This window comes from Nycticebus coucang, chromosome 11 (assembly GCF_027406575.1).
Source record: "Nycticebus coucang isolate mNycCou1 chromosome 11, mNycCou1.pri, whole genome shotgun sequence".
Taxonomy (NCBI): domain Eukaryota; kingdom Metazoa; phylum Chordata; class Mammalia; order Primates; family Lorisidae; genus Nycticebus; species Nycticebus coucang.
This window is the reverse complement of record NC_069790.1, coordinates 94,930,932-95,003,020: the sequence shown is the minus strand read 5'-3', so window position 1 is coordinate 95,003,020 and position 72,089 is coordinate 94,930,932. Positions and strand designations below refer to the sequence as shown.

Sequence of the window (72,089 nt, the reverse complement as noted above, 5' to 3'; positions counted from 1 at the left end):
CTTAGATATTCTAGTATATTTGTTACAAATCACTCTGATTATAATAATAATCACAACTCATGAATGATCTTAGTTCACTGAATCCCCCTGCAAATATCATTTGCAAATTTTAAATTTATTAGGTAAATTCTGCTGAGGGATCAAACACTAGCACTCTGACTAGCACACTGACTACCCTGACTGGACGTAAGTATGATGAATAATTTAGATTTCTTTTTAGAACCTACTATACACTGAAAAAAAACATTCAAACACGTATGTGCTCTAAGCATTAGCATTTTGTATCTTAGAATTTTTACTTGGTCACATTATGTTTTTTAGTAGAATTATTTTTAGAGTCAACGATCATACAAGCCTTTTGAAGATTAGCATCTTGGCGCCGGCCCCATATACCGAGGTTGACGGGTTCAAACCTGGCCCCCGCCAAACTGCAACCAAAAAATAGCCAGGCGTTGTGGCGGGCACCTGTAGTCCCAGCTACTCGGGAGGCTGAGGCAAGAGAATGGCTTAAGCCCAGGAGTTGGAAGTTGCTGTGAGCTGTGTGAGGCCACAGCACTCTATCGAGGGCCATATAGTGAGACTCTGTCTCTACAAAAAAAAAAAAAAAAAACATGGAAGAAGATTAGCATCTTTTGTTTAAAACAATTTCTACCTTGGGGAGAATTTTTTTTCATAGTTTTTATTTGCAATCAGATACTGAAATACCCAGTATATCCTAATATACTGGTAATTCCTTTTTCATTGAAAATAGAGCTTCCTCTTTCAACCTTATTTTCCCTTTGTTTTTTTCCTGAAAAATGCTATTATTTGTGGTTTTTTGTTTATTCAACACACATTTATAAACAACCTGTTTCGGAGCAGGTCTGTGCAGAAAGCTAGGATGACAAACCGAAAAACAGAAATTGTTGCAGTCTCTGCCCTCAAAGAGTTCACGCTCAGGAGAGGAGGCACAGAGCTGACAGTAACACAGTGCAGGGACAGCTCTCGCCTGGTGCCAAGGACAGGGAGCCAACCACAGCCAGCAGCATGGTGCAGATGAAGAGGGAAAGCCGTGGCCTATGTGGCTCGTGTTGGAAAAGGCCCAGAGGCAGATAAAGAGTTTCAAGCAGGGAGATTAGCCTTTGAGTAAAGGCACAAGAATATGAAAACAGTAACCCAAAGGCCAGGAGGGTGGCTTATGCCTGTAATCTTAGCACTCTGGGAGGCCAAGGTGGGTGGATTGCTTGAGCTCAGGAGCTGGAGACCAGTCTGAGCAAGAGGGAGACCCCAACTCTACTAAAAATAGAAAAACCAGCGGGGCATTGTGGTGGGGGCCTATAGTTCCAGCTAATCTGGAGGCTGAGGCAGGAGGATTGCTTGAACCCGAGAGTTTAAGGCTGCAGCGAGCTATGATAATGCTATGATACTCTACCCATGGCGATGTAATGAGACTCTGTCTCAATAAAATAAAATAAAATAAATACAAAGCAATAACCCAAACCAGACTTCTACATAAGAGTGTAAAGTAGATAGAGTTGAGGCAGAAACTGTCTCTGATTCGTGTGCACTATTTTTTAAAAATTTCTTTGGTATCTGCCTCTTCCCTGTTTTTAATAGTCACCAGTACCATGCCCCCCACACGGTGGATGCTTACAGTATAGGGTACCTGTCATTTGAAGGGCTCTCTAGCTCATAGTCATCACCCACAGCCATAGTTTGCCAACCTGCCTAATGGACAACTGCTCATCTTAGCAAGTGCCCTGATAATAATGGAGACTCAACAAGACACAGTGACCAAAACTCACCAGTACCTTCAAAGAACAGCAACACCACCCCTGCCAGTGGATCTGGTATTTCAATGCTTGGTATTTATAGGCATGATCAGAGACCTCGTAACCACACATGTTTGTGAAAGCTTCTTCCATCTTACACTTTATACGGAAGGAGAGCCTCCCTTCCTAAAGAGGCTTTACTTTGCTTGTGGTATATGTACTTTTAGCAGTTAATATTTAGAAGTGTTGACAGACCTACCACTTGTTTATTTTCCTAAGTGAATAACGTCCAAATTTTGGGAAGAATTGGTAACTTCAGAGATTATTCATATCCTAGTTATAACCTCGAGACAGAGTTAAATGTATAACATGAATATATTGAATTATTGAAATGTCTAATACTTAAATATTATATAGTATATCATATATATTTAATATTTAATTAAAATCTTTATTTCCCACCGGTCCTTTGCTTTATTCTACAGTAAGCCCTTGTCTTTCAGGCTAAGTATGTGCCATTTCAATTTTAAAGAATCTATATCCTTGAGGTTAAGAATGTTTCACGAAACTACCCAGATCTCTTAAGTGTCTCACTGGCAGCTACAACTCAACCTGCCTCAGACCAGTATTTTGATTTCCCTCTCTGCTTTCCCCACCCCCAGCCCTCGGCTTCCACATTTCTGAAAATTGGGTCCTCATCCACCAGTTGCTGGAATCTGTGTGTTACCTTTGGTTTCTTTATTCACTAACACTGTCATATTCAATCACAACACCTGGGCTCTTATATTTTAAATAGCTCTTGACTTCCTATGTCAGGGGTCCTCAAACTGCGGCCCGTGGGCCACATGAGGTGGTGTGAATTGTATTTGTTCCATTTTGTTTTTTTACTTCAAAATAAGATATGTGCAGTGTGCATAGGAATTTGTTCATAGTTTTTTTTTAAACTATATCGGGCCCTCCAACGGTCTGAGGGACAGTGAATGGGCCCCCTGTTTACAAAGTTTGAGGATCCCTGTCCTATGTTATTTCTTGCTATTTGTCTTGTGAAACTTTCATCTTGAGCTCTGGGCCCTCCAGGATCAGGCCCTGCTCACCTTTCCAGCCTCCACTTGGGTCACTCCCTGAAGCCTTCACTCTCAAGCCACTCTGGGATCCATCCCCAAGCCACTGCACCCGCTAGTGTCTTTAGCTGGAAAGCCTTCCACTTTGCCTGGGTCTTAAGTGATGCTTCCTCAGGGAACTCTTCCTTGAGGTCTGAGGCTGGCTCAGCTCTCCAGCTCTCATAGAACTCTCTTTCATGACAGTATTCCACTTACAGTTACTTGTTTCAAATAGGTCTTCATATGAAAGGTGTTTTCTCCAAGAGAAGGGACCATGTGTGCCCCATTCACTGTCCCCAAGGGGGACATAATTATTAGGTATCCAGAAAGTAGTTTAAAAAACACAAAACCAAACACATGAGCTGGGATGTAGGCCAGGGTGAATCCAAGTTTTCCAGAGCCCAAGGATTATGCCATGTTAGGGACCTCTTTAAGCATAATAATACATAAAGCTGGGAGCAGTGGCTCTCTCCTATAATCCTAGCATTCTGGGAGGCTAAGGCAGGTGGATTGCCTGAGCTCAGGAGTTCAAGACCAGCCAGAGTTGTGGTGAGTGCTTGTAGTTCTAGCTACTTGGGAGGCTGAGGCAAGAGGATCACTTGAGGTTGCTGTGAGCTGTGATGCCATGCCACTCTACTGAGAGTGATAAAGTGAGACTCTGTCTCACCCTAAATGCCCACCAACCCAGGAATGGATTAATAAGCTGTGGTATATGTGTACCATGAAATACTATTCAGCCATTAAGAAAGATGGAGATGGAATTCATTTGTGGAGTGGGTCCTTCTGACCTCACAGAGCACCAGAGCGAGTCATACTTGAGCTGCCAGTAGACCCCTGCTATCTAGTTACCCCAGAGACCTTTTGTACTCTCCCACCTGAGACCAGTACTGACTGGGACAATTGATTTGGACCTCTTGAACTAGACCAATCATATGATGACTATCCAAAGTAGTACCCTGGGTGTGTGGTTGTGGGAAGGTTTGATTTTCCTTTTCCAGTTGCCTTTCCTTTGCCTGTGGGGGGTGGGGTGACTTAATTGCTGGTATTTCTCTACAGCTGAGACTTAAACCCAGAGTAACTGATTCACTAGGGTTGGACAGAGACCAGCTGAAAACAAGACAGAGCCACTTGGCCCCACCACACCAAGAAGGTCCCCAGTGTCTCGGGATGTAGTACTGCACAGGTCATTTGCAAAACTCTAGGTGAAAAGTTACAGACAGCAGTCCCAACTCTTGGGCAAAGGGCTGGTTAATCACTACTCCCGGAGCCCCCAACCCAACTTCACCTTATCTGCTCATCTAGCCATACGGTGTAAAATAATCATGGGGTAGAATCAGCGAAAAACCTCTGGTAACATGAATAACCAGAGTAGATCAACTCTGCCAAGGAACAATATAGCAGACACAACTGAAGATCCCATTCATAAACAAATGGCTGAGATGTCAGAAATCGAATTTAGAATTTGGACTGCAAATAAGATTAATAGAGTGGAGGTAAAGTTGGAATTAGAAATTCAAGGAGCATTTCAAAAGTTGTCTCAAGAATTTAATGAATTCAAAGACAAAATCACCAAAGATTTTGAGACTTTGAGACAAGAATTTGCAGCCCTCAAAGATCTGAGAAATACAGCAGATTCCCTCAGTAACAGAATGGAGCAAGCAGAAAAGATTTCTGACAATGAAGACAAAGCTTTTTAATATTCCCAAACACTCAAAGAGGAAGAGAAGTGGATAGCAAAAACAGATCATTCTCTCAGAGAGCTCTGGAATAAATCAAAGAAAACTAATATTCACCTTATAGGAATCCCTGAAGGCGATGAAGTTGCTTTGCAAGGCACAGAGGCTTTTCTTCATGAGATTATGAAAGAGAACTTTCCAGACATGCCAAGAGATTCTGAAATTCAGATAGCAGACAGTTTGAGAACCCCAGCAAGACTCAACCCAAATAAGACATCCCCCAGGCACATCATAATTAACTTCACTAAAGTTAATATGAAGGAGAAAATTCTGAAAACAGCCAGACGTAAGAAAATCATAACCTACAAGGGGAAGAATATTAGAATGACTGCAGATCTCTCTGCTGAAACCTTCCAAGCTAGAAGAGGGTGGTCATTGACTTTTAATCTCCTGAAACAAAATAACTTTCAACCCAGGATCCTGTATCCAGTTAAACTGAGTTTCATTTATGATGGAGAAATTAAATACTTTATGACATTCACATGTTGAAGAAATTTGCCATAATTAAACCAGCTCTCCAGGATATTCTTAGACCTATCCTCCATAATGACCAGTGCAATCCTCCACCACAAAAGTAAACTCACTCAGAAACTTTTGATCAAATTCCAACTTCCACAGTGGCGAAAGGATTAAAAATGTTCACTGGACTTTTAAAACGCTCGATACCCAAAATTCTACCAGGCTTATCAATATTCTCAATGTGAATGGCTTAAATTGTCCTCTAAAGAGGCACAGGTTGACTGCCTGGATACAAAAACTCAGGCCAGACATCTGCTGCATACAAGAATCTCATCTTACCTTAAAAGATAAATATAGATTCAGGGTGAAGGGATGGTCATCTATATTTCAGGCAAATGGAACTCAGAAAAAAGCAGGTGTTGCAATTTTATTCGCAGATACAATAGGCTTTAAACCAACAAAAGTAAGGAAAGATAAGGATGGTCACTTCATATTTGTTAAGGGTAACACTCAACATGATGAGATTTCAATTATTAACATTTATGTACCCAACCAGAATGCACCTCAATTTATAAGAGAGACTCTAACAGACATGAGCAACTTAATTTCCTCCAGCTCCATAATAGTCAGAGATTTTAACACTTCTTTGGCAGTGTTGGATAGATCCTCCAATAAGAAGTTAAGCAAAGAAATTTTAGACTTAAACTTAACCATTCAACATTCGGACTTAACAGACATCTATAGAACATTTCATCCTAACAAAACTGAATACACATTCTTCTCATCAGTCCATGGAACATACTCCAAAATTGATCACATATTAGGTCACAAATCTAACCTCAGCAAATTTAAAAGAATAGAAATTATTCCTTTCATCTTCTCAGACCATAATGGAATAAAAGTTGAACTCAGTAACAACAGGAATCTGCATGCTCATACAAAAACATGGAAGCTAAATAACTTTATGCTGAATGATAGCTGGGTCATAGATGAGATTAAGAGGGAAATTACCAAATTTTTGGAATAAGAAAAAATAAAAATTAAAAAAAAGATGAAGATGGAGACTTTACATTTTTGTATTAACATGGATGGAGTTGGAACACATTCTTCTTAGTAAAGCATCACAAGAATAGAGAAACAAGAACCCAGTGTACTCAATTCTAATGTGAAGGCAGTAGATGAGCTAATATAAAGGGTTGGGTTGGGGAATAAGTGAGCAGGGAGAGAGGAGGAAGCTGAGGGATGGGGGTCACTGTGTATGGCACACCTCTTGGGGGTGGGACGCAACTATAAGAGGGACTTTATGTTACAAATGCAATCAGTGTAACATAATTCTTTGTACCCTCAATGAATCCTACCTAAACAATAGAAAAAAGAATAATAATACAAATTATAGATACAAAATGAATTATGCAAGTGAAAGTATATTTAAAATCATAACAGAAGTCATGACAAAACTACTGGGTCTTAGGTGATTTAAACTTATTTTAAATTCTGAGGTATCTTCAAGCAGTTTACCTGAAATGCTTTCAGAGAAATGCCACCTAATTTTAGCCTGGTTTCTCCCTAGACCCAGAACTCTCCACTACTCCTGGGAACCACCAAATTCACAAAGTCTTGAAACTCATGCATCAGGGTCAGTCTGCCTTTCAGCATGTCCCCCAAACAAATGAACAAGCCCAATTGCCCACTAAGTGCTGTGTCTCAGGGTGGCATTTCTGCTCATTTCATGTATGAATGTCTTTCTTATTTAAATTATCCTCAGCTTGCCAGTGCAGAAATGTAGAAATCATATTGCTATGTTGTCATTTACAAATTTGGAAACTTGAATATTCCTTTATTCTCACAAATGTCAAAAGTCTCCTGTTAACAAGCTGTTTCCTTCACTTTCCTATTATACTTGCCTTAAAAAAAAAAAAAAGTCTTATCTAATCTCTCTCACTGCAGGTTGTGTCTTGAAATAGATCTAACCTGATTCCCACTCATACAGAAGGGTTTGGATGTTCTACATTTTCTACAGATGCTTTGAAATTAGGCTACTGAACTAAAGCAGCAGCTCCTAAGGAAGTTAAGCTTCCGACTTTGCTTGGTCTGTTTGCTGGGAGGTTCTCAGATAGCTGGAAAGAGGCTCCCAGGGGAGAATGTCAGGCAGAGGTCAGGCTCTGAACAGGCAGCAACCAAATGGGCCACAGGGATCAGAAGAGAACTGGCAACACCCTTATCAAGCCTTCCCTCTCAGGCTTGGCAGCCAAGCAAACCTCTGAGCTATGTCAGCTTGTGGTAGTGAGCATGAGTCAAATTTAAAATTATTAGAGCTATTTATAATATAATAACATCTCCGGCTCTATAACATTTATAGTTTACCAAATACTTTATGCACAGTCAATGTGCCCGGCAGTATAACATAGTAACATGATCTCCATTTATTAACTGTGTGTTCTATGTGCTGCCACTTACCGTGTGTGAGGTACCACTTGAAATACATACACCTCCATTATACAAGGGATGAAAGGGGTTCTGAGGTTCTGAAGGGTTAAAATAATCTCCATAGTGTGCTCAGCTGGTAACTGATGAGTATAGTTATGTTCTATAAGTCCAAACTGCTTCTCTCATTGACGTTTACTTGTTTATCATTTCACAATGTACCACAATGAAAGACAGATGGGATGAAAGAGATTTGTAATAGGGCATCTGATGTTTTACCCTGGGTACAGAAGATTTGATAATTGTTTGTTGATCTGATTCAAACATGTAAAAATGAGTCCCATGAAAGAAAAGATAAATTGATAACATTAAAACTGTAAAGACAAAAGTATAATAATTTACAGGAAAAAAATTGAGAAACAAATAGTTGAATTTCACCAATCAGGTTTTTCATCTTATGTACCAGGTTCCCAATGTGACATTCCACTTATGCAGCAGGACATAGATTTGCAATCCCTCCCCTGAAGTTCTAATGAAGGAAATGTTACTTGGGGTGGACTAGAAGGTCTTTCAGTAGCAACCTTACCTGGAACTTGTGAGCCTTGGCCTTACGGTTTTGGACAGAGTTTCTCACTGTTGTGTTAGGAAGAATGATGGGGAGGGTGAGCACCCAAGACATGGATCTTTTCCTTGGATGGCTCACTACTCAGGTTCGTGATGACTGTCACCACAGAAAGCCTCAGGTCCTGCTGGGAAGTGGAAGCTTGAAGGTCACAAAAGCTTTGATACTATAGGGAAGAGGGGTAGAGATGTAAGGTCAGTATCAAAGGACAGAAGTTGGGCACTCTGTGCCCAACAGGACAATGGGACAGTTTGTGCTTAAAGGCTTGTATCTGGTTACTGAGATTTATCATTTGCAATTTTATCATGCAAAGGCACTATCTTGTCACTCAGACTCATAGCTCCTGACTGACCTGTACTTCATAGTTCCCCTGTGTTTTTGAGATCAGGGCCTCTGGAGTATTTGCCTTCTCTGATTTTCTCCCAGGCGCTTCTGCTTTCTCCTAATTCCCCTCCCTACTGCACCCTCTGGGAATGTGAGTTAGTTTTCAAGGGTGTTACAAAAACCCATCCCACAGTAACATGATTCCCTCGCCAATTCATGCCTTTAACAGTACAGGAAACTCTCTTTTAGCTTTCCAATCTGCAGGTTTTATGTATTTGTTTTTAAATTTAAGAAAAAGTGGGGAAATTATATACAACAACCAGCATGCAGAGGTCACAGGCTGGCAGCGCAAGCTGCATTTGTCTGGGTTGAGATCCAGTGAGACTGGCAAAGGCAGCAAGCTTTGTGTTGCCCTTGAAGGCTGTGTCATCATCTGCTTTTATTAGTCTTATCATCAGGACAAAACTAATAAATCATGTGCTGCCATGACAAGAACAGTAGTGCTCTCCTAGGAGCGAGATGATTCCATTGTTTTGCTGGGCCACGCAGAGAGGTTGCAAACATGGCATTGCCTACCAGTTAGAGACTTGGTCCTCCTATTCTTTTTTTCTTTAAGGTGACTTATTGAGGTGTAATTTACATACTATAAAATTCACTCACCTAAAGTGTAAAGTTTAACATTTTTTAAAAGTAAATTTACCAACTTATATAATCATCACCACAAACCAATTTTGTAACATTTCTATTACTGCAAAGAGATCCCTGTGCCCACCCCCCTAGGACCAGGCAACCTCTCATTTGTTTTCTGTTTCTACATATCACTTTGGGGATTGTAGACAAATGGAGTCACACAATTTGTGTTCTTTTGTGTCTGGCTTCTTTTACTTAACCTGATGTTTTCGAGGGGGATTCCAGTTGTAGCACACTGACACCAATGTGTGGCTGTGCCACGTTCACTAGGTGATGAACAGTTGAATTATTTTTAATTTTTGGCTATTGTGAATGATGTTCTCCTATTCTTGATGGACTAGAAATGATGGGATGGAAAGAACTTGGGAGCTAGAGTAGGAACTCCAAGTTGAGTTCCAGCTCTGACATTCCCCACCTTGGTTAACTGCTAAGCTTCATTTCCTTATCCATAGCGTGGAGGCAATTAACCCTTTCCCTGTCCTGCTCCTCAGTAGTTGTCAGAATTCACATATATGTGAAATGCTTTGTCAACTGTAAAACATACAAAAAGGCATTATTATTGAAGTAGTCTTTACAGATGTATTACAATGGACTTGATGTTTCTCAAGATTCTTTCCATATTCTTAAAACATGGTTAGATCCTGAGCTGTGGAAAGTATCTACACTTTTTCTTTTATGAACTTGGGGTTCTCACCTTTTTCCCTTATCAAAGCCTGTTATTTAGAAAGGGTCTAATATCATTTTAGCTCTCTTAAATTTACTTGTATCATAATCCTTATTTTTGATTGTCAAATAAAAGGCTGAATTTCCTGTTGAAGAGGTCTTCAGATACTCTAGAATTACTGTAGGAAGCATATAACTCAGTATGGTTGAAGTTCAGATTTAATTGAGGCATCTTACAACCCACAGATGCCATTTAACCCCTTGGGTACCACCACTGATTGAGAGGGGCAGGCCCCTAAGCAGGGTCGGGCCTGGTTAGTACTTGGATGGGAGAAGGGCAGGCCCCATGTGAGGAAACAGAGTTCATAGACAAGCCCATGTTGAGGTGCTTCCATTGGGTCAAAGCTCAGGTGATTAAAATTTTTGCTTCACTGAAACAATATTAAACCAATTTGGGTAACTATGTTCGACATTCAGAAACATAGATTGTTGACCACTGCATGTCATGCCTAGTTACTTGACTTGCACAAAGCATAAAATATAGCTACCTTGAGAAGACAGTATGGACTTTGCTTCAAACACAAAGAACTGTGATACTGGGGTTTCACACACACTCAATCGAAAGGTAAGTATCATATGGGTTTCCCATACTTGCTATCATTTCCAATAGCATAGGCTGCTTCTAAGAAATTTTATCTGAAATCTTACTGTGAGATTCCAGACTGGAAGGTTTCCAGGCCAAGAACAGTTGCTGTCCCCAGTTTACTGGAGTCTGAAGCATAGAATGTCAAGTACCCATCAAGTGCCTGTAGTGGAATCACTGGCCAAGGCAGCATTAGAACTCAGGTGCTCCCAGTGCCCGGATTCGAATTACTAGACTGTATCCTTCTGAAAACAGCAAATCCCCAGACATCTCCAGCACTCACTGAGGTTACACAACCCAGGCCATTAAGGTCAAATAAGTCTATTTCTTCTACACATCTTCTCCCCTGAAAGCCCTTTCTTCCCTTATCAACAATAAATAATTAGGGCTTTACTAAGCAAAAGAATAGACAGGGTTTTATTGCCTAGAGAAAATTCTCTGCTGTTTTCATTCTGCAAATTGTAATAAGAAATTTGGAGATGATAGTGAGATACCCTACATATTCCTAACATTTTTTCCAATATTTTCAGATCTAATCATAACAATCTGCAGGCCTGAACCGTTTAGACTAAGATTCTTGACTTTTGCAACTGTGTCGCTGGTATTACCACTCTGTAATACTAATGGAAGCTCCGACTTCACTTGTACTTCCTCTATGTTGCATATAGTGCTTTATACACTTAACTTGTGTCCAAAATTGAGCAACTAATCATTTGCAGAGCCTTGTTCAAAATGGTTCACAGTCTGTTTTTTTATGATAGTATTTTAAATGATATTTACTTTAAGATACTATAAAGTTAATTGGTATTTTTTGGTATATTTTTGAATTAACAGAAATTTTGTATGTTTATAGTGAACAACATGATGTCTTGAGCTATGTATACACTGCAGAATGGCTAAATTGAGCTAATTAGCATACACATTACTTCACACACATTTTTTGCAGTGAGAACATGTAAAATCTATTGTTTTCAGCACCTTGTTATTAACTATAGCTACCATGTTGTATGCTAGAGCTCTTGAATTTATTTTTCCTGCTTTATGTCCTTTGATTACCATCTCTTCAATCTCCCCCTACTGTCCAGCCCCTGATAATGACCATTCTACTTTTGGCGTCTATGAATTTGCCTTTTGTAGATTCCACATGTAAGCGAGATCATGTATGTTTCTTTCTGTACCTGGCTTATTTCACTTAATATAATGTCAGTTTAGATACAAAGTATATATTCTTGCCCAATGCATTACATATGGCGCTGCAATAACACGAAATACTACTGTGTGTGCATGTCTATATGTGTGTATTGTGTGTATGTTACATGTGTATACATGTACTCTTATGTAAACCATGTACATAACATTTATTTTGTTTCACAAATAACTGGAGGCAGCTGAGAATTTTTTCATGTCCTAAATAAAAAACTTCTGATTTGCATGGTGACTGTACATGTAATCGTAATGCTTTGAAACCAAAATTTGGTTAGGAATTTCTTATAAAAGGTCAACAAAAAGAAAAAAGCTTAAGTGTGTTTCTGTGTGATGAGATGCCATCCTATTTTGGTTTCCATGCTATACGACCCATGTGTCCTCATTATTCAAAAGCCTGTTTTAAGTGGGTACTACCTATGAATATTTCATAACCATTTTTACATCATCAGCATTATCACCCTACTGCCTGAAAATGTGTCCTGTGACTAATCAAAAATGATTAAATGATATTCTTCAGGAAGCTTGCTTTCAATGTCTTTGTAATTACTTTTAGTCATAAATGGAGACCCTGTTTAATTGTGACCTACAGAAAAACTAAAACCAAAACAAACAAACAAACAAAAAAATAAACTGTGTAAATGAGAGTTCAGATCTGCTTTTTTCCACTTAGACTATGTGATACAAAACAAAACACAGTGACTGAAGCAGCCACAGACATCTTGGCAGCATGGGAAGATGACGTCCAAATTCTGTCACATTGATTCCACAGTGGTTAGACAGGCACCACTGTAGAATGTTTGGCTGCTCCTGAGACTCACTGGGAGGTGCAGCTGTTACTCTCTCCTGGATAAAGTGACACACCAGCAGAAACAGAATCCCAATGAGATAGAAACAAATTCCTCTTTCCATCCAGCCTTCTCAAAAATAAAAACACTGCTAGAAAAGACCAAAATGTGGTGAGCAAAAGATCAAATCTGTTTTAGATACAACAATTGCTTTAGTTTCGTAAGACAGATTTTTTTCTCCTGCTTCACAAATGTCAGAAGAACTACTTAAAAAACCCATAGCATGTAGTTAATTCATTCCTTTATATCCAAGTATTTCTTGAATGTATTCACACAGAAATACACCAAAGAAAATGTTAAAGCTTTAGTTTACTAAAGTTGAATATCTGAAGTATCATACAGTAGACTTACATCCTCAGTATTATTTTTTGTTGATTAAAGCAATTTTTTTTTTTTTTTTTGAGATACAGAGTCTTACTTTGTTGCCCTCGGTAGAGTGCTGTGACATCACAGCTCACAGCAACCTCTTGAGCTTAGGCGATTCTTTTGCCTCAGCCTCCCAAGTAGCTGGGACTACAGACACCTGCCACCAACACACAGCTATTTTTTGTTGCAGTTTGGCGGGGGCTGGGTTTGAACTTACCACCCTCGGTATATGGGGCCTGCACCCTACTCACTGAGCCACAGGCGCCACCCAATTAATGCAATATTTTTAAACAGTGAATTTTAACCACAATTAAAAGAGCAAAATAGGAATCATAAAATTACATAGAATATTACAGTACAAATTAAATACATTACAGTTTAATTTATATAAAATATATCCTCTAGGGAATATGAGGTGAAGATTATAGCCCTAATTGTACAATCTTTCTTTCTTTCTTTCTTTCTTTCTTTCTTTCTTTCTTTCTTTCTTTCTTTCTTTCTTTCTTTCTTTCTTTCTTTCTTTCTTTCTTTCTTTCTCTTTCTTTCTCTCTCTCTCTCTCTCTCTCTCTCTCTCTTTCTTTCTTTCTTTCTCTCTCTCTCTTTTTCTTTCTTTCTTTTCTCTCTCTGTCTCTCTCTCTCTCCTTCCTTCCTTCCTTCCTTCCTTCCTTCCTTCCTTCCTTCCTTCCTTCCTTCCTTCTTTCTTTCTTTCTTTCTTTCGTTCTTTTGACAGTCTCAAGCTGTCTCCCTGGGTAGAGTACCATGGTGTCATAGCTCACAGCAACCTCTAACTCTTGGGCTCAAGCGGATCCTCTTGCCTCAGTTTTTCTATTTTAGTAGAGATGGGGGCTCACTTTTGCTCAGGCAGGTCTCAAACTCTTGAGCTCAAGCAATCCACCTGCCTCAGCCTCCCAGAGTGCTAGGATTACAGGCATGAGCCACTATGCCCAGCCTCCTTGTTTGTCTTTCAAAGGTAGATAATGTTGAATACATCATGAAAAATTTATAAACCAGTGCGTTATTACTATTCAAAGAATATAATAACTCTTAAATAAAAGTAAATATAAGAAGAATACATTGTTAAAATCTAACAATAATGAATCTAAATAATTACATTACAAAGATTACATAACTAACTCAGAAATTCAAAACTATTATTTTTTCTGATTATTTTTGTCTGGGCTTTGTATAATATTCACTCATTCAATATGTTGAACAAGTAATTATTGAACTCTCTTTATTCTCTAGGGAATGTGTCTGGCCCTGCGAAAGCACTGGAAAACAGAATAGACACAGCTGCTTCCCTCACAGAGCTTACGGTCTAATGAGGAAGGCGGATGGGAAGATAGGCACTTCTGACACAGCATGAGAAGTTCTGCACTTGGCCTCCCATCCAAGAGGAATTGATATCTCCACTGAGTCCCATAGTGTCAGAGGGAGAAGATCAGGTGATGAAGGGCAGAAAAAGCAGAAGAGTGTTTCAGGTGGAGGAAAAGGAAATGCCAAGACCCTGAGTGGGAGAAGCATGGTCTACTCTGCAGCAGTGGTTTCTAGCCATGGTGAGATTTCACCCATCAGAGGGGGAATGAAGACAGCATGGTAAGTCATTCAGTTTTAATGACTGAGTTTATGACCTTCTTATTTTCTGGCATTAAAATGACCCCTCTTCAATGAAATGACCATGATAGTAGACAGTGTTTTTTTTTAAATAGGTGATCTTATTTTTAAAATTGAAAAAGCAAAACTGGTATATAAAGCCTTTAAGTCTGGGAATCATTGTTTAAAGAATAAACTTCTAGAACATGTTTAATATGCTTGAAGGGAGGGGAGGAAAGGGAGACATCAAGAGATGAAGTGAAAGAGGAAGGCAGGAGTTAGACCATAAAGGGCCAGGAAAGAACACTGGACCTTAACCTAAGAGCAATGTTCATGACCTGAAGCAGGGTGGTGAGCCTCTGTCCACATGTGCAAAGCATCCTTCTGATGTGCTGGGTGTGGAGTGTGTGTGGGACAGGGCGAGACAGAGGCAGGAAGCCGGACGGGCAGCACTGTGTCATCCTAGAGAAAGGAGATAGCAGCCAGCCTTGGGGCCCAACCAGGGGTCACTGAGTAGAAGACTGCAGGAGATAATAGGATTTGCCATTGTAAGGAAAGTGGCACAGTCAAGGCTGTTGTCCAGGTTTTCTCCTCTGGAAACTGAATTGATCATTGTGCTAATTACTGAGCTAGAGAAGGCAAAAGAGAAAGCTTTTTCTGTGGACACAGGTAGTGAGTTCATTTGTGGACATGTTGAATCTGATGTGTCATTGTGTTCAAACATCTGTCAGGGTCGTCTGTCAATTGTCTGCATGGGTCTCAAGCACACGAGAGAAAGAGCTGAGCTTTGATATAAATTTTGCAGTCCCTGGCAAAATGATTGAAGTGTGGATGTGGATATAGAAGTGGATGAAATTTCCCAGAGAACAATGCATAAGCAGAAAAGTGGGCTTAAGATATATTAGTAAAGGACTGATCGGAGATGAGCAGAGAAGCCAGAGAGGAGGGGAGGAGGGTCAAGAGAACAAGATATTGTGAAAGGGAAAAGGGCGGAGACAACAATGTCAGATGCTGCAGGAAATGACTGGATGGGGGACTGAAAGATGCCCCTTGAATCAACAAAGATGTTGTCAGGGCCCCGGAGAATAACCACATGGGTGCAGATGCCAGATCCCAGTGTGTGAACCTGCAGGCAGGCAGAGCTCTCCTAAAACACAGTGTAGCCACAAAACACAGAGGGGAAATGGGCCAGCAACTGGCAAGAGATGTGAGTTTGAGAAAGGGGTTATTCATTTTTTAAACACAGAATCCTGATCATGGATATTGTGGGAGCCACTTGATAGGGACAGTTTGAAGGCTTATAGCAAAAGAATATAATCAATAGAAATTCAAATATAAAACACCAACAATCTTTAAAAAATGTAAAAGTCTTTGAAGAAATAAATCATGATGTTCCAATAGAACACCCAATCCACCTATGAAATTGTCAGTGGACTTAATACACTTAATGATCCGAAATGATTCCAAGAAATTCTTTGAAGAAATCACATTTTAAAATAGTTTTGAAAACTTGTTTTAAAATAAGTTATGGCAATTTTAGCTCTTGTCCATAGAGATCATATTCCTTAAATAATAGGTATCTTTGAATAGCTGGTGGTAGAGGAAGCTTCTTCATTGAGGCTGGCTGGCAGAGTCTCCGGAGTCCCATTAGTCTACGAATTTTTAACCGACACAAATGCTTTAATGAACAAGGATTCTCTAAAGTGAAGGGGGGGAAACAAGCAAAAATTAAAAAAAAAAAAATTAGTGGATTGACCTCTAAAATACAGACTGTTTTAGAATAACATGAACAATATGCTTCTGAAAAACATGTATGCACATTTTAGTAACTAATTTTAAGTGAAATTTAAATTGCAATTAAGTATTTTAGACCGTTTCTTTAGAACAGTGATTTTTCAACTCATGTGCCATGGCACACTGGTGTGCCATGAAAAGATCTTAGTTGTGCTGTGAAAAATTTTAAAGATCATTAAAGATCATTTAATGATTTATTTTCAAAAGAAGTTCAAAGCAAGGTATATTCTATTTTTTTTTTTTTGCTCTTTTTCGATCAACATAATTTAAGTGTGCTGTGGAAGTTTAACTATAACTAAGTTCAAGTGTGCCGTGAGATAAAAACGGTCAAAAAACACTGCTCTAGAATGTAAACTCCAGGAGGGCAGGGAGTTTGGCTCATAGTAGACAGATATTCAACTAGAATTTGTTCAGTGTAGTGCCCCAGCTACAGGTGGCTCAAGCAGGAGGGTCACTTGAGCCTAGGAGTTCTAGGCTGTTGTGTGTGCTGTGATTATTCCTACAAGTAGCCATCCAGCGTGTGCAATACAGGGTGGCCATAAAGTTCATGTGCAATTTAAAATAGTAAATTAAATAGTAAACAGAAAACAAAACAACAGCAAAAACAACTTTCTGATGAATAATTATCCAGGAAACATTGATGCAAGTGATTCTATCTCATCTGAGATTTAACCGGAGGTTTGTTTCCAGTGTCTAACAACAAAACATTTTATATTTTCAAACAAATATACTAATTTGAATATCTGTAGTCAATCTCTACTTTCAATTCTTATTTTATCTATGTTGCAATTATAATACTTATATATTATACCAGCACTATGAACTAATGGAAGGGCAGCGTAGCACCCAGGCTTGGATATAGATTCTGGACTCAGCTGGTTTGGATGAAAATCCTGACTCAGCCCATTAGTAACCATGTGACTATGGGCAAGTTACTTACCTCTGTGATTTTAGTGTTTGCATCTGTGAAATGTGATTACAATGGTATCTCCTGCCTAGGGTCATGTGAAGATTAAACAAATTAAGTCATATAAAGTATTAGGAAAGTGCTTGGCAAATTGTCACCATTAAATAAAGGTAAGTATCATTCAATTCAATTAATATATATGATCACATTTATATTACACTTGATATTACAAACATTCAAATTATCTTTTTAAAATTAAAAAAAAACCTAATGTGCATGATGCAATGGTACATTTCAAAACTATTAAGAAATGAGTATAATTGTGATGTATGTGTTACTTAGATCAATGTAAGCATTTCACATCATATATTGAAGCAGTACTCTGAACCCCATAAATGCATCAATGTACCAAGTTATGATTTAATAAAAAACAATTAAAAGAGAAAAATAACATAAAATAAAATCCAAACCTTAAAAAAAATTAAATGAAAACAATGTTTTCCAAGAATAATTAAGGCAACATTATTTATTTAGTTATTTATTTATTTTTTAAGAGACTCACTATGTTGTCCTCGGTAGAGTGCTGTGGCATCACAGCTCATAGCAACCTCCAGCTCTTGGGCTTAAGCAATTCTCTTCCCTCAGCCTCCCAAGTAGCTGGGACTAAAGGCACCTGATGCAATACCCAGCTATTTTTGTTGTTGTTGTTGCAGTTGTCATTTAGCTGGCCCGGGCTGTGTTTGAAGCATACATCTGGGTGTATGTGGCTGGTGCTACAACCACTGTGCTACAGGTGCCAAGCCAAGGCAACATTATGTTTTATTAATATTAAATCAGAACTGTGTACATTAATGCGATCATGGGGCACCATACACTGGTTTTATAGACCGTTTGACACATTTTCATCACGCTGGTTAACCTAGCCTTCCTGGCATTTTCTTAGTTATTGTGTTAAGACATTTACATTCTACATTTACTAAGTTTCATATATACCCTTGTAAGATGCACCGCAGGTGTAATCCCACCAATCACCCTCCCTCTGTCCACCTCGCTCCTGCCTCCCCTCCCTATCCCCCTTCCCCCTATTCTTAGGTTATAACTGGGTTATAGCTTTCATGTGAAAGCCATAAATTAGTTTCATAGTAGGGCTGAGTACATTGGATACTTTTTCTTATATTCTTGAGATACTTTACTAAGAAGAATATGTTCCAGCTCCATCCATGTAAACATGAAAGAGGTAAAGTCTCCATCTTTCTTTAAGGCTGCATAATATTCCATGGTGTACATATACCACAATTTATTAATCCATTCATGGATCGATGGGCATTTGGGCTTTTTCCATGGCTTTGCAATTATGAATTGGGCTGCAATAAACATTCTGGTACAAATATCTTTGTTATGATGTGATTTTTGGTTTTCTGGGTATATGCCTAGTAGAGGAATTATAGGAATGAATGGCAGATCTATTTTTAGATCTCTAAGTGTTCTCCAAACATCTTTCCAAAAGGAATGTATTAATTTGCATTCCCACCAGCAGTGTAGAAGTTTTCCCTTTTCTCCACATCCACGCCAACATCTCTGGTCTTGGGATTTTGTGATATGGGTTAATCTTACTAGAGTTAGATGATATCTCAAAGTAGTTTTGATTTGCATTTCTCTGATGATTAAAGGTGATGAGCATTTTTTCATATATCTGTAGTCTGTACGCCTGTCTTCTTCAGAGAAGTTTCTCTTCAAGTCCCTTGCCCAGCATGCGATGGGATCACTTGTTCTTTTCTTGCTTGTACGTTTGAGTTCTCTGTGGATTCTGGTTATTAAACCTTTGTTGGAGACATAACCTGCAAATATCGTCTCCCATTCTGATGGCTGTTTGCTTGCTTTACTTACTGTGTTCGTGGCTGTGCAGAAGCTTTTTAGTTTAATCAGGTCCCAGTAGTGTATTTTTGAAGCTGCTTCAATTGCCCAGGGGGTCCTCCTCATAAAATACTCACCCAGACCGATTTCTTCAAGGGTTTTCTCTGCACTCTCTTCTAGTATTTTATAGTTTCATGTCTTAAGTTTAAATCTTTAATCCAATGAGAATCTATCTTAGTTAATGGTGAAAGGTGTGGGTCCAGTTTCAGTCTTCTACAGGTTGCCAGCCAGTTCACCCAGCACCATTTGTTAAATAGGGAATCTTTTCCCCACTGAATGTTTTTAATTGGCTTGTCAAAGATCAAATAACGGTAAGTAGCTGGATTCATCTCTTGGTTCGCTATTCTGTTCCAGACATCTACTTTTCTGTTTTCGTGCCAATACCATGCTGTTTTGATCACTATTGATTTATAGTATAGTCTGAGGTCTGGTAGCATGATTCCTCCTGCTTTGTTTTTATTTCTGAGTAATGTCTTGGCTATTCGAGGTTTTTTCTGATTCCATATAAAACGAAGTATTGTTTTTTCAAGATCTTTAAAGTATGACAGTGGAGCTTTAATACGGATTGCATTAAAATTGTATATTGCTTTGGGTAGTATGGACATTTTAACAATTTTGATTATTCCCAGCCATGAGCATGGTATGTGTTTCCATTTGTTAACATTTTCAGCTATTTCTTTTCTTAGAATTTCATAGTTCTCTTTATATAGATCTTTCACGTCCTTTGTTAAACTCCCAAATATTTCATCTTCTTTGCCACTACTGTGAATGGGATAGAGTCCTTAACTGTTTTTTCAGCTTGACTATTGTTGGTATATATAAAGGCTACTGATTTATGAATGTTGATTTTGTAACCTGAGATGCTGCTGTATTCCTTCATCACTTCTAAGAGTTTTGTAGTAGAATCCCTGGTGTTTTCCAGATATACAATCATAGCATATGTGAAGAGCGAAAGTTTGATCTTTTCTGACCTATATGGATACCTATGGATACCCTTGATCGCCTTTTCTCCCCTAATTGCAGTGGCTAAAACTTCCATTACAATGTTAAAGAGCAGTGGAGACAATGGGCAGCCTTGTCTGGTTCCTGATCTGAGTGGAAATGATTTCAGTTTAACTCCCTTCAATACAATATTGGCTGTGGGTTTGCTGTAGATGGTCTCTATCAGTTTAAGAAATGTCCCCATTTTCTTAAGTGTTCTGATCATGAAGGGAGGCTGGATATTATCAAAAGCATTTTCCTGCATCAATTGAGAGAATCATATGATCTTTGCTTTTTAATTTGTTTATGTGCTGAATTATACTTATAGATTTATGTATATTGAACCAGCCTTGAGACCCTGGGATAAAACCAACTTGGTCATGAGTATAATTTGTTTGATGTGTTGCCGGATTCTGTTTGTTAGGATCTCGTTGAATATTTTTGCATCTATATTCATTAGTGATATTGGTCTATAATTTTCTTTTCTTGGGTCTTTTCCTGGTTTGGGAATCAGGGTGATGTTTGCTTCATAGAACGTGTTAGGTAGTCTTCCTTCTTATTCTACATTTTGGAACAGGTTGAGTAATATAGGTACTAATTCCTCTTTAAAGGTTTGGCAGAATTCTGACGTGAAGCCATCTGTTCCCGGGCTTTTCTTTTTGGTTTTGTATGGTTGATGCTATTTCAGAACTTGATATGGGCCTGTTCAACATTTCCACTTGATTCTGGTTAAGTCTTTGAAGGTGACGTGCTTCCAAGTATTGGTCAGTTTCCTTCAGATTGTCATATTTCAGAGAATAAAGTTTCTTGTAATATTCATTAAGAATTTTTTGAATTTCTGAGGAGTCTGTTGTGATTTCGTCTTTGTCATTTCTGATTGATGAGATTAGAGATTTTGCTCTTTTTTTCCTGGTTAGGTTAGCCAAAGGCTTATCTATTTTAATAATCTTTTCAAAAAATCAACTTTTTGATTTATAGATCTGTTGTATAATTCTTTTGTTTTCAATTTCATTTAATTCTGCTCTAATTTTGGTTATTTTCTTCTACTGGGTTTGGGGTTGGAATGTTCTTCCTTTTCCAGTTGCTTTAGATGTCCCATTAAGTTGTTAACTTCCTCTCTTTCCATTCTTTTGAGGAAGGTTTGCAGTGCTATAAATTTCCCTCTTAGGACTGCCTTTGCGGTATCCCAGAGGTTCTGATAATTCGTGTCTTCATTGTTGTTTTGTTCCAAAAATTCGGCAATTTCCTTCTTAATCTCATCTCTGACCCAACTATCATTCAGCATATGGTTATTTAACTTCCATGTTTTTGTATGAGTATGCAGATTCCTGTTGTTACTGTGTTCAACTTTTATTCCATGGTGGTCCGAGAAGATGCAAGGAATAATTTCTATTCCTTTAAATTTACTGAGGTAGACTTGTGACCTAAGGTGAGATCGATTTTGGAGTATGTTCTGTGAGAAGTATGTGTATTCAGTTTTTTTTGGGATGAAATGTTCTGTAGATGTCTGCTAAATCCAAATGTTGGATGGTTAGGTTTAAATCTAAAATTTCTTTGCTCAGCTTCTTATTGGAGGATTGACCCAACACTGCTAAAGGAGTGTTGAAATCGCCGACTATTATGGAGCTGGAGGAAATCAAGTTGCTCATGTCTGTTAGAGTTTCTCTTATAAATTGAGGTGCATTCTGGTTGGGTGCATAGATATTAATAATTGAAATCTCATCATATTGAGTATTACCCTTAACAAATATGAAGTGACCATCCTTATTCTTCCTTACTTTTGTTGGTGTAAAGTCTATTGTATGTGCAAATAGAATTGCAATACCTGCTTTTTTCTGATTACCATTTGCCTGAAATATGGATGACCATCCTTTCACCCTGAGTCTATATTTGTCTTTTAAGGTAAGATCTGACTCTTGTATGCAACAAATATTTGGCCTGAGTTTTTGTATCCAGTCAGCTAACCTGTGCCTCTTTAGAGGACAGTTTAAGCCATTCACATTAATGGAGAATATTGATAAGTCTGGTAAAATTTGGGGTATCAAGTTTTTCGAAAGTCCAGTGGACATTTTTAATCCTTTCGCCACTGTGGAAATTGGAGTTTGATCAAAAGTTTCTGAGGAGTTTTCTTTTGTGGTAGAGGATTGGGCTGGTCATTATGGAGGATAGCTCTGAAAATATCCTGAAGAGCTGGTTTGGTCATGGCAAATTTCTTCAACATATGAATGTCATTAAAGTATTTAATTTCTCCATCATAAATGAAACTCAGTTTAGCTGGATACAGGATCGGGGTTGAAAGTTATTTTGCTTTAGGAGATTAAAAGTCGATGACCACCCTCTTCTGGCTTGAAATGTTTCAGCAGAGAGATCTGCAGTCATTCTAATATTCTTCCCTTTGTAAGTAATGGATTTCTTACATCCGGCTGCTTTCAGAATGTTCTCCTTCATATTAACTTTAGTGAAGTTATTTATGATATACCTTGGAGGATGTCTTATTCTGTTTGAGTCGTGCTTGGGTTCTCAAACTGTCTGCTATCTGAATTTCAGAATCTCTTGGCATGTCTGGAAAATTCTCTTTCATAATTTCATGGAGAAGGGCCTCTGTGCCTTGCGAGGCCACTTCATCACTTTCAGGGATTCCAATGAGGTGGATAGTAGCCTTTTTCGAATTATCCCAGAGCTCTCTGAGAGAATGATCCATTTTTGCTCTCCATTTCTCTTCCTCTTTGAGAGTTTGTGAGCGTTCAAAGGCTTTGTCTTCAATGTCAGAAATCTTTTCCTCTGCTTGCTCCACTCTGTTACTGAGGGATTCTACTGTATTTTTCAGATCTTTGAGGGCTGTAAATTCTTGCTTCAGTGCATCAAAATCTTTGGTGGTTTTGCCTTTAAATTCTTTAAATTCTTGAGACAACTTTTCAATTTCTCCTTGAATTTCTAATTTCAACTTTTGAATTGCTGCTCGAATTTCTAATTTCAAATTTTCCTCCCTTTTATTAATCTTGTTTGCAATCCAAATTCTGAATTCGATTTCTGACATCTTGGCCAGCTGTTTATGAATGGGAGCTTCAGTTACATCTGCCATATCTTTCCTTTGGGGGGGGGGGGTTGATCTATTCTGCTTATTCATGTTACCAGAGTTTTTCCACTCATTCCGCCCCATGATTGTTTTACACCATTTTATTTTTCCCCTGGAGCTTTGTCGAGGACCTGTATAGTGCTATGGCCTGAGAAACTGGGGACCTGTTTGGTGTGGTAGGGCTATATGGTTCTGTCTTGTTTTCAGCTGGTCTCTGTTCGACTGTAGTAAAACAGTTATTCTGGGTTGAAGTCTCAGCTGTGGAGAAATACCAGCAATTAAGTCCCCCACCCCCCACAGGCGATAATTGGAAAAGGAAAATCAAACCTTCCTACAACCACATACCCAGGGCACCACCTGAATAGTCCTAGTGTGATTGGCTCAGTTCAAAAGGTCCAAATCAATTGTCTCAGTCATCCCCTGTCTCAGGTGGGAGAGTTTAAAAGGTCTCTTGCAACTGGATCGCAGGGGTCTGGTGACTACTCAGATAGGGCTTGCTCCAGTGCTCCATGGAGTCAGGAGGACCTGCCCAGCAAATAGATCAGTCTGGGAAGGTTGATGTCTCCTTCCTCACCTTGCACCTCTGTCACAACCAGTCACTGATAGTTCTGCAGGGCTTTGACCCAGTTGCCTATAGTGAACAAATACTCCAGGGGGTTGCACCTGCCTGAATCACAAGGAAATCTATTTCTGCTCAGCCAGGCCACTGCGCTCTGCCTCTATCTGGCAGGGGGAGGTGAGGCCTGACAGCCTCAGGCATTTGATGAAGGTTGGAGGGTGTTCATTCAGTTCCAGCCCCGCTCCTGATTGATGTTACTGACAGAACAGAACAGAACAACTTTGCAGGAATTTGTTTCTGTTCCTGCTAAATTCCCCTGCAGAAGACAAGCTGTTTTGAGTTCTCAGAGCCTACGCCTCAGGCCCTGTCTTTGCTCCTGCAGGTTTGTTTTCGATTACCTGTCAGTTCTAGCCTCCTGTCTTCCTTTGTCTATAGGCTGACGATCCCCTGAGGGCCGGGTGCGTCTTAGGCAGTAAAGCAGTCTTCTGGGTCAGCCCCGCCCTGGGAACTTCCCGGCTCTGTGCATGTGTTTCTAGTCACTGTGTTCCACCCAGGGCGGTACCGCCTCAGGCAAACCTTTTACTCTGGGGCCTGCGTTTCCGTCCCAGATCTGTTTTGTGGTGATTGCCACCTGAGTAGATGCCCAGCCTACTCTGGTTCCCCAGGGAGACAGAGAGTGTGGCTTCAGAATATCTGTGAATGAGCCCTATTGTTGCCAAAAGATGGCTGCTGCTCTGCGCCTTGGGACACCGCCACTCCAGTGTGGATCCCTTTCAGCCAACCGTCCTCTCCTCACTCCCATGCCCCAGAGTCAGCACTGACCAGCTTCAGTTTATGCCCTGTCCACACCCCTAGAGAAATCACCCAAGAATCTGGACTCCTGAGGAACAGGCCTCCAGACCTCTGAGTGAGAGTAGAGGAAAATGCTGGAAGCTCAGAGTTGCAGGTGGAGAATATATACAGTTTTATACAGTTTTATGCATGGCAGGAGAACACCGTGGCACCCTAGTAGGGGAGGTAGGTCCAGGTTTCACAGGGTCTCTCCCGTGGAGTGTAGTTGGAGGACCTTTGAACTCTGCTCGTTTGTTTGTGGGGCACTCTGAGCCATTCTCATGGGGGAGGGGACTCCCGTCCACTTGGTGATGGATTTTGTACCTTTTGTTCTTATCCTTGGGGTCGCAGCTCACCTCAGCAGGGTTGATGTGTGTTCTTCAACCTTCTCTCTTGGTGCAGCTCTAATCCACCAGGTTACTTGCTAAATTTCTGTCCTTTAACTCTCCTTCTGGACGGGAGCCTCTGTGGAAAGCTGGCTTCAGTCAGCCATCTTGCCAAGGCAACATTATTATTACCAAAATAGGTAGGAAAAAAAATTCACCTTTAAAAAAAAAATAGTATTTTATTTTTTTCCCCTAACAAAGACTCTGTCATACATGTACCTAGAGGAATCCTGACATGCTCACAGCAATAAACTGGCTTCCAATCTGGTTGGCAATGTTGGAAACAACAAAAAACCTCCCGGTTTTATTCGTATTTGGACTGCCTTTCCAAGGTCATTACAATTAGCGTTTCTTTTGCATGTGGACAATTAATTCCCATTTAGAAGTGAAATCTCTTCTTTCTATGGTAGGGAGTTCAGTGGTGTCACAGAAAGAGCCTGTGTTTTGAAGTAAGACAGCCAAGGGTTCAAATCCTTGCCTGATCTGTGTATAAATTTTATAAATCAATTTATCTAATTACACCTTTGAGTTTTTTCCTTATTACAATCTCCAAACTGTTTTAACTTTTTCTTTGCAAAATAAAATACAGATAGAGAAACTACACAGATGTATAGTTTTCTAAGTCATTATAAGTAATTAGGTGAACATATTTAGTTATCTCCAAGGTCATAAAATTGAACATTGGCAGATACCCTAGAATTTCCTCCACAATCCACCCAATCTTCACCCTTTCCTTCCCCCATAAGTAACTATTTAATATATTCTGACTTGTATACCAAACACTTCCTTCAGTGTTTCATTATATAAGTGTACTATCCCCATGTTATACAATATTTTTTATCTTTTTTTTTCTTAAGATACAGAGTCTCACTGTCTTATCCTTGGTAGAGTGCTATGGCGTCACAGCTCCCCTCAAACTCTTGGGCTTAATCCATTCTCTTGCCTCAGCCTCCCAAATAGCTGGGACTACAGGTGCCCACCACAACACCTGACTATATTTTGTTGCAGTTGTTCAGCTGGCCCAGGCTGGGTTTGAACCCGCCACCCTCAGTGTACGTGGCTGGCGCCGTAACCACTGTGCTACGAGTGCTGAGCCCCCTTGTTATACTATTGACAACATTTCTTAGAAAATTTTGATATATTCTTTAAATATTTTTTAATCTGCAGGTTCTTCTCTTCATTCTCCTCTTGTCCTTTCAATTCATTTTTGAAGAACCCGAATGTCCTATACTTTCCTAAAGCCTGAATTTTACTAATTATATTTTTGTAGTGCAGTTGCACTGTCTTCTCTGTTTTTTACAAATTGATAGTTGGATCCAGGGACTTGATCAGATTTAAGTTTGATTTCTCTGACCAACTGTAACTGGAGTGGTGTCCTTTCACTGGAGGCCACAGAATGTGATATTAGCAGTAGTTGATGTTCAGTAATTATATCCTTTAGTTTACTGGAGATAAACCCTGGGGTGGTCAACTTACAGAGGTTCTGGGAGCTACAAAATGGTGACATCTAATTACAGGTATGTAATTTCTTTTTCATTTATTATTTGGAGCATTTTTATTAAGAGATGCTTTTGTTCATCTACTCTTTTGTTACTAATGGCACAAATCATATAGGCAAGGTAGAACAATTGCTTAAATCTTTCTTTAATCCATTTTTCAAATAATAAATTGATTTTCTATTTTTCTCTGTAGCTGACCAGTTCTCATATAAGTATATTGGATAGGTTTCAACTCACTGAAATAATCACCCTATTGAATCTTAAATTGTCCCATCTTTGGCTCCTGAATTCTTTTGAGATAATTCTTGAAGTATTTAAAGTTTCTTCACTATTTGGTATCCAAATGTTTATCTTGTACATTTCCTTCCCTAGGTATGAAATAAATTATTTCTTTGAAAAACTTTTGCTTCTTTTTGTAGAAAATACTGTTTCCAGGCCAAAATCTGAGTCCTAGGGACACTCATTGTGACTGGGTTCATCATTATTCTAAGCTTTTTCTGAAGAGAGATAGACAGATAGACACAAAACGTAGCACATATGTATCCACACATTTTCAAAGTAAAATAGGTTGGGAGTTTGTATTAATACTTCTAGTTTGAATTGAGGACTACAGGATTTTTCTTTAAGCTCTTTGTATTACATCTATACTTTCTTCTACACTGAAAATCTCGGGTGTCAAGGATACAAAGAATGATATTGAAATATTACTTAATTGTTCATTTATTAAACACATATAATTCTCAGAATAACATGAACATTATGACCACATTGGTATCTTAAAATATTTGAAAATAAATATGTACTTTATTATTAAATATGACTTATTTTATTTACCAATATTTAAAAATACATACTTGTGCCATATGTACTTTATCAAAGCATATAACCATTACATAGTATGTTTTATTCCTTTCAAGTCTCATTTAATCTTTGTATTCTGTTTAATGCTAATTCTGTTTAATACAAGTCCTTAAGTTGTTATCTCTCCAATTATTGTGAGTTGTGTAAAGGTCACTCATAGTGGATCCTTCAGAAAACAATTAGAGAAATGAGATTTCCTAAGTTCTCCCACTATGACAGCAATTTGCCTGCATTGATAATTGAAAGTCAGTTTTGCTCTGTATTTATCCTTGGCTCACATCATCCTTCCATGGGTGGTCTTAAATATGTTACTCTATCTTATTTTTGCATAAAGTATTGTTGGTAAAAGATTTAATAATAATCATTTTTTTCTCCCATAACTCATTTGTTTTTTTTTTACCTACACACCCAAAGGATATAGTAATTTGTAACATGTAGTATCAAACTTTTCTTTTTTATACAGAAAATGTTTCTTAAAATTTAGATTATTGGATTTGTTCCTTTTCACGGACTACTGTTACTCAAATATTAACCTTCCATTTTCTGTCTTTAATATTTGTCACTATCCATAAATTCCTTTTATATATTGCTTCATTTCTTTTGATCTAAAAAATTTTCTTCCTTTTCTTCCTTTATTTCTGTCAAGATATTATCTGCTGTGCTACTAATTCTTATTTTCATTCTAGTTCAGTCTTCATATTTGAAATTAATTTTTTCTTTTTATCTCTAATTTTTAGTTCTGTTACCTCATTTCTAAATTTTTCTAATTTCAACTCATTTTGCCTTTTCATGTCTTTTATAATTTTTCTCATGTCCTTTGGCCTAATTTATTAACCATTTTTAATTATAGACAATATGCTAAGCATGTAACAAGCCTTTCTTCCTTCCTTCCCTCCTTCTTTCCTTCCTTCCTTCCTTCCTTGAGACAGTCTCACTTTGTCACCTTGGTAGAATGCCTTGGCATCACAGCTCACAGCAACCTCCAGCTCTTGGGCTTAGGCGATTCTCTTGCCTCAACCTCCTGAGTAGCTGGGACTACAGGCGCCTGCCACAACGCCTGGCTATTTTTTTGTTGCAGTTTGGCCAGGGATGGGTTCGAACCTGCCACCCTCCATGTATGGGGTCAGCACCGTTCCCACTGAGCCACAGGCGCCACCCTATTTATTTATTTATTTATTTATTGAGTGAAACATAAACATTTTTTGTCCCTGGTAGAGTGTCATGGCATAATAGCTCACAGCAATCTCAGACTCTGGGCTCAAGCTATTCTCTTACCTGAGTTATTCTCTTATCAGGTAAGAGAATAGCTGGGATGACAGACGCCCACCACAATTCCTGGCTATTTTTAGAGGTGAGGTCTCACTCTAGCTAAGGCTGGTCTCGAACTTGGGACTTCAGGCCATCTGCCTACCTCCCAGAGCACTAGGATTACAGGCATGAGACACCACGCCCAGCCTAGGTATTTTTTTTTTTTAAATACCCACAATATCCTTTTGAGGTAAATAAAATTCTAGCTCCATTTTGCAATGAAAAAAATGTAAGTATAAAAAGGATAAATAACTTGCTCAAAGTCACACAGCTAGTATGACTATCTTGGTCTTTTTACAAGAAAAAGCCCTCTACCCTTTAGAAAAGCAAAAATGATAACAATAAACTGTTGCTTGTTTCAATGAAGATAGCCCTGAATTTTGTTTTCACTCTATAGCCCAGAAATATTACTCTTAGGTGTGGCTGGAACTGTACCCCACCTATTTAGGGCTATCTGACCCTAGAACTCAATTTCTAGGCACACAATGCTACATTATTTATTAGATTCTCTAAGATTCTAGTTTTAGTTGCCACAAGTCTATTTTATTATAGCACTCCTTCCAGGGGAAGGCCAATTTAAGTATATCAAGAGTGAATGTTATCTAAATGTCATATAAGGTTCTTTGATTTTTTTAGGCTCCTTCCATGTCACTGATGTCCAAGTAGGTTTCAAAAGTTTATTTTCCCAAACTTGTAGTTTGAAAGATAAAAATCTCTCCAATCTATGATTTTTTTCCTAGTTTCTATTGCATTTGGAGTAATTTAAAATGTACTTTCATTGAAATTTTTATTTATTTTTTTATAATTTTTTTTTATTGTTAAATCATAGCTGCATACATTAGTACGATCAAGGGGTACAATGTGCTGGTTTCATATACAATCTGAAATATTCTCATCAAGCTGTTCAACATAGCCTTACATTTGTATTCTGCATTTAGTAAGTTTCACTGTACCCATTCTAAGATGCACCATAGGTGTGGCCCCACCCATTCCTTGGCCCTTCCCCATAGTCTTGTGCTATAGTTGGGTTATAGCCTTCATGTGAAAGCTATAATTTAGCTTCATAGTAGGGCTGAGTACATTGGATACTTTTTCTTCCATTCCTGAGATACTTTGCTAAGAAGAATATGTTCCACCTCCATCCATGTAAGCATGAAAGAGGTAAAGTCTCCATCTTTCTTTAAGGCTGCATAATATTCCATGGTATACATGTACCACAATTTGCTGGTCCATTTGTGGGTTGATGGGCACTTGGGCTTCTTCCATGACTTAGCAATTATGAATTGGGCTGCAATAAACATTCTGGTACAGATGTCTTTGTTATATTGTGATTTTTGGTCTTCTGGGTATAAACCTAGTAAAGGAATTATAGGATCGAATGGCAGGTCTAGTTTTAGGTCTCTAAGTATTCTCCAAATGTCCTTCCAGAAGGAACGTATTAGTGCGCATTCCCACCAGCAGTGTAGAAGTGTGCCCTTTTCTCCACATCCACGCCAACATCTCCGGTTTTGGGATTTTGTTATGTGGGCTACTCTTACTGGGGTTAGATGATATCTCAAAGTAGTTTTGATTTGCATTTCTCTGATGATTAAGGATGATGAGCTTCTTTTCATGTGTTTGTAGATCGTGCATCTGTCTTCTTTAGAGAAGTTTCTCTTCACATCCCTTGCCCACCCTGAGATGGGATCACGTGTTCTTTTCTTGCTTATACATTTGAGTTCTCTGTGGATTCTGGTTATTAGACCTTTATTGGAGGTATAACTTGCAAATATTTTCTCCCATTCTGAGGGCTGTCTGCTTGCTTTACTTACTATGTTCTTGGCTTCTTGCAGAAGCTTTTTAGTTTGATCAGGTCCCAGTAGTGTATTGTTGATAGTGCTTCAATTGCCTGAGGAGTCCTCCTCATAAAATATTCACCCAGGCTGATTCCTTCAAGAGTTTTCCCTGCACTTTCTTCAAGTATTTTTATAGTTTCATGTCTTGAGTTTAAATCTTTTATCCAGTGAGAGTCTATCTTAGTTAATGGTGAAAGGTGTGGGTCCAGTTTCAGTCTTCTACAGGTTGCCAGCCAGTTCACCCAGCACCATTTGTTAAATAGGGAGTCTTTTCCCCACTGAATGTTTTTAATTGGCTTGTCAAAGATCAAATAACGGTAAGTAGCTGGATTCATCTCTTGGTTCTCTATTCTGTTCCAGACATCTACTTCTCTGTTTTTGTGCCAATATCATGCTGTTTTGATCACTATCGATTTATAGTACAGTCTCAGGTCTGGTAGCGTGATTCCTCCTGCTGTGTTTTTATTGTTGAGTAATGTTTTGGCTATTTGAGGTTTTTTCTGATTCCATATAAAACGAAGTATTATTTTTTCAAGATCTTTAAAATATGACAATGGAGCTTTAATTAAAATTACATATTGCTTTGGGTAGTATAGACATTTTAGCAACGTTGATTCTTCCCAGCCATGATCATGGTATGTTTTTCCATTTGTTAACATCTTTAGCTATTTCTTTTCTTAAAGTTTCATAGTTCTCTTTATAGAGATCTTTCATGTCCTTTGATAGGTATATATATTTCATCTTCTTTGGCACTACTGTGAAAGGAATAGAATCCTTGACTGTTTTTCTGGCTTGGTTATTGTTGGTATATATAAAGGCTACAGATTTATGGGTGTTGATTTTGTAGCCTGAGACATTGCTATATTCCTTGATCACTTCTAAAAGTTTTGTAGTAGAATCCCTAGTGTTTTCCAGATATACGATCATATCATCTGTGAAGAGTGAAAGTTTGATCTCTTCTGACCCTATGTGGATACCCTTGATCGCCTTTTCTTCCCTAATTGCAATGGCTAAAACTTCCATTACAATGTTAAAGAGCAATGGAGACAATGGGCAACCTTGCCTGGTTCCTGATCTAAGTGGAAATGATTTCAATTTAACTCCATTCACTACGATATTGGCTGTGGGTTTGCTGTAGATGGCCTCTATCAGTTTAAGAAATGTCCCTTCCATACCGATTTTCTTAAGTGTTCTCATCATGAAGGGATGCTGGATATTACCAAAAGCTTCTTCTGCATCAATAGAGAGAATCATATGGTCTTTATTTTTTAATTTGTTTATGTGCTGAATTACATTTATAGATTTACGTATGTTGAACCAGCCGTGTGATAAATCCAACTTAGTCATGGTGTATAATTTTTTTTTAATTAAATCATAGCCGTGTACATTAGTATGATCACGGGGCACCATACACTTGGTTCATAGACCGTTTGACACATTTTCATCACACTAGTTAACATAGCTTTCCTGGCATTTTCTTAGTTATTTTGCTGAGACCTTTACATTCCACATTTACTAAGTTTCACATGTACCCTTGTAAGATGCACCTCAGGTGTAATCCCATTAATCCCCCTCGCTCCACCTACCTCCCCCTTCCCTCCCCTCCCTTTTCCCCTTCTCCCTATTCTTAGGTTGTAACTGGGTTATAGGTTTCATGTGAAGGTCCTACATTAGTTTCATAATAAGGGTGAGTACACTGGGTACTTTTTCTTTCATTCTTGAGACACTTCACTGAGAACAATATGTTCTAGCTCCATCCATGTAAACATGAAAGAGGTAAAGTCTCCATCTTTCTTTAAGGCTGCATAATATTGCATGGTGTACATATACCATAATTTATATTATTTTTTATTTTTATTTTTTTTTTCTTATTTTTTTTTCATTGTTGGGGATTCATTGAGGGTACAATAAGCCAATTACACTGATTGCAATTGTTAGGTAAAGTCCCTCTTGCAATCGTGTCTTGCCCCCATAAAGTGTGACACACACTAAGGCCCCACCCCCCTCCCTCCATCCCTCTTTCTGCTTCCCCCCCATAACCATAATTGTCATTAATTGTCCTCATATCAAAATTGAGTACATAGGATTCATGCTTCTCCATTCTTGTGATGCTTTACTAAGAATAATGTCTTCAACTTCCATCCAGGTTAATACGAAGGATGTAAAGTCTCCATTTTTTTTAATAGCTGAATAGTATTCCATGGTATACATATACCACAGCTTGTTAATCCATTCCTGGGTTGGTGGGCATTTAGGCTGTTTCCACATTTTGGCAATTGTAAATTGAGCTGCAATAAACAGTATAGTACAAGTGTCCTTATGATAAAAGGATTTTTTTCCTTCTGGGTAGATGCCAAGTAATGGGATTGCAGGATCAAATGGGAGGTCTAACTTGAGTGCTTTGAGGTTTCTCCATACTTCCTTCCAGAAAGGTTGTACTAGTTTGCAGTCCCACCAGCAGTGTAAAAGTGTTCCCTTCTCTCCACATCCACGCCAGCATCTGCAGTTTTGAGATTTTGTGATGTGGGCCATTCTCACTAGGGTTAGATGATATCTCAGGGTTGTTTTGATTTGCATTTCTCTAATATATAGAGATGATGAACATTTTTTCATGTGTTTGTTAGCCATTCGTCTGTCGTCTTTAGAGAAAGTTCTATTCATGTCTCTTGCCCATTGATATAAGGGATTGTTGGCTTTTTTCATGTGCATTAAATTGAGTTCTCTATAGATCCTAGTTATCAAGCTTTTGTCTGATTGAAAATATGCAAATATCCTTTCCCATTGTGTAGGTTGTCTCTTTGCTTTGGTTATTGTCTCCTTAGCTGTACAGAAGCTTTTCAGTTTAATGAAGTCCCATTTGTTTATTTTTGTTGTTGTTGCAATTGCCATGGCAGTCTTCTTCATGAAGTCTTTCCCCAGGCCAATATCTTCCAGTGTTTTTCCTATGCTTTCTTTGAGGATTTTTATTGTTTCATGCCTTAAATTTAAGTCCTTTATCCATCTTGAATCAATTTTTGTGAGTGGGGAAAGGTGTGGGTCCAGTTTCAGTCTTTTACATGTAGACATCCAGTTCTCCCAACACCATTTATTGAATAGGGAGTCTTTCCCCCAAGGTATGTTCTTGTTTGGTTTATGGAAGATTAGGTGGTTGTAAGATGTTAGTTTCATTTCTTGGTTTTCAATTTGATTCCAAGTGTCTATGTCTCTGTTTTTGTGCCAGTACCATGGTGTCTTGACCACTATGGCTTTGTAGTACAGACTAAAATCTGGTATGCTGATGCCCCTAGCTTTATTTTTATTACTGAGAACTGCCTTAGCTATACGGGTTTTTTTCCAGTTCCATACAAAACGCAGATGTTGAGAGTACGATGTTGGTATTTTGATAGGAATGGCATTGCATAGGTAGATTGCTTTGGGAAGTATAGACATTTTAACAATGATGATTCTTCCCAACCATGAGCATGGTATGTTCTTCCATTTGTTAATATCCTCTGCTATTTCCTTTCTGAGGATTTCATGGTTTTCTTTACAGAGGTCTTTCACCTCCTTCGTTAGGTATATTCCTAGGTATTTCATTTTCTTTGAAACTATGGTGAAGGGAGTTGTGTCCTTAATTAGCTTCTCATCTTGACTGTTATTGGTGTACACAAAGGCTACTGACTTGTGGACATTGATTTTATATCCTGAAACATTACTGTATTTTTTGATGACTTCTAGGAGTCTTGTGGTTGAGTCTTTGGGGTTCTCTAAGTATAAGATCATGTCGTCAGCAAAGAGGGAGAGTTTGAACTCCTCTGCTCCCATTTGGATTCCCTTTATTTCCTTGTCTTGCCTAATTGTATTGGCTAGAACTTCCAGCACTACGTTGAATAGTAAAGGTGACAGAGGACAACCTTGTCTGGTTCCAGTTCTAAGAGGAAAAGCTTTCAGTTTTACTCCATTCAGTAAAATATTGGCTGTGGGTTTGTCATAGATAGCTTCAATCAGTTTTAGAAATGTGCCACCTATGCCTCTACTCTTCAGTGTTCTAATTAGAAAAGGATGCTGGATTTTATCAAATGCTTTTTCTGCATCTCTTGAGAGGATCATGTGGTCTTTATTTTTGCCTCTGTTAATATGGTGGATAACGTTTATGGACTTGCATATGTTAAACCAGCCTCGCATCCCTGGGATGAAGCCTACTTGATCATGATGAATGACTTTTTTGATGATAAGCTGTAATCTGTTGGCTAGGATTTTGTTGAGAATTTTTGCGTCTATATTCATGAGTGCGATTGGTCTGAAATTCTCCTTTTTGTTTTGGTCTTTTCCTGGTTTTGGTATCAGGGTGATGTTTGCTTCATAGAATGTGTTGGGGAAGATTCCTTCTTCCTCAATTTTTTGGAATAATTTCTGCAGTACAGGAATAAGCTCTTCCTTGAAGGTTTGATAGAATTCTGGAGTGAAGCCATCTGGACCACGGCATTTTTTGGTTGGAAGATTTTTTATTGTTTCTTTGATCTCAGTGCTTGAAATTGTCTGTTCATGAGCTCTATTTCTTCCTGGCTGAGTCTAGGGAGAGGGTGTGATTCCAAATATTGATCCATTTCCCTCACATTGTCAAATGTCTGGGCATAGAGTTTCTGGTAGTATTCAGAGATGATCTCTTGTATCTCTGTGGGATCAGTTGTTATTTCCCCTTTATCATTTCTGATTGAGGTTACTAGAGATTTTACTTTTCTATTCCTCGTTAGTCTGGCCAATGGTTTATCTTTTTTATTTATTTTTTCAAAAAACCAACTCCTTGTTTCATTAATTTTCTGAATGATTCTTTTGTTTTCAATTTCATTGATCTCTGATTTGATTTTGGATATTTCTTTTCTTCTACTGAGTTTAGGCTTAGATTGTTCTTCTTTTTCCAATTCCATAAGATCTCTTGTGAGATTGTTGATACGCTCTTTCTGTTTTTCGAATGTAGGCATCTAAAGTGATGAATTTTCATCTCAAAACTGCTTTTGCAGTATCCCACAGGTTTTGGTAACTTGTGTCTTCATTGTTGTTATTCTCAAGGAAGTTAATGATTTCCTGTTTTATTTCTTCCTTCACCCATCTGTTATTCAACAGAAGATTGTTTAATTTCCATGCCTTTGGGTGGGGTCGAGCATTTTTGTTAGAGTTGAGTTCCACCTTTAGTGCCTTATGGTCTGAGAAGATACAAGGTAAAATTTCAATTCTTTTGATTCTGTTGATATTTGTTTTGTGTCCCAGGATATGATCAATTTTGGAGAATGTTCCATGGAGTGATGAGAAGAATGTATATTCTTTATTTTTGGGGTGGAGTGTTCTATATGCGTCTATCAAGCACAGTTGTCTAGGGTCTCATTTAAATCTCTGATATGTTTGTTTAATTTCTGTTTAGAGGATCTGTCCAACTCTGTAAGAGGAGTGTTAAAGTCCCCTGTTATTATGGTATTATCAGATATCATATTGCTCAGACTGAGTAAGTTCTGCTTCAAGAATCTGGGAGCATTTAAATTGGGTGCATAAATATTTAGAATTGAAATGTCTTCTTGTTGTAGTTTTCCCTTGACCAATATAAAGTGACTATCTTTGTATTTTTTGACTTTAGTTGCTTTAAATCCACATGTATCTGTAAATAAGATTGCAACTCCTCTTTTCTTCTGAATTCCATTTGCCTGAAAAATTGTCTTCCAACCCTTGACTCGGAGCTTTAATTGTCTTCCAAGCCAGGTGTGTTTCTTGCAGACAGCAAATGGATGGCTTGTGTTTTTTGATCCAGTCAGCCAATCTATGTCTCTTCAGTGGGGAATTCAAGCCATTAACATTTATTGAGATAATTGATAAGTGTGGTAGTATTCTATTCGTCTTATTTGGTGAGAGTCCATTGCTTAGTTTTATCTTTTGCATCAGTGTGGAGGTTAGGTTCTGTCCTTTAATTTCTGAGTTCTTTCTTTGCTGCTGATCCATTGTGGTGGTCAGTGTGCAGAACTGGTTGAAGTATTTCCTGTAGAGCTGGTCTTGTTGTGGCGAAGTTCCTCAATGTTTGTATATCCGTAAATGATTTGATTTCTCCGTCAATTTTGAAGCTTAGCTTAGCAGGGTACAGAATTCTGGGCTGGAAATTGTTCTGTTTAAGTAGATTAAAGGTAGATGACCATTGTCTTCTTGCTTGGAAAGTTTCATTAGAGAAGTCTGCGGTCACTCTGATGGATTTGCCCCTGTAGGTCAACTGGCGCTTACTCCTGGCAGCTTGCAGAATCTTTCCTTTTGTCTTGACTTTGGACAGGTTCATCACAATGTGTCTTGGAGAAGCTCGGTTAGAGTTGAGGCGACATGGGGTCCGATAGCCCTCTGAAAGCAGTGTGTCAGAATCTTTGGTGATATTTGGGAAATTTTCTTTTATAATATTCTCTAGTATGGCTTCCATTCCTCTGGGGCATTCTTCTTCCCCTTCTGGGATTCCTATAACTCGTATGTTGGAACGCTTCATAAAGTCCCATAATTTTGACAGTGAACGTTCTGCTTTCTCTCTCTTCTTTTCTGCCTCTTTTACTATCTGAGTTATCTCAAAAACTTTGTCTTCTACCTCTGAAATTCTTTCTTCTGCATGGTCTAACCTGTTGCTGATACTTTCCATTGCATCTTTAAGTTCCCTTATTGACTGTTTCATTTCCTTCAGCTCTGCTATATCCTTTTTATATTCTTCATATCGTTCATGTCTGATTTGATTCTGTTTTTGGATTTCCTTTTGGTTATTTTCCACTTTATTAACAATTTCCTTCATTGTTTCCATCATTTCTTTCATTGTTTTCAACATGTTTATTCTAAATTCCCTTTCTGTCATTCCTAACATTTCTGTATAGGTGGAGTCTTCTGCAGTAGCTACCTCATGGTCCCTTGGTGGGGTTGTTCTGGACTGGTTCTTCATGTTGCCTGGAGTTTTCTGCTGATTCTTCCTCATGAGTGATTTCTGTTATCTGTTTCCTTGTCCTAATTTTCCTTTCACTTCCTCTTGCTCTTTAAGTTCTCGTGCCTGTGGAAGTTGCGGCGGGTTTAGACGGATTGAACACACGCGACCATTTGCCATTTTTCCACTGTTTTAGTCCTCCTCTTGGGGTCCAGAAGTCTCTCGCTGACTCCCTGTATGCTCATAGGGGTGATGATAGGCAGATCCCACCAGGCAGAGATGCCTGGAGTCCTATCTCCCCAGACTCACGGTGCCCAGATGCAAGGAAGCTGTTACTCAGGCGCCATCTTGCTCCGCCTCCCCGCCTAACTCTAACTTCTTTACACTGTGTAGCCGGTAAGTAGAAAAGCCTGAATTTAAATGCCAGTCCTTTGATGCCACTTCCAGTGCTCTTACTTCTATATCACACTGCCTTGAAAACTGCAGGTGGTGGGATCCGCTTTAAAAGATATCAAGGAGACAACAAGAAGATTTAATCTTGTCTTGGAATGGACAGAGAGAAACTACCAGCAGCACAGGTGAGCATGAATAATGAATCATTTAACCGTTAAGAAACGTTCATTCGTCTAACTCATGTGTTCTTCCCTGACTCGGAGCATTCGTTTCCACTGCAAGCAAATGTGAAATCCTTAAATTGCTGGCTTCAGTGTTCCCATTTCAACTGGCATATACTCAGTTTGGAGATCTTGGGTGCTGATGGCTCAGCCGCACTCTGGCTTCGGACTTGGCAGGTGTCTGGCACCGCGGGCCCAGGCAGAAGGCGCTGGCGCAGCTCCGTGCAGGAGCTCCACTTAGCCTATACCATAATTCATTAATCCATTCATGGATCGATGGGCACTTGGGCTTTTTCCATGACTTAGCAATTATGAATAGGGCTGCAATAAATATTCTGATACAAATATCTTTGTTATGATGTGATTTTGGTCTTCTGGGTATATGCCCAGTAGAGGGATTACAGGATTGAATGGCAGATCTATTTTTAGATCTCTAGGTGTTCTCCATATCTCTTTCCAAAAGGAATGTATTAATTTGCATTCCCACCAGCAGTGCAAAAGTATTCCCTTTTCTCCACATCCATGCCAACATCTCCGGTCTTGGGATTTTGTGATGTAGCCTAGTTTCACTGGAGTTAGATGATATCTCAAAGTAGTTTTGATTTGCATTTCTCTGATGATTAAAGATGATAAGCATTTTTTCATATGTCTGAAGGCTGTGCGCCAGTCTTCTTCAGAGAAGTTTCTCTTCAAGTCCTTTGCCCAGCCTGCAATGGGATCCCTTATTCTTTTCTTGCTAATGCGTTTGAGTTCTCTGTGGATTCTGGTTATTAAACCTTTGTCGGAGACATAACCTACAAATATCTTTTCCCATTATACTTATAGATTTACTTATGAATTATACTTATAGATTTACGTATGTTGAACCAGCCTTGAGACCCTGGAATAAAACCGACTTGGTCATGATGTATGATTTGTTTGATATGTTGCTGGATTCTGTTTGTTAGAATCTTGTTGAATATTTTTGCATCTATATTCATTAGTGATATTGGTCTATAATTTTCTTTTCTTGTTGGGTCTTTCCCTGGTTTAGGGATCAAGGTGATGTTAGCTTCGAGGATGTCTTGGGTGGTATTCCTTCTTGTTCTATAGTTTGGAAGAGGTTTAGTAATATAGGTACTAGTTCTTCTTTAAAGGTTTGGTAGAATTCTGACATAAAGCCATCTGGTCCTGGGCTTTTCTTTTTAGGGAGATTTTGTATAGTTGATGCTATTTCAGAACTTGATACAGGCCTGTTCAACATTTCCGCTTCATTCTGGCTAAGTCTTGGTAGGTGGTGTACTTCCAGATATTGGTCAATTTCTTTCAGATTTTCATATTTCTGAGAGTAGAGTTTCTTGTAGTATTCGTTAAGGATTTTTTGAATTTCTGAGGGGTCTGTTGTTATTTCATCATTACCGTTTCTGATTGATGAAATTAGGGATTTTACTCTTTTGTTCCTGGTTAGGTTGGCCAAAGGTTTATCTATTTTATTGATCTTTTCCAAAAACCAACTTTTGGATTTATTGATCTGTTGTATAATTCTTTTGTTTTCAATTTCATTTAATTCTGCTCTGATTTTGGTTCTTTCTTTTCTTCTGCTGGGTTTGGGGTTGGAGTGTTCTTCCTTCTCCAGTTGCTTGAGATGTCCCCTTAAGTTATTAACTTCCTCTCTTTCCGTTTTCTTGAGGAAGGCTTGCAGAGCTATAAATTTCCGTCTTAGGACTGCCTTTGCAGTATCCCAGAGGTTCTGGTAATTCGTGTCTTGATTGTTGTTTTGTTCCCAAAATTTGGTGATTTCCTTCTTAATCTCGTCTATAACCCTTCTATCCTTCAGCATAAGGTTGTTTAGCTTCCATGTTTTTGTATGGGTATGCAGAGGATACCTATGAGAATATCCTGGAGAGCTGGTTTAGTTATGGCAAATTTCTTCAACATGTGAATGTCATTGAAGTATTTAATTTCTCCGTCATAAATGAAACTCAGTTTAGCTGGGTACAGGATCCTGGGTTGAACGTTATTTTGTTTTAGGAGATTAAAAGTTGATGAACATCCACTTCTAGCTTGAAAGGTTTCAGCAGAGAGATCTGCAGTTGTTCTAATGTTCTTGCCCTTGTAGGTGATGGTTTTCTTATGTCTGGCTGCTTTCACAATTTTCTCCTTCACATTAACTTTAGTGAAATTGATTATGATGTGTCTGGGGGATGTCTTATTTGGGTTGAATCATGCTGGAGTTCTGAAACTGTCTGCTATCTGAATTTCAGAATCTCTTGGCATGTCTGGAAAGTTCTCCTTCATAATCTCATGGAGAAGAGATTCTGTGTCTTATGAAGCCACTTCGTCACTTTCGGGGATCCCTATAAGATGAATATTGGTTTTCTTTGAATAATCCCTGAGCTCTCTGAGAGAGTGATCTGTTTTTGCCCTCTATTTCTCTTCCTCTTTGAGAGTTTGGGAGCATTCGAAAGCTTTGTCTTCAATGTCAGAAATCCTTTCTTCTGCTTGCTCCATTCTGTTACTGAGGGATTCTACTGTGTTTCTCAGATCTTTGAGGGCTGCAACTTCTTGTCTCAATGTGTCAAAATCTTTGGTCATTTGGTCTTTGAATTTGTTGAATTCTTGAGATATCTTTTGGGTTACTGCTTGGAATTCTAATTCAATCTTATTTGCTATCCAGATTCTGAATTCGATTTCTAGGATTTTTTTTTTTTTAGGTTTTTGGCCGGGGCTGGGTTTGAACCTGCCACCTCTGGCATATGCGACCGGCGCCCTACTCCTTGAGCCACAGGTGCCGCCCCTGAATTTGATTTCTGACATCTCAGCTATTTGTTTGTGCATGGGATCTGGTGCTATGTCTGCCCCATTGATCCTTGGGGGAGTTGATCTACTCTAATTATTCATATTGCCAGAGATTTTCTGTTGTTTTTGTCTCATGATTGTTTTTCACCTTTGCCTCTGGCTGTCTTCAGAGTTGGGGAGGTGTCTCTCCAAGATTAGACCCCAGTGGCATCACTCTGTTGTTGCTGGATCTTTGTAGGGAGTGACCCTGTGTAGTTCTTCTGGGGCTGCCCCAGCCAGGGAGTTCTGGTTGTTGGAAGCAGCTCCCCATTGAAACTTTAAAAATATATTCATTTTCTTTTTATTTATTTATTTATTTTTTATTAAATCATAGCTGTGTACATTAATGCAGTCATGGGGTACAATGTGCTGGTTTTATACACAATTTAATCATAACTGTATATATTTATGGTATATAATGTGATGATTTGATATACCATGTAGAATACTTATATCAAACTGATTACTATAACCATTACCTCACTTATTTTTTTGTGGTAAGACATTTAAAATGTACTCTTAGTTATTTTGAAATATACTTTTGCAGTGTGCACATGAGGTGTGATCCCACCAAATGCCCTCTTTCCTTCCACCAATCACCCTCCCTCCTCATTTCCCCTCCCCCTTGCTAGGATGTTTATTGCAGCTCAATTTATAATTGTCAAGTCATGAAAGCAACCCAAATGCCCATTAACCCATGAATGGATTAACAAATTGTAGTATATGTATACATGGGATACTATTTGCCATAAAAAAGATGGAGACTTCATATCTTTTATGTTTACCTAGATGGAGTTGAAACACATTCTTCTTAGTAAAGTATCTCAAGAATGGAAAGAAAAAAACATCCAGTGTACTCAATACTATTATGAAACCAATATATAAACACTTATATACTCATATGGAACATTTTATTAATAAAGACCAGAAAGAAATCAAAAAGGATAATTTTAATCCCTTCTCATTTATTCATTTACTCTATAAGTCTTGATAAAGTATTTGCTGTTTACTAGGCACTATGTTAAGCTTTGAGAACATGAAAAGAAAAAAAAAACAGACAGATCCCTGCCTACATGGAGACAGCAGGCTACATATTATGGACAATAATTTTCAAAAAATGAATTCTAGTCAGAATGTTAATATAGCTACACTATTACTCGTTATACAACTAAAGAGTTGGAAAATATCAAGAAAAACAAAAAAATATGTCTTATAACAGAGGTTGTGTGAAGGATGATTTGACAAACCCAGATAATTCTGAAAATAGAGTAAATTAGCACTGAAAAGGTATTATAAAAGACATTAAGAAACTTCTCCCACATACATTTTTAATTAAAAAAAATTGTAGGCAAAACTTGTTTCTTACCTAATATTTGGCGGATTTCTGGCCATTCTCTCTGTACTTCCAGTGCGGACTTCAGTTTGGTACACAGAGGGACATAATCCATGTAATCTATTAGTACCCGAATAACACTGCCGACCAAGTGCTTCATCCAAGGAACTGTGATAAACTCACAAAACTGAGAGGATTGAAACAATTTAATTAATAACACTGAACTATACCATGTATAAATAATTTTGTTATAAAAATTACTCTTTATTTTTCACAGAAAATAAAAGATCCCTCCTAATAATGAATAACAATGAAAAATTAGTTGCTTCTTGTTTCTGCGAAACTATCCGTCTTGAAGACATAAGCACATGCCCGGCTCTGGAATGACCATCGTCAATGTAACACAGAAGAGACATGCTCTGTTCCACCCAGCCCTAACATTCCCCCAAATAGCTGTGATTAATCGCATACATTGTCATGATCTTCTACATTCAGTTTTCAATTCAAGAAGAATAAGCAATGTCTTGTTTTTTTCTGTTTTCTTTTTGGCTAGCTTTATGCTTATATCCCCATATCATTGTAAAGAAAATTCAGGAATACAAAAATGTTTAAATTAGAGTTGATTTTTCTTTTCTTGTAACATCTCTAAAATAGGGAAAAGTTACAGGAGTTAAGATAGTGACCCAATATGAAGCAGAAAAGGATGTAGCTCACCGGGTTATCTTTTATGACGCAAGATGTCCATCCTGGCAGAACATCTTCCTGTATCTCTGACCACACAAATGAATTTCCAAAGATGTCCCCATGAGTGCAGTCAAAGCACCTTTCCGCATGGTAGCCATTATTCAGCAATAGTCTCAGCATTACTTCGTCATTGAGGGCATACTGAATAACACTGGGGAAACGAGTGTCATTCACGTGCATAAAATAACAATTGACGTTAGCTCCGTGGGAGAGAAGCAGCCGGACAAGTTCATGGTTATTGGCCCTCACTGCCACCAGGAGACAATTGAGGGGATCTAGGTTTGGGTCTGCCCCTGCAGCCAGAAGGACTTCTGTGCAACGGATGTCGTTATTAGAAACGGCAAAATACAGCGCGGTCTTCCTCTCATCTTCATAGTTCTGGGAAATGTGATCAGCAAGGAGGGTATTGACATCAAAACCGTTTTCAATGAGCAGTTCAAGGCACTGTGCATTTTGTCCGTCTGCTGCTGAGTGAATTGGGGTTAGCCCACTTTTCCGAATTGCGTGTTTGGATGTTACTGGGATAAGATATCTCAGTGCACTAAAAAAAAAAAAAAGTCAAATATCTGCATAGCATAAGGAAAATCAAGAAATTGAATACATCAGCTCTGTTCCTAGGCAAGTGAAGGCAATTTGTTTAGTTTCCCTTAATTTCTCTAGATAACCTTATTTAGAAACATTTTATCTTTGTCCATCAAGCTACTACTATTTAGTTTAGTGTGATTTAGTTCAGTTTTGATTTACTTTCCTATTCTAAATATTCCTGGGAAACATGCTGGATCTTATATGAATAAGATCATAGAATTTTGGATCATTCAGGAACACTCCCCATTTTCCAGTTCTTCTGTGGGCAATACAATTTTTACAAGAAACTACTGCTATGTAATAAAAAATCTAAAAGTAAGCCTTTCTGATGCCGTAGAAAAATGTTTCAAAATTTTGACCATTAGAATCATGGAGTCATAGGAAGTGACCTCAGATATCATTTAGTCCAATTGCTTCATTTAACTGAAAAACAATATGAAATCTAGAGAGGTAAAATGACCTTTCTAAGGTCCCACAGTTAGATGTAGAGCTGATTTAGAATTTAGTCCTCTTGATCTCTTGTTAATTATTCCCCTTTCACTTATTCCTAAGCAATCTTCTTCTTTTTTTTTTTTTTTAATTGTTGGGGAATCAATGGTACAAAGAACCAGGTTACACTGCTTGTATTTGCTGGATAAAGTCTCTCCACTGTGGGCCTCCATCCTCTTCCCTCCTTCCCTCTCTCCACGCCCTCATTCCCTTCCCCACACCATGTACTGGCATCAATTGTCCTCATAACAGAATTGAGTACATTGGATTATTGCTTCTCCATTCTTCTGATGCTTTATTAAGAAGAATGTATTTCAACTCCATTCAAATTAATACGAAAGATGTAAAACCACCATCTTTTTTACTGGCTGAATAGTTTTCCAAGGTATACATACACCACAGTTTATTAATCCATTCTTGGATTGGTGGGCATTCACTGGGGGAAAGACTCTCCATTCAATTTTTATGATGTTGACCACATACATCCTGTGTTTCCATATAACTTGCAATTGAACTATTAGCCAAAAGAAGAGTCTTTATTATTCCATCAGTTGAATTAAAATCACAGCTTATGTTTCTAAGTACATGTGATAAATCGTTGTAAATTTTGCACTTGACTAACCAACTAGATATGTATGAGAGCCGCAAGCAAGGATAACTTGATCTCTCATGCCTAATTCAGAGCTATCATGTGTGAATTTATGAACACTGGGAGTAAATCCAGATAAACTTTAACAACATGTCTCTTAGCATCACTTACACGTCATTGGCCACTTAGCCAATGTGGCCACTATAAACTGTAAATCCTAATTACTTCAAAGTTTTTCAGCTTATGACATATATTCAATTGACTGCAACCTTCTAGTCATGTTGGGTAGTTTAATATAGTGATTCTAGACTTCTATTGATGTGTTCATTATAGCACATTTTGTGATTTAAAAATTGATCCAACTATTTGTTTGGAATAAAGAAATCTAAACTCATAATGAAACTTTTCTATTGAAGAACAGATTTGACATAGTAGACATTATATTATAATATGCTGGAGATGTTATGAAATAATTATAATAGTGATATTATAATTATAAATTTTAATCTTTTATCAAGGGCAACATTTTTAGAAATTCTGTAAACTTTTTGTTGAACACTTTTTTAACATAAAGGTACTCTTGGGTGGCTTCTGTAGAATTCTCACTTATAACTTAGTTCCTTTAAAAAAATGTCTTTTTATTTTAGAATTACTATAAATTCATTTTGTGGAAGTTATAAGAATATGAAAAGAAGGAAGAAACTTCAACAAGTTCTAAGCATCTAAATATAAAACTTGTGAACATTTTTACTATTTTTTTCTGAATTTTTGGAGTATATCACATATAGAGAGAGAATTGTGATTATGCCATATATATGAATTTTCTTTCTTTAAGTTAAAATGATCACCCTATGATTTATCACTCACAGATAATGTCCCTCGTAGGCAGCCCGGTGTATAGGAAGGTGTCCTGCTCTGTTAGGTACGTTTCCGCTCCCTCCATATTCCAGCAGGAGGGCAATGCAGTCGGGATTGCCACCTCCTGCTGCCTCAAACAGCACCGATGCCCCATCATCCGCCAAAGCAAACACATCACCACCTGGCAGGATAAATGCGTGGCATGATGCTAACCGACAGCCTTGTGAAGATAGTGGCCTTTACAATAACCTGTTGTCAGCCTTTCTGGTTAGAACGTTAAAGGTACAAAATTCAGAGCATCTAAGATCGCAATATTTTTTATAGACAGTTACTCAGCATCCTTCATTTAATTAAAAAATATTTTGTGTCACAAAAGCATGAGCAAAACTATCAATTCCATTTTCATGAGTGGCAAATTCTTTCAGAAAAAGAGGTCATTAGACGTTTCTACTTAACAACAATGGTTAATGCTATTTCAATTCAACAAATGTTTAATATTTATTGACTACCCTCTAAGTGCAGACAATGTGTGGGACTCTGAGATGAGTAAGTCTGACTACCTTTAAGGAGCTTAGAGGGGAAAAGGAACAAAATACCATGACAGAACACATACTGTAGGACATTCAAATGACGTCAAGGCTAGGAGGGATGGCGTTGAAGACAGAGGTCTGTGTTTGAGTTGTGGCTCTTCTTCATACTGGGAGAATTTGGGGCAAGACATTTACATCTATGTTCCTCTTTCTCTGCATCTCTAAACTGGAATAATACAGCTTATTTCACATGACTTATTTGATAATTAAATAAGTTTGCTCAGAAATGTTAGTCATTTCTCCATAGAGGATCCTTGTGGAATCTGTGGTTCTAGCCTTTATTTGCAGATGAGAAAACTGATGACCGTTTTCAACTAAGCAGGCTGGGGAGCAGGTGACCCCAACCAGTTTAGAAATCAGGTCCCAGGAGCAGGTGGCCCCAACTAGTTTAGAAATCAGGTCTATTAACTCCTGGTTGTTCAGTTGTGCAAAGCACTTGGAGGATATAAAGCAGGGCAGTGTCACAATCAGTTGGGAGAATTAGGAAAAGATCAGGGAGGTGGTATTTCAAGAAATTGACTTTGAATTGTGCTGGAAGGAAGGCAAAGATGTGACCAAAACCAAATAGAGGGAATGCCAGGGGTTTTGGGGAATAGTGCTAGTCTATTGTAGCTGGAGTGCTGGATCCAGGATAGGCATAGTAAATGACCAGCCTGGGAAACCACTCAGTATGATGTCATAGGGATTTTTTCAGTAGTTCACACTATTGTAGCTGTCCTTCAGGGGAGGGACCATGTTGTAAAATGGAGCATAGATTCTCTAATGGGGAGGCTGGGAACCTGGAGAATGGTTCAAAAATACTTGCACTGGTCCAGGGAAGATGTCAGGGACCTGACGAGGATAGCAGATGGACGTCAAAAATGGGGACAAGAGAGACGCTATATGATGGTGCAACTTAGGGTTTAGGAAAGACGGTGATGGAGAAATGAGAGGTAAATCCAATCTTTCAGTCCTGGTTGAGGAAAATTATTATGTCAGTGACTAGGAAAAGAGGAGGAATTCAGTTTAAGACAAGATGAATGTGAGCCATCTGTGTGAAACTTGTGCTATTTCTATGGAAAACAATTGGGGCTCAGCTTATAGATTTTTAGACCACAATTTATAGGACTTAATGGAGGTTCATGAGGGGGCTGAGTATGAATTGATGCCCAGTTACACTGAGGGGAGGAGACAGTGAGGACAAGGGAGAAAAGGAGAGTCCACGAGGTGGGACAGAAGTCAGGAAAGTGTCATTCCTTTTCACAAACCTTTGTGGATTAGATGTTCCAACACATCACAGTGGCCGTACTCAGCAGCTACCCCCAACGGCGTGACTCCAAATCCGTCCCTCAGGTGCACGCTGCCTCCATGGTTTAGGAGCAGAGCGGTGACATCTCGCCGGCCTTGCCTGGCCGCTTCGTGCATCGCTGACCAACGCTTGACACAGGGCTGGTCAAGGCTGGCGTTGTGTTTAATCAGAGTAGATACCATGCCATAGGAACCATTTCTTACAGCTTGAAAATAATTGTAAAAAAGAGCAGCCAACAGTAAGTATATGAACACAAACCTTAGGTGTCAAACTACTTAATATTAAAATAGATATTAGTTATTATCTTTTCTTCTATAATAGAATATTGAATTTTTCTTACCCTTCTAGTTCTCATACCCAAATTTCTATTTGTAAAATATAAGTATGTAAGATAATATTATTTTTCCTTTAAAATCTGGAGGAATAGTAAGAGTTTGGTAAAAAACAGGGCATGTTGCTAGTGTACATACCATTTACTCTTTCTACACTTTAATTTCTTCATTAATAAAATGGAAATAACATCTATTGTTGGGTCGTACAAATTTAATAACATATTTCAAAGGCTTAGAATAGTACCTTTAGTCTCACCTTAGAAATAACATCTACTGTTGGGTCATACAAATTTAATAACATATTTCAAAGGCTTAGAATAGTACCTTCTGTCTCACTTTACATACAGTACCTAGCATGTACTATGAGCTTTATAAATAATAATTATTAATATCGTTTTTTCAGTCCTAGGACCCAGGAGTGCCCTGTGTAAATAATGTTTACCAGGTTTTCCTTTATAAAAACAGGTTTCTTTTCTTCCACAAAAGATAGCAGTAATTATTACATGGACTTCTCTTTCCTGTACTTTTAATGGGAGGTTATCAATAGGACTGTTTGGAATTTAGGTATGTCAACTTTTCTAAACAGGTGAAGTTTGTGGCAGATAATATAGTACAATTTAAGAGGCTCACTAAATCAGATGTCTCTCTCCCTCTCTGCTAGTCTCTAAGAGCTCAAATTATACCATTAAAAATTTCCCCCCTTTAGATTATTAAGAAATTATCTCCATTTACTTGTAAATACTTATGAAAGTTGTAAAATTCATTTTTTTTTTTTCTTGTCAGCAAGTAAAGTCTTAATATGAGACAGGTCAGCGTGAGGGCCACCCCTGGCACTGGAGATGAAAGCAGCAGCGTTACCTCAGCCGCCTGCTCCCTCATTCATGCATTCACGGAGTTAGTACCTACTGGCTGTGGGAACAGCTCTGTGCTAGGCACTGTGGACAATGGGAAAAAGTGACCACATTTGGCTCTCAGTCCTGGATTTTACGAGATGCAAGCTGGGTCTTTGTGCCTCTGTGCCTTTGCTGGGAAAGGCAGGAGGAGAAGTGAGACCACATGGAACATTCCAGGGCAGTTAGGAGGCAGAATCCAGAAGGTTCTAAGGCCAAGGCCAGGGAAATGGCTCCCAGTGGTGAAATAAGAGGATGAAGACAAACTTTGCCTACTTCATCTGGGGGAAGACAAGCCATCGTTGCAGTGGGATTCCATGTTTTCTCCTGCTCACTGTCTGAAGTAGAATGTGTTGACAAATGCCTCTCTCTGCCACTGGCAGCTCAAATTACAGTGAATTGCTTCACCCTTGCTGGGGTTACTGCAGAGCAAACAGCAAGCAAGCTGAAGGAACCAGGGCATGTGTCCTCATTTATCTTCTTGCTCCTATTGCAGCTTTGTGTCATTTGGAAAAAATGTATTAAAGTAATGAACTTCTTCCCTCACAATCTGTTTTCCTTTTTTTCTGACTCAGAGAACACATTGATTAATAATATTAGTCTTTTTTCCCCCCATGAAAATAATAGCATAGATGGGACAGCTTCAACTTAAAATAATTTTTTAAAAATCAAAACTTCACTTCCAATTTGACTTTCTGGAAACAAAAATATATTTTTTTTTATAGAAATGATAATGGGAATGATGGGAAACTTCTCCCAAGCTAACTCACAAAGACATTCTTAGCCAATAAATGACTGAAAGAATGAAACACAGTGTTGGTGTAAGGGAACACTGGCTAAGGGAAATAATTAAAATTTTGGAAGTTTTATATATACTGTATATAAAATTTTATGTGTTTTATACATAACATGTAACTTTTTAATTCTGTAGAATTCTAAAATTTAGAACTTAGAAGTTTTTAGAAATTTTTATATTCTTTACTCTTCAAATTTTAAAACTTATATCTTCAATAGTAATGCTTGGTGGCTCAAAGGAGTAGGGCACCAGCCCCATATACTGGAGGTGGCGGGTTCAAACCTAGCCTGGGCCAAAAACTGAAAAAAAAAAGAGAGAGAGAAGGAAGGAAGAAAGGAAGGAAGTCAGTCCTATCAATAGTAATGCTTAAAGAAAACCAAGCTTCATATGAAGAGTTTAGGAAATTAGATGGTGATTTTTGCATAGATTATAGGCATTTTCAAACACTATATAATTTGTAGGCACTTTTCCTTTTTATTTTAAATTTGTCGTGTTTCTTCTTTTTCTTATGTATATTTTTTGCTATCGTACTTTATTATCTATAAATGCTTTGCTGGTTCATAAAACATACAGAAGAAAATATGTTTCCTGAGATATCTTAACAACACTGAAAAAAGAGATGGAGTGATGAAGATGTGTATTGATTTTTGAGAAGACACATGTCTGATCTGTAAATGGTATAGGTTGTCAGCAACAGAGGGCTGTGGGGCTGAAACCTCATGACAGATGGTTCCCCGAGTGTCCTCCCTCTGCTGGGCTCCAGTGGTCTGCCTAAGCTTGAGTCTATCCAGCTGGAGAAAAGTGACACCAACTCTGGGAGGGTGGGCAGAGAGGGAGTCCAAGGGCAAAACCTCTTAATAAGTGTCAGATCAAATAAGATATCTGCCACTCAGCAAGTAACTGGGTAGCGTAACGGTAATGCATCAAAAGTACCTAAGCAAGACCAGATGGCTGGTAGGGAAGAAGGGACATGGAGGGCCCAAAAGTGATTTTTTTTTTTTTTTGGCCATCTAAGGATAGTCCATAAATAGAGACAAAGATGATGGCATCAGGCAAAGAAAAACAAAAGTTCCATTGTGCAAACACACACACACACATACACACACGAGAGAGAGAAGAGACAATACTTTTGTCTCATTACAATACTTTAAAAGTATTGCCTCTTCTCTCTCCTCTACCACTTAAGGGACTGTGAGCAGCATATCTCAAAGCAGCCCGTAACAAAACTGAGGACATGCCATTTTCTTACATAACTTAAAATATATAATTACCAAAGGTTAATTTCATTTTGATTCTGGTAACTCAGTGATGAAAGTTCCTTTCTTATACTTGAGATACAGGTAGAATGGAGAATTAAAGCAATATATTCAACTTTGAAATGCATATAAATGCTTAATTCTCTGTTGTGGGCCTTGGCTATTAAGGAAAAATTTAAATGGAGCAAAAACAAAAACAAATGAATGATAATCATGACTCAATTTTCTTTAATAAATAAATGGATTGAAAGAAGCATGTGGAAAGTTTGTATACTGCAAAGTGAAGGGTGTACAATTCTGAAAAGATGTTTCTTTTTTGCTGAAATCAAAGGCTAGCTATATATAGAAACAACGCAGATGTTGAAAATACTCCATGGTCTATGTTGGCTTTTTAAAAATAATATAGATCATATTAACTGTGGTGAAGCAACCCACAGGTGCATATTCTATTCAATGTCTGTACAGCCTGCCTAAGAAAAGAGTTCTGATTATTTATGAAAAGCATCATGATATTATAACATAAAGGCTGGTTGAAATGTATGCAGAGACTACTATTCCTTCCTCGGTATTAATGCTTCCTCTTTTCCTTTCAACATCTCAAGCCCCCACATGTTGGCGGGTCACAGGCCATCCAGGTAGAGACTAAATTTCCCAGCCACCCTTGCGCCTAGATTTGGCTATGGGACACAATCTGAACTAATGGGATAAGAAAGCAATTGCTATGTGCAATGTCTAGGTCACCTTTTTAAGGTAAGATAACTTCTCACACTTCCTGACTTTTCTCGTTCATGCTGTCTGGGACACGGTGACACTGGAGGCAACCTTGGAAGTACTGAGTATTATTGGCAGTCACCCTGACAACCTTCGGCCACTGAATTCAGGGATGGCGTATGGGAGAGAAATGACTTCTCTCTCTAAGTCATTGTTCATTTACCTGTTCGCTTTGTGTATCAGTTTTCATTTTTTGTTACATAAGCTGTGCCTGTATTGTGACTGTAATGACCAGATTGTTTGTCTGACCTAATTTGGATTTCGGAAGGCTGAAAGCTCTGACATGGGGGCAAGAATGAGAAGGGAGGCATCAGACCGGAATGCCCATATGCTGTCCACCCTTCATTGAAGGAGATCAGACTCAGAACCCTGGCCTAGTGGGCTTCCCCTCCCTCATCTGCCCAGAACCCCTTCTGTGTCCTGTAAGACCCAACTCAAAAGCAAGGCTCTTCGAAGGCTTCCCAGATTCACTGCATTTTTATTCTCCTAATTTACTTTGAATACCTGATTACTTTGATTCTAACCCGCCAGCTGTGGTATATGTGGCTGGTGCCTTAGCTGCTTGAGCTACAGGCGCCAACCTGTAACACTAATATTTCATTTAAATCATATCCAACTCTCCTTCTAGACTCTTTGGGAAGAGGGAGATTAGTCCATCAGTCTTCATATTCACATTGTCTATCACTGCGTCTGGATTAATGTGACTTCTCAGTAACAGTTGCATCCATGCTTTTGAATGCATGCCATTGAATGTAAATATTTTACTAATGTTGATGACTTGTTTAAGTTTTCTTATCAATATTCAAGTTGTTTAAAAATTTTTCAGTGATTACTCAGTGAGTCGGCTGAGTGGTGGTGCGTGACTGGCTACGACTGCAGCTCTTTTCCCCCGTCCTCTGGGGCTACTGGTAAATAGTCTTAAGTCCGTTCCTCTTCTTTCTTCCCTCCTTCACCACACACGGACAGTTTCAGAGCAGCTTTCTCCTCCTGAGCATCTGTCATACGTGAGAGGTTCGATACATATATTTTGTCTGATTTTTATAACAATTCTACATGGTAGGTACTGTATGTCCATTTTACACATGAGGAAACCGAGGCACAAGATTGAAACTCACAGCTGGGCTTTAAGTCCGCAGAGCTCAGATGCCAAGCCCAAATTCTTACTCCACCACCCTGTGTTTCCAAGAGAAAGGAAACGTTAGCTCTGGTCATCAGCAATCGCATGTCTCTGTGGTTTTACAAACAGACCTTCCGATTCTTATTGTTGAACAAGTCGTAGCAGCGTATACAAGTCCGAGAAGCTGATGAGGACTCATCCCTCCGTTGCTGCGGAGTGAACCCCGCACAGGGGCTGTGCGCTGCTCCTGTGTGCTCAGGCTCTGCTGGCTCCTCATCTTTCCAGTTTGGCACGATCATTCCGATGTGGAATCCCCTATCTAGCACTTTTTTGTGGTTATTTATGGCACATGTGACCCTCCTTACAACTAGACCCTACCTAGAGAATATTGCTTTAGAACCATAGCCATCTTCTTTGTGGGATAGGAAGGCAAAATCATAGGACAGATGAGATGGTGATTAGGAAGGAGCTCAGGGAGCTGAGGTCACATAATTTTAGCCAATACACAGTAGTTTCCAATAAACACTTATTAAATATCTATTATTTGTTTCAAACTAAAATACACTAGGAAAAAAAGTTCATTTACCAATCAGAAGGGGTGTCTCTCCTTTGTCATTTTTGGTGTTAGGCCATGCTCCCTTTTCCAGTAATGTTCTCACATTTTCCACCAGACCGGCTTTGACTGCCAAAGTCAAGGGTGTTTCTCCATCACAGGTCTTGAATTCCCAAAGTGCCTTATAAGATGCTGAGATGTGAAAGCATCGTGTTGAAAAGTTAAAAATATTTACTTACAGGATATCAAATAAATCAGAGGAACCATATATTATTGACATCAGATTGAACAAAACCAATTAATGAAAAAAGAAAGACTTTGATTAAAAGTTTACCAAATGATAGTGAGAGTAAGTAAATGCACATGGACTTGCTAACCAAAGTGACAGCTAAAATACCAACATCTGTGCTTTAAAATACTGGGTTTTTTTTTGTTTTTTTCTTCAGAATCTCCCTTTGTTGCCCCTGGAGAGCAGCAACACAACTCACGGCAACCTCAAACTCTTGGGCTTAAGTGATCCTCTTTCCTTAGCCTCCCAAGTAGTTGGGACTACAGGTGCTTGACACAGTGCCCAGCTAGGTTTTCTATTTTTAGTATTGATAAATACTAAATACACTCTTGCTCAGGATGGTCTCAAACTCTTGAGCTCAAGCAATCCACCAGCCTTGGCTTCACAGAGTGATAGGATTATAGGTGTGAGCCCCTGCCCCTGGTTTAAACTACTTTTCTTTTGGAAATGGGTGCTAATTCTTATTTCTTTCTTTTATTATTATTATTAAATCATAGCTTTGTACATTAGTGCAGTCAAGTGGTACAATGTGCTGGTTTCATATACAATCTGAAATATTTTCATCAAACTGTTTAACATAGCCTTCATGGCATTTTCTTAGTTATTGTATGAAGACATTTGTATTCTGCATTTAGTAAGTTTCGCCTGTACCCATTCTAAGATGCACTGTAGGTGTGGCCCCACCAATCTAATTCTTATTTCTTGATACACTGTAATACAATTCTCAAATTCCTTGTACTATTATTTAAATTGTATGTGAAATTATTATTTTTTTCACATGAAGTCTGTGGGCATCAGAATGTATTTGAATGAAGGTATCATTGTGACAAAATGATTCTTAACATCATCTACATCTGTCTTGCTAGCTGTCTAGTTTTCTAGCTGGCAATTATCAAGTATGTATCATTATCTCTCAGAAGGTAGGACTAGTGTGCAAAATTGAAAGTTCAAAGACAGGACACCCTCAAAGTGTTCTGTGAGATGCTGAGATGCCTTAGAACACGTAAGTTATTGTTAATGTTTAATGGTAGTTGATTTACCCAGACTATTTGTTTCTGCATACATTATGAAAAAAGTAATGTACTACAAGAAGAAATAATGTAAGCAAAGCTGCTGCACTGTGATAGATTCTTTTGGAAACTGTTAACTCAAGAGATAGTTCAAGATGAAAAATTACAAACTGACTTCCATAAGAAGACAGCACAGTGCTTGGGTAGTTCAGTGGTAGAATTCTCACCAGCCAAAAGAAAAAAAGCTTTATGTTTGAATCAATTAATTCATGATATATACAAACTTTTATCACTTTTGAATGATAACCATACCTTCCCACCAGCCTGTTATTTTTTAAGTAAATGGGTAATCCCAAATGTCACAAAATGCGCTAATTTTCGTACTTTGACTTTAAAACATGGGTACTGCCTTTTTCAAATGGCAACTAATTGTTTATTCTGCTTTTTTCTTTTTGCTTGTTATGGTCATTGAAAACACAATTTCTGCATTCTTGCTTTGGTTTGGACATACGGGTTTTATGTTCTCTTACCATCCAGAACAATCTCAAGTATTTGTTGAATGGGTTGAACAACTGCTTCATGCAATGGAAACCATCCTTTCTCATCAGCTTCATCCAAGGCATATTTATATTTCACATACTCCTGGAGCTCAAGAATGTGACCTAAATTAAACATGTGGATTAATAAAAGATAGCTGTCTTGCAAAGAGGAATCTCTAATCCATTCCCCTGTAGATAATAAACCCATTTACCTTGCTTTATGGCCTCCACAATTTTTCTGTTTTGATCACTTAGGGGTACAAATCTACCAGAGAAATAAAAATAAGTCATATTTACACTAGTGGTATACTTCAAAGACCTTAAAATTTTAATTTATACTTATTCTATCTACTTTATTTTTTGAGAGAGAACTTAAAATTTTAACTTATACTGATTTTTTTCTACTATTTTATTTTATTTTGCTTGAGATAGTCTCATTATGTTGTCCTTGATAGAGTACCATGGCATCATAGCAACCTCAAACTCTTTGGCTCAAGCAAACTCCCATGTAGCTGGGATTATAGGTGTCTACCGTAATGCCTAGCTGGCTGTTCTATTTTTAGTAGAGGTGAGGTCTCTCTCTTGCTCAGGGTGGTCTTGAACTTCTGAGCTCAAGCAGTCCCCTCATGACCACCCAGAGTTCTAGGATTATAGCAGTGAGCCACTACTCTGGCCTGATTTTATCTACTTTAAAAATGTAAACGTCTAGGAGTCAAATAAAGAGTATATTTATGATATTGGAATGAAGAACATTAGGAAAGGTGACAAAAGACAAGATTATAATGGTATCTCTGAGATATGAGAAATATGTAAGCAATGGTAAAGGTGTAAACGATTGAAGACAGAATACCTGAGTTCAGGTCACAGTCCGGTTTTGGGCTAGCCAATTAGCCTATCTGAGCTTTAGTTTCTTCATCTGTAAAATGATGAGATTAAATAGGAAGACCTCTAAGAGCTTCCAACTTTAGAAGCTCTATGCTCAAAAAATTGTTATTGCTTTGAACATAATACTTGCTAACTAATTAATGATATATATAAATTTTAATCACTTTTAGGTGATAACCAGACCTTTCCACCAATCTGTGTCACAGTCCTAGGTAAAAAGGTAAACACTGGGAGTTTATGGTCCACGTTCACTGCATGTTAGAATTTTTAATCAACAGTTCCACAAGTAAAACCAGGCAGAACATTTATTGAACAATTTCCTAATCATTAGGCCAGCATGTAGTGACTTAAATCTTCACGATAATTTTCCATGTATGTTGTATTAAGGTAAAAGTAAGGAATTTTATAACAAATTTATTTAACTCTATTGATTAGAAATATGTGCTAGCATTTTAAGGTTGGGAATGTCTGCCTTCAAGGGAACTGTAAAGCTCTAAATTGGAGATAACCAAAAAATTTAAAAGGTAAGAAATCTAAATGTAGTATGTTTATTTTTTTAAAAGCTCAAAAGCAATAATTTTTATCATACTGTATCTGCTAAAAAGTACTACTCAATTTCAGAATACATGATTCTAAACACTGTAATAGAGTTTAAAGGTAAACTAAACTTGGTTTTTGGCGGAAGTAGAATGTGTGTTGTTCAAGACAGAAATTTAGTTTTGCAGTTTCAGGCTCAGTATGTTCTACTTACACAATCCATCAATTTTGTGCACATGTAAATTTGTTAATTCTGATCATTTTAATAGTAGATAGTTAAATAAGTGTTGGTGGTTTATATGTTACTTTGTCATATATAACACACACAGCTAATCTTCCACTCATTGAGTTAATGAGGTAGGTGGCTTTACATTATTCTTTCTATTTTAAAGATCCAAAAAATGTTACTTATAAAAGGTTAGCTGAGTCAGTAGCAGAACAAACTCTAAAATATACAGACCTCTGTATACCTGTCTATACATTGGTTGCATAAACTATATTTGCAAATTTGTTCAAACTACTTATGGTCATTTTGACTCCATATTAATTTATAAAATAAGCAATCCTATGCAACCAAATTCAACTAGGAATTCTCCAGATAAGACATTTCTGTTTTCCATATGAGGGAGAATTTGTGGAAGATTGGATTGTTAAAATCTATGCACAGTGGTCTTTGTAAAGCCATTAGATTCCCTGCCATAAAAGAAAGCTACACATTTTCCTAGGGTAGGAGTTAGGAAACAGCATTCATTTTTCTATAAGATAAGGAAATTTTAAAGAGAATAGTCAATTTGAATACTACCTTTCAGGATAGAATACAGTCTTCTCGGCCTCAATGGATTCTTGGATACTGAGCTGAATATCATAACTTGTAAGATGGTCTTCATCAGGGTCATCATTAATATCCATGTCTGTATATAATTTTGAAAGAGGCAATTTCTTATTATAAACAAATGACACAGGACAGAGTTAACATGAAAAATGCAAAATGGAAAACTAAAACGTATTTTTCTTTCTGTATTTAACAAATAATGAATTCAGTTAACATTTTAATCCACATTATATGTAAAGTCCATTTTGCTAACTTAAAATGGATTACCTGTTGAAACATTTAATTACCTACCCTTTGGGTGTCTGCATTTTCTAATTTTTTTTTTCCTAGACAGGGTCTTCCTCTGTTGCCCAGGCTGGAGTGCAGCAATGTGATCACAGCTCAAATGATCCTCCTGCCTCAGCCTCCTAGGCTTGAATGATCCTCCTGCCTGAGCATCCTGAGCAGCTGGGCTGCAATCCTGTGCTACAGGCACATCTAAATTTTCTTTTTTGTAGAGATGATATCTCACTGTGTTTCCCAAGTTGGTCTCAAACTCCTGGGGCCCAAATGATCCTCCCACTTGAGCTCTCAACACTTTCTAATTTTCTACTTTCTTTTCAGTAATTGCTGCAGCTGGGAATACAAGAATTCACTTTTATTAGAGCTTCTGATTTACACTATTTTTGTCCATTAGTTTTCTGTAACACTATTTCATATAGCACATTGGAAGCTTAAAATCAACTCAAGGAAGAGAAGTGAGACAGTATCAGTAATATAGAACGTGATCCTTTTACATGCTTTACAAACCAGCAATGGTGAATTGTAAGGTACAACTTGTCTCAGAGGATCCTTTGAAGATAAAGGCCATGTCACCTGCATCTAGAGGACAAAGACCAACCTCCTGCAGATTCTCCATTATTTCCCTTCCCCAGTTCTATATTAAGTCACTACTCTTGACTGGCCTTGAAGGTGATATTCAAAAAAGTAGATTATTCTGCACTGACTTATTTCTTCCAAATATCCAGTTAGAAGAGCAAATATCTCCCCTTACAATTGGATCAACTGCTTTATCTTCTATAGAGAGAAAATTTAGCAAACTGTAGAAATCAAACAGTTCTACAGCTGGGTTGACTGTCCAGTATGAAATTGTCTTTGATTAACGTATTTTCAAGCAAAAATATTTTCTCCACACAAAATTTTACATTGTAGGATATAAAATCAGGGGAAGAAAAAACCAAACAGTGTTCTGTAGGTGATTTGCAAAACACAGATTTACAAATTCTCATTTTCCAAGTTTGGATAATCTGCACTCTAAAGCCAGTTCCCTACATGCTAATAAACAAGGGTCTTGACCTGAGGAAAGACTGCACGTGAACTTGATGACATCATTATGATGCTGTTATTCAGTATTCCACAGCAGTGGCCTTACTATAGCCTCAGGACAGAGGGAAAGAATAGTGACAATGTTCAGAGACCACACAGGAGACAGTAAAATGCTCCACTAAGTATGTTCCCTCACACGGGAGATAGTAAATGCTCCACTAAGTATGTTCCCTCACACAAGAGATAGTAAAATGCTCTAAGAATGTTCCCTCACACAGGAGACAGTAAAATGCTCCATTAAGAATGTTTCCTCACACAGGAGATAGTAAAATGGACATAGTAAAATGCTCCACTAAGAATGTTCCCTCACACAGGAGATAGTAAAATGCTCCACTAAGTATGTTCCCTCACACAGGAGATAGTAAAATACTCCACTAAGAATGTTCCCTCACACAGGAGATAGATAGTAAAATGCTCCACTAAGAATGTTCCCTCACACAGGAGACAGATAGTAAAATGCTCCACTAAGAATGTTCCCTCACACAGGAGATAGATAGTAAAATGCTCCACTAAGAATGTTCCCTCACACAGGGGATAGATAGTAAAATGCTCCACTAAGAATGTTCCCTCACCCAGGAGATAGTAAAATGCTTCACTAAAAATGTTCCCTCACATAGGAGATAGTAAAATGCTCCACTAAGAATGTTCCTTCACACAGGAGATAGATAGTAAAATGCTCCACTAAGAATGTTCCCTCACCCAGGAGATAGTAAAATGCTCCACTAAGAATGTTCCCTCACACAGGAGATAGTAAAATGCTTCACTAAAAATGTTCCCTCACATAGGAGATAGTAAAATGCTCCACTAAGAATGTTCCCTCACCCAGGAGATAGTAAAATGCTCCACTAAGAATGTTCCCTCACACAGGAGATAGTAAAATGCTTCACTAAAAATGTTCCCTCACATAGGAGATAGTAAAATGCTCCACTAAGAATGTTCCCTCACACAGGAGATAGATAGTAAAATGCTCCACTAAGAATGTTCCCTCACCCAGGAGATAGTAAAATGCTCCACTAAGAATGTTCCCTCACACAGGAGATAGTAAAATGCTTCACTAAAAATGTTCCCTCACATAGGAGATAGTAAAATGCTCCACTAAGAATGTTCCCTCACACAGGAGATAGATAGTAAAATGTTCCACTAAGAATGTTCCCTCACACAGGAGATAGTAAAATGCTCCACTAAGAATGTTCCCTCACACAGGAGACAGATAGTAAAATGTTCCACTAAGAATGTTCCCTCACACAGGGGATAGATAGTAAAATGCTCCACTAAGAATGTTCCCTCACACAGGGGATAGATAGTAAAATGCTCCACTAAGAATGTTCCCTCACACAGGAGATAGATAGTAAAATGCTCCACTAAGAATGTTCCCTCACCCTGTAATTTCTCAATCTCTGCTAAAGGCTAATGCAAGCCCTGAGGATGTTATTTACTGAATAGATCCCGAGGGTATTTTACTTTTAATTTATTATTTATTTGTTCATTGTCTATCTCCTCGTCTTGTAACTAAATAACAGCAGGGATTTAGTCTATAATCTTAAACCGTCATCTTTTTGTCCAGGGGCTCTAATGTGTTGATGTGTTGAATGAATACATTAATTAGTTAATAAGCAACGAATGAAACATAATCCAGGCTCTGCTTTCTTCTTAGAACTGACCCATTTCCCTCAGCTATGGAGTCTCTTTTCCAGCTAAACAAATTTGTTTGCTCACAGCTCTGCTTGACTTCATTTTTTCCTCTTCTGTGCTTTTCTATCTTATTCCCCTTCCTTCATGAAGGCTGCCCATGTTCTGCACCTACAGCCCACACTGCCACAGCCTAGCTCCAGATGTTCCTCCTCTGGAAGGCCTTGCTGGAATTCTCCAATGTCTTTTCAGACTTTGTTTAATCTGAAATATCTCCTCACATGTAATATTTTCCAACATCCTGCATTTATCCTTGCTCATTCTAGATTTGATTTAAGGGTTCTTCACATATGTGCATTTTTATGTTCTCACTTAGAAAATTTGTTTTCTGAGGAAAAAAAAATCACTTTCTTTTCCTTTCTATCTTTTCCCTCTAATCCCACTGTAGCAAATGGCTGCTCTCCGTGCTCCCTGGAGAAAAGTTGTTGACTCATTTCTGGTGGCCCTGGGCTGAGTCCTTCAGTAACACAGTTAGGCGACCAAGTTAAACCTGTGGCAGTGCCTGTTGCCTTTCTCGCCGACGTTACCCTGGTGATGGGGGATCGTGTGGTTCTGGGATTAGTAACGGGATACACAGCCTTTCCCCTATTTAAATCACAAGCTCAAATCTAATCTTGTTTGAAATTTGGGCTCCCAGGACATAACATACCATAGGCTCCTCAGAGAACTGAGTTGCTCTGTGGAAAGATTTTTATTTTTTTTTAAATGTCCTTTTAACTGCTAACAAGAAGAAACTCACCAAAGTTCTTAGCTCTTCTGTACCTCTAGTGACAGCAGGACAGAAATGATGAGAAAACTCTTACTATGTGGACTTTCTCCAACCTGATGCTGCTGTCTCTCGTTTTTTACTGAAAGCCTGGGATGAAGTGAAGATGTGTGCAGGTGAACTAAGGTGTCAGACACACACTCAGAGGAGCATTACAGAAATGGACTTAAGAGACAACAAGATGCAATGAGACAGTCAAGAGGAAAGTGATATATCTATACCTCAAATTTTAAATGATGAAGACCAAAACCCTACTGAGGGCCAACAACAGTGTACTGGAAATTATTTAAATAAAGTTTTCACTCAGAAGTATGAGAAAAGACCAGATAATGTTTTGACATTCTTTGAGACTTGTTTACAGGCATGCCACTTAACAGTCTAGAGAAATTGGTTGACTCATTTTAAATAATTTTACATTTAACATTCAATCTTATTCTGGAGAAGCCTAGTAATGAGATCATTTGTTCTCCTTAAGCAGCTGATTTAAAAAATAACTTGGGCAAATATATGGTACAATTAACCTTTAAATGAAGACGTAAAGCTCAGTTAGCCTTGCTTGGGTCAGGAACACATTTGATGAAGTCTATGGATTCTCTCTCCAGATTTTGCATGAAATTTTAGGAAACTCATGGATCCTCAGAAGTTCTTTCATGTTCATGAATGAAGGATTTTTTATTACTAAATGGCAAATGTATTCCTTGGACATCAATGATTATTAGTTTACTTTACAGAGAGGCTAAATTAAATCCTCAGTTTATATAGTTGGAACAAAGAAAGTTTGCTTGCTTTATGTTAAGCATTGTGCAAAGCATTTGGGTACAGTACCTTGTTTTAAATCCTCACTCTGACTCTATATTTTAGGCATTACAAATGCATTGTGCACAAGTGGAAACTGAAGCTTTAAGAGGTTAAAAGACCCATGCAATGTCACAGAGCTAATAAGTGGAGTCTGGACAGAGCAGAGGCTACCTCCATTTTTAAGGCCTTTTAGAAGTTATTGGAAAACATCCCATACTCAGTTGCTTTTAAAAGAAAACACTTTGATCTTGCTCTTAACAGCCAGCTCTTAATGACAATAACTTCCAAAAATAAAAAATAGCTTCCAGAGACACATAAATCTTTTTCTTTGTCTCCATGCAATAAGGCTTTATGTTGCATAGGGTGGTCCGAGGTGAAGCTTGCCTTCATCCTGTACTTTTTGTCTTGGAGTCTAAGCATTACTACCCAAAAGACAGCATCAACATACCAGGTGGTGCTTGAATGAATGGTCAGCAGCTTGGTACCATCCTGTGAGGTCTGTTATAGGAAAGAACATGCTTCTTATATCAGAAGCTTATACAGCTTCTTATATCAGATTATCTAAGCTGCCTCTAATCTATGATCCATGCTAATGCCTTGCTGTAAGGTATGGGTACATTTGGGACATCCCTCAGAGCTTCCTTTGAAATATGGTAGTTCCCACAGCATGGCACCAGGGATCTTCTTTTCTCTGAACAAGCTCACATGTAACTTTGGTCCCCATGAACTGTTGAGTTGGCTTAATCCTTATTACATTCAAGACTGTTTGTTCCACCTCCCTTCACACTCTGTCTTGGGCATTTAACAAAATTGAAACCATCTCCATTGGTCTTACACAGGGATGGCTTTAAGAGTATGCAGAATGGATGGTTACTTCCATGGTGCAAGCATGGGCTCTCTGTCCACAAATATCACATTATTCCCCCTCCCTGACCCCCCCACACCTGTTACATCGTCAGGAAGAGATTCTGTCCTTTAGGGCTTATCGTTCCATTTTACAGCATTCCATGTATATTGCCACTACTATCATGCCAGCCCTCAGGGTAGAGCCAGGATCTCTTGGAATAATAACTGGGGATGGCATGAAGCTGGGAATATAGCAAAAGGTCTAAGGCTGAGATCTAGTGGGAGGTAATAAGAAAAAACAATACAGTAGATATTTTTTTTACAGTCTTATACAAGGTCAGCTCAAACATAAATCCTTATGTTCTGAAGGAGGTGAAGGATTTTGCTGCATGAAACAGGGGACACGTATTTCCTGAGTAATTTTTTTTTTTTTTTGAAACTGCTCTAGTTCTTGAATTGAGCTCATCTACAGGAGGTCCGAGAGAGAATCATCAGTATTTATCCTATCAGAGGAAGAGCAAGATTTAAAGTCCATTTTCTTTTTTTGGTAATGTTAAGAAAATACAGTTACTATATTCAAAACAATTCTAGTTCTTATTTTTCCCCATATTTTCATTATTCTTTTATAATATATAAAAGATTCATATAGGGCGGCGCCTGTGGCTCAGTCCATAAGGTGCTGGCCCCATATACTGAGGGTGGCGGGTTCAAACCCGGCCCCGGCTGAACTGAAACCAAAAAATAGCTGGGCGTTGTGGCGGGCGCCTGTAGTCCCAGCTACTCAGGAGGCTGAGGCAAGAGAATCACTTAAGCCCAGGAGTTGGAGGTTGCTGTGAGCTGTGTGAGGCCACGGCACTCTACTGAGGGCCCATAAAGTGAGACTCTGTCTCTACAAAAAAAAAAAAAAAGATGCATATAATAATGTATATAATTTTAAATATAAAAAAGATGTATATGATAATGTATATAATTTTAAAGATATAGTGAAATAAATTACATAAAATTTTGTTGTAACTTTGTTTTTTATTTGGTGGCTAAACAGTTATTGTTTTTAGACTCTTGTAGCATAAAGTGGCAAATCAGATAAATGGTTTCAGAGATTTCAGAGAGACATATAACTCTATCAGAATTGAATTCCACCTTCCAGTTACAGGTAACTTTTACTTACAGAGAATAAGTTACAGCAATTCCCTCTTACGGTTTTTTGCATTTTCTACTTGAAAGGAATCTTATGCATAATGGGGACTTATTGTTCCATCTTCCAACATTAGATGAGTTTAAATAGCATCTTTTTTTGGTAACAGCACAGGACATTCTGCTGATAAATTTAAAACACACACACATGCAAACAATGCTAGTCCAGCAAAAAAATGCTGCTTTTATGTTGCCTCAAGGAGATGTAACTCAACATTTTAGAAATATATAAAAGGCAAAATGTTCTCTCTAGACACTGAGCACAGAATCTGGCACGTGATAAAGAGTAAGTATTTGCTTAATGAATAAATAATTGAATGATCAAATATACACCACTCTTTAAATTAGCCAAAGAATAGATTAACCTTGCCTTTCTTCTATAGGTGATAGATGCATTTTTGCCAAACTCACCTTTAACTTTAGGGCTCTGCTGATTGATGTTTAATTTCTATGTAAACATACTCAGATGAGAACCTGTTGTACTAGTTTTGCTGATCTCCAGTTTCATATCACAAAAGTAGAAATGTTTACTCTAATTCAAATTCAACTAGATAGAAATGTAGGAAGGTACATGTTAGCTTTTAAAAAACTATACTCACAACAGTTTAGGAAGAAGCCTTAAGTTTATAAGTTCATGGATTTGTAGGGGAATATAAACTTATAGAATAGAAAAGAGTGGAGCAAGAATGGCTCTTGAAGAGGCAACTTTTTAGTAGACATACCCTGATCACAAACTAGTGGAATAAAATGCTTTAAAAAAGCCTTCTCCTTTGTTTGTAAGGCTCCATCTAGGAATCTATTTTATAGAAATAATCAGAGATGTGAAAAAAATAATTTTATCTGAGAATGTTTATCTCAGCTCTATTTAAACTACCAAAGCATTAGAAAAAACATAAATGTCCAACAATAGGAAACTTGTATAAGACTTTATTGGATGCACAATCAAAGACTATATAGTTATTAAAATCCACATACTTGAAGAATATTTAATGGTATTAATATTAATGGCTAAGGTGTCAATTTAAGTATGATGTTTCTTTGACTAGAAATGACCAGCCACTTTTAGGGTCTAAGATTGACATTTTCCTTCCATTTTATTACAGTATAATTGACAATGAAAAACTGTCTGTATTTACAGTGTACATCTTGATGACCTGATATGTGTATACACTGTGAAACATTCACCACAATCAAGCTAAGTAACATACTCATCTCTTTACATGGTGACAGTTTTTGTTTTTGTTATAACCACAATGAAAAATCGTATGAATATTCTTCAAAAATTTAAAACTAGAACTACCTTATGACCCACTTCTGGGCATTTGTCCAAAGGAATTGAAATCAATGAAGAAATATCTGTATTTCCATGTCCCTTGCAGCACTATTCACAACAGCCAAGGCATGGAAACCACATAAATGTCCCTCGAGAGATGAACAGATGAAGACAATGGGCCATGTATTTACAATGGACTATTAGTCAACCTTTAAAAAGAAGGAAATCCTGCCATGTGTGACAACATAGATGAACATGGGGGACACCATGGTAAATTCAATAGACAGACTCAGAAAGACATATTTGTAAGCTCTTACTTATATGTGGAATCTAAAAACTACAACTCATAGAAACAAAGAGTAGAATGGTGATTGCCAAGGGCTGGGACAAGGGGATATAGGGAGATGTTGGCCAAGGGGTACAAAGTTTCAGTTAAACAGGATAAATAAATTTTGGAGATCTAATGTACAACAATGTAACCATACTTGAAATTTGATAAGGGATAGTTCTTAAGTGTTTTCACCACCCTCCCCACCAAAAACAAAATAGAACTGAGGCTGACTTTAGAGAGCCAAGTCACACAAAGCCCTCTCAGGAGAACTAACCTGCTATCTACTCTCCAGGCTGAGCAGGCCAGGAACCTTGGCAACCTCAAGAATAGAAGAAACTGTGCAAATGGACAGTAAAGCCCATAAAACCTGGTGGGGGGAGTTTCTTGGTTTGTGAAGGAGCAGAAATTGGAGAGACCTATCCATTTACCTGAATCATCCAAGCATAGGCCTCAAGACCCAAGTTGTTATATATGGCACGTGATAGTTTATTTTCTGCTAATTAGTGAGGAGTGGTTCTTGAGGAAGGTGAGGTCAGTTTTTTTCTGGTCAAGCAATTGAAGTATTGGTCTCTCTCCAAGTATTGGTCTATTTGCTGACTCAATAAGCAATTGAAGTATCGCTCTCTCTCCAAGTATTGGTCTATTTGCTGACTCAATAAGCATGCCTTCCATATGTCCTTACATTTCACTGATAATGATAAATGTTGAACAAAAACTGGCACAGGACAGAGGTCTCCAGGCTGACACTGATCCATTGAAATCCTTGGTTGAAATCCCTGGCCTACTTGATTGGCTGTGTCTGACATGTTGCAATTTCTGTTATTCAACTCCACTGAGATGGGAAAGCAGGATTCTGGCAGTTTTAGGTCTATTCCTCACTCTTGAACAGCCACTCTGACACCCTTATTGCCTTCTCATATCCCCCTAGAATCATTGAACTTAAAGACCTTACAAATCACTGAATTAAAGACCATTAGGTAGCTCCACCTGTGACCTTCATTTATGACTTATCCAACAAGGAATGGGCCAGATTCAGCTTGAATACTAAAGTGACAGGGAGATTACTACCTCTACACAGCCCTTCACCTTTGGGTGACTTTAAAAATTAGGAAAAACTGTGAAATTGAATCAGAGAGAGGGAAGGAGGGAGAGGGGTGGGGCCTTGGTGTGTGCCACACCTTCTGGGGGCAAGACATGATTGTAAGAGGGACTTTACCTAACAAATGCAATCAGTGTAACCTAGCTTATTATACCCTCAATGAATCCCCAACAATAAAAAAACAAAAACAAAAAAAAAATATTATTTGATAGTTCTATTTTTCTTTTCCAAGAGCCACCCTGAGAAAATGTTGTTCCTCTACAACAGGACAGGCCTTTAAATATCTCCCAGGGAAGCTGTCAGGTCTCCACTGAGACGTCTCTCCTTTGATAATTACGCTCCCTACAACATGATTTCACATTCTGCAGTCAGTCTTCATTGCATTACTGTAAAACTCATTTCCCTCTCTCTTTCTAAAAGTGGCTCTGGATGCAGCAAAACAGGCGCAGTCAGACCAACACAAGTTCAAGAGTGTGACCCCTTCCCCCTCCCTCTCCTTAAACACTATACTTTCATTAATTTAGCTCAAGCTCAGATCGATTTTGGGGCTATCATGTTCATACTCTTGAGTTGGACCATTGTTGCTCCAAATTCTACAAGTCGTGAGTTTTCTCCACGTTGTTAACTGTGCAGTTCTACACAGGCCTCTTTGTTCCTATTATATATCACCTTTTTAACATTTGACATTAATTTCCATCTGCTAAGATTGAATATGCACACACTCTCTCTCCAAGTATTGGTCTATTTGCTGACTCAATAAGCATGCCTTCCATAAGTCCTTACGTTTCACTGATAATGATAAATGTTGAACAAAAACTGGCACAGGACAGAGGTCTCCAGGCTGACACTGATCCATTATTTAGCACCCTCTGAAAAAAGCTGTTTATCTAGTTACAAATCCTCTCAAAGACAATACCGTCTAGTATTAATGTCTCCTTTTTGATAACAAGACCATCATCAAGAGATATTGTCAAATTCCTTGTTGAAATACAGATGCACAGTATTTAATACATTCCTCTGCTCTACTAATCAAAAAGATGAAGAAGGGCTGGTGGCTGAGACCCAGTACAGAATACTTCTCACTCTCTGCTCTACACTGGTTTAGTGTATCTACAGTGCCACCTTACTAAAAGCTACCCTCTTGTCACTTGCCTTGGTGCAGCTGCCTGGCATCTAACTGACCAGTGTGATGTCATTAGCGTGGATTCATGGTTTCGTGGTGGCTCACGCCTGTAACGCCTAGTCCTAGCACTCCAAGGCGGGTAGATTGCCTGAACTCAGGAGTTCGAGGCAGGCCTGAGCAAGAGTGAGACCCTGTTGCTACTAAAATAAAAAAAAATAAAAAAGAAGAAGAAGAAGAAGAAAGGAAAAAACAAAACAGAACTAAAACTAGCTGGACATTGTGGCAGGTACCTGTAATCCCAGCTCCGTGGGAGGTTGAGGCAAGATCACTTTAGCTCAAGAGTTTGAAGTTGCTGTGAGCTATTATGCCAGGGCACTCTACCAGGGCCTATCAAAAAAAAAAAAAAATGAAGGAGGAGAGTTGACCTATTATTTCTTATTATTTATTTCCTAAGGATGTTCAGACCATCCTATTTGTTCATTCAAAATATGTATTCAGGGTCTGCTGTGTTCCAGGAACAGGGCTAAACCCAGACTTACAGGACCCACGCCCTCAGGGAGTTTGCTGCCTTTGTATTTTAGATTTTTCTCCAGAAACAACACGAATCTCTTCACTCTTTTTCAAAGTTTAGCACACAAACACACAGACGGTCCTCAATACATATTTATTATATTGAATTTATCATTATAACTAACACTTGTTCAATGTTAATATAATTTATCATTATAACTAAACACTTGTTATAATTTATCATTATAGCTGACACCTGTGAAAGACATGATACATGCATTAAATTGATTATATCATTTAATTTAGATGACATACTTTCCCCTGCTTTACAAATGAATAAAGTGAAGCACAGAGTGGACAGGTAATTTGCCTAAGCCCACACTTCTAGTGAGCAGTGAGGATGTGGGATATAACCTGGTCAATGGAAGCCACACAGGCTTAACCACCTTACTATACTGAGGACCTAGCTACTCTGAAGGTATTAATGAAAAGAGGGTGGTCTTCTTTTGTAAGCTAAAAATTCATAAGCCTCAGGAAGAAGGTTTCTAAAAGAGTTTTAAGCAAAAAACAAGCAAACTCATAAAGAATTTAGGCAAAAATTTATTTAAAAAAAAGGTATTCTCATGAGAACAGCTGAAGTGTAAGGTTGTAATTTTTTATTACAATAATTTAATGCTTTCAGCAGAAAGCAGTGATAGGACTTCCCTTATCTGTATCACTGCTATTTCATGGAAATCAAACAATTTTAGGCATCAGAGATTCCTTAGAAGTTAATTGTTCATTTAAGAACCATATGGATGATGGTATCATAAATTTTAAGAACTGCCAACTTCAACATTTTGTGAATATATAATTTGCAGTAGCAAATTTGATTCAATTCATTCTTTTTCATAAAGCATTCATCTTTTGCAACAAGTGATAGAAAAAAACTTGAAAGGGATTGATTTATTTTAAAAAAATCATTTAACTTTTTCTCAGAAAGTATGGGTCAGCTAAGACCCATGTAGGATTCTGTAACAGGTATATTGACACATCCCATAAGGATATTCATTCTTGATCTGTTTTTGCCATGATACAATTTTTTGTTATGCTTAATAATTATGCAATTGAGTTGATGGTCTATGAACAAATGAAACAACCCTGGCTTTATTTTATAAGTTAAAAAGGCCCCAGACAGACAAGCCCACAGGTGATCAATTAGAAAGAAATGAGTAGCTACCACAATTTATATTTCCATCTGTTTAAAATATTACCAAAACCAAACAACTCAATAAGCCCTTTGGTGAGGTACAGATCAGATCAAATATTTCATAATCTCACCTTTTGGAATGATCATCTTGTCATTCTTATTCCGGGACTTGCCTTCCTAAACCAGAGGAAGTGCCCTGGAGCCAATGTGTTCCTCTGTGTATCTAAAATTAAGTATCCAGTTGGTGGTTAAATTAAGATCTGACCTTGTACACACGAAACATGAGCGGTCCCTGGCACATGGTAAAGTATTACCCATGACTTCTCCGGACTCCCATCAAAAGAAACACAAGCCCACGGAGGTACAACAAGATTATCCTATCCTGATTGGTTCAAAGGTCTCTCATGAAAACAAAGGATATGCCAATTCAGCTGCAATGCAGGCTCCTGCTGAAGGAGCAAGATGAAACAATTTAAATAGAATTAAAACATATTCTAAAGGTATTTGTGTTCAAGAGAAAAATCCGCAGTCTGTATACGGGCAGACTTTAACCCACTTTATACAAATCTTAACTCACACTATGTATCATTCTCTTTTAGATGAAAAATGAGAAGTCGGAGGTCAGATGTCATTAAATGCAATCTTCTTGTTATACTAATTGACTGTCTTTCATTTAATAACTGCCCCCGTCTCATACACAGATGGGCAGTCAGTGACATCTACTCTGATCAAGAATTTTTAGGTCAAGTTATCAAGCATAAATAATCTAAAAGCAGCGAGGAGCAGAGGCATTAATAAAACAAGCAGAATGTTGGAATTTTAATTGAGGAAGATTGTTTGTATTCTTTAAAAAAAGGGGGGTGAGTTTACTATCATGCAGATTTTCTAATGAAAACAAACTGCCTTACATTTGTTTTGACATGGCTATCCTTGGATTAACCCGGCCTCCGTCACCATTCACAACGCCATCTGGCTTCTGTCCATCCCACCACACTAGGCAGCACTTCTTGACAATCTCAGTGGCCTCTTAGTTTCTAACTTGCATCAGAACCCTGTGTCTTATTTTAAATTCATTTCCATTTCTTGTTTTACAGACCCTCTATTGGATCTGCTGCCTTTGATGCCTTCTTTCTTTCCTGAAACTGTACTTCCTAGGCTTCTGGGAACACTATATGCTTTTGTTTTTCTTCTTGGCTCTCTGACCTTTTCCTTGTACACAGTGTTAATGAATAAACACGTGGGTGGTGGCGAATTTGCTCCTTGAAACAAAAGCTTCAAAATTTGAAAAGCTATACATCTGAAATGAGAGGCCATAATTCCTCTTGAACTATCATCCTAGAAGCAAATTCTGAGAAATATTTTATGTTTATACCATTTTTAACTGTTGACACAGTGAAGGATGAAGTTTAGATCACTGTGCACATTTTTAAATTATTAATCAAATCTGGAATTTTTCAGTAAATAAGTCTTATAAATAGCAACTGGTATGATGAAACCCTTTAACGTTTATACAGTACTTTTTTACTTACAATATTAAAATTTCACATGAAACTTTACAGTATAATGCAAATGTATGGAAAAAATGTGAACCAAACGGTTTAAAATGTGATTTAGCACATTTCAATAATATTTCTGTTCTTAACTTATGTCTATTTTATGCACTTATACCTGTTTTATTTATTTCCATGATAGTAATCATAGATCTAACTATACCATACAGTATTTAGAATAATGCATAACATAACAGAAATGACAAAAATAAAAAAAATAAAAAGATTAAAGATGGCGGCCGAGTAACAGCTTCCCTGCAACTGGGAACAGCCAGTCTAGGGAGACAAGACTCCAGGCATCTCTGGCCGGTGGGATCTGCCTATATCATCCCCTCAAAGGGGGGGAAGTCCCTTGCCAGCAAGGGACTTCTGGACCCCAAGAGGAGGACAAAAACAGTGAAAAACTGGCAAGTGGTTGCGTGTGTTCGATCGATCTAATCACACTGGCAACTGTAAGTACAAGCAGCAGTGAGACTGTAAACCAGAAAGGCCTTCCCTGTGAACTGTTTCGGTGTTCTTGGACTTGGCACTCAGTTGAACTGCCTTGGGGAGAGCTTGAGCAGGAGTGTGGAGAACTTTGGGCATTGTCTGGGGCCCCAGACTGAGCCACTGAGCTGGGCGCAGGAAGCCATTGTGAAAGAACTGCCCCGGCAAGCTCCGCCCTCAGGGTCTCAGAGCAAGGATTGGGTGGGTCAAAGTAACCTCCTAACTGAGCAGCCTAAAGGCAAGGATGGAGCTGCCTTACAGCCTTAATCCTTAGGGGCAGAGAGAGACGGTTTTGGCACACTGGAGCCTTGGGCTGTTGCCCTGGGTGGAGTGCCGTGACGTCACGTCTCATAGCAACCTCAAACTCCTGGGCTTTGCGCCGCCCAGACCTCCATAAGAGCTGTGCAGCGACCCCTGACCAATGACCCGCAACCACCGGGCCTCCACATTCCCTGACCAGGAACTGCAGGAGCGACGCAACCCTGCGTCCTCCCTCCTGTGTCCTCCTAGCTTCCACACTAGCCCGTTCATCTGCACAGGGACTCTGGTAGCTGTGTGCCCTTCGGAGCCCTCCCTGCCTCTGCGCAGAGCTCTTCTCCTGGCCAGAGACTTCTGGAGCCTTGGGCTCTCTGTGCCAAAGTCACTGGGCACCTGGCACTCCCAGAACCGTGCGCACCACCCCCAGCCCTGTTGCTGGATCCGGGTGTGTCACAACCCGGAGCTGCTTCCACAACCAGAACTCCCTAGCTAGAGCAGCCCCAGAGGAACTACACAGGGTCACTCCCTACAAAGATTCAGCAACAATAGAGTGATCCCGCTGGGGTCTAATCTTGGAGAGATACCTCCCCAACTCTGAGGACAGCCAGAGGCAATGGT

The 72,089-nt window shown here is 38.4% G+C and overlaps 1 protein-coding gene and 1 long non-coding RNA gene across 2 annotated transcripts; one reads left to right on the top strand and one right to left on the bottom strand.

Annotated features, from left to right (window-relative positions):
* Nucleotides 1–13,534: 13,534 nt before the first annotated feature.
* Nucleotides 13,535–69,407, bottom strand: ASB15 (ankyrin repeat and SOCS box containing 15). Its single transcript, XM_053553654.1, has 11 exons — nucleotides 69,309–69,407; nucleotides 67,769–67,865; nucleotides 56,965–57,101; nucleotides 54,953–55,005; nucleotides 54,732–54,863; nucleotides 52,936–53,094; nucleotides 47,147–47,392; nucleotides 45,319–45,490; nucleotides 42,759–43,329; nucleotides 42,078–42,231; nucleotides 13,535–16,120 (listed from the first exon to the last, which is right to left on the bottom strand). Exons 3-11 carry the CDS (start codon nucleotides 57,069–57,071, stop codon nucleotides 15,948–15,950), a joined length of 1,767 nt encoding a protein of 588 aa, XP_053409629.1. The 5' UTR covers nucleotides 57,072–57,101; nucleotides 67,769–67,865; nucleotides 69,309–69,407; the 3' UTR covers nucleotides 13,535–15,947.
* LOC128560133 (uncharacterized) lies at nucleotides 37,575–37,858 on the top strand. Its single transcript, XR_008372892.1, has 2 exons — nucleotides 37,575–37,676; nucleotides 37,767–37,858. It is a non-coding gene; the product is annotated as an uncharacterized LOC128560133 (long non-coding RNA).
* Nucleotides 69,408–72,089: the final 2,682 nt, after the last annotated feature.

Excerpts from the sequence above, each read along its gene's own strand:
- ASB15 (XM_053553654.1), bottom strand. The coding sequence starts at position 57,071 with ATGGATATTAATGATGACCCTGATGAAGACCATCTTACAAGTTATGAT. Across the intron at positions 55,006-56,964 it reads ACTGTATTCTATCCTGAAAG|ATTTGTACCCCTAAGTGATC; the intron begins GTAGTATTCAAA and ends TTTCTCTGGTAG. Across the intron at positions 43,330-45,318 it reads GCCTACGAGGGACATTATCT|TGCACTGAGATATCTTATCC; the intron begins GTGAGTGATAAA and ends TTTTTTTTTTAG.